This window comes from Nannobrachium achirus (genome assembly GCF_963921795.1).
Source record: "Nannobrachium achirus genome assembly, chromosome: 9".
In the NCBI taxonomy this organism is placed as follows: Eukaryota; Metazoa; Chordata; class Actinopteri; order Myctophiformes; family Myctophidae; genus Nannobrachium; species Nannobrachium achirus.
In genome coordinates this window covers 38625769-38695404 of record NC_137818.1, presented here as the reverse complement: position 1 = coordinate 38695404, position 69636 = coordinate 38625769, and the positions used below count along the sequence as shown (strand labels likewise).

At 42.3% G+C, this 69636-nt stretch overlaps 2 protein-coding genes across 2 annotated transcripts; both read right to left on the bottom strand.

Moving 5' to 3' along the window:
• Window positions 1-17161: 17161 nt before the first annotated feature.
• On the bottom strand, window positions 17162-22082 carry zfp64 (zinc finger protein 64 homolog (mouse)). Its single transcript, XM_080733304.1, has 6 exons — window positions 21966-22082; window positions 21567-21728; window positions 20804-20950; window positions 19985-20047; window positions 19520-19771; window positions 17162-19262 (listed from the first exon to the last, which is right to left on the bottom strand). The coding sequence occupies exons 1-6, from the start codon at window positions 21985-21987 to the stop codon at window positions 17863-17865; spliced, it is 2046 nt and encodes a 681-aa protein (XP_080589430.1). The 5' UTR covers window positions 21988-22082; the 3' UTR covers window positions 17162-17862.
• A 32175-nt stretch (window positions 22083-54257) lies between these two features.
• On the bottom strand, window positions 54258-54815 carry LOC308290828 (methionine-R-sulfoxide reductase B3, mitochondrial-like; the record flags this gene model as incomplete). Its single annotated transcript, XM_080732742.1, has 1 exon — window positions 54258-54815. The coding sequence occupies one exon, from the start codon at window positions 54813-54815 to the stop codon at window positions 54258-54260; it is 558 nt and encodes a 185-aa protein (XP_080588868.1).
• Between the last annotated feature and the right edge of the window lie 14821 nt (window positions 54816-69636).

Below are 69636 nucleotides of genomic sequence, written 5' to 3'. Positions count from 1 at the left end.
GTTGGAAACTCTGTATATTATATATTGTCTTATGCAAATCTAAACATTACGTGCTTTCTATATAAAATAGAGACATATTCAATTCATAACTCGTTGCATCTTGTTATGTGTACAAGCCTACAAGTTATGTTCCGCATAACTGGGCAATTATACAAAAACAATCATACCTCCCACAACTTTTTGAACTATATTTTGCACCATTCAAAGAATGATTGTATTGTAGCCCATTGATTGTTTTTATTTGATATAACTATAATTCTCCAGATTCTCATAATATGTAGGCAAACTGCAACTGTTCCCATAGTGCTTGTTTGGGGTCTGTGTCAGGCAGGGGCGTCACACCAAATTCTGGGCCCTGGGTACAAGGATTCACTGTGGGCCCCCCATGAATGTTAACTATTGAAAAATAGCAGATATACAAGCTCACAGCGCGGCACCGAGTGCCGCGCTGCGCGCTTGTAGATCTGCTATTTTTGAAACATTTTGAAAATGTGTGCAAGAAACCTATATTTCCATGTCAGTGATGGTCAAACTTTTTCATGTGAAGGACCCCCAAAATGATGTGAATTTGGCCATGGACCCCCATCTCAAAATATTTAGTTCCAGGGACCCCCCAGGAGCAAAATTTTAGTTACAAATGTTCACTTAAAAAATACATGCAGATCTACAAGCTCGCAGCGCGACACTCGGTGCCACGCTGTGAGCTTGTATATCTGCTATTTTTCAATAGCTAAAGTTACTAGGGCCCCTCCACCTTGGGCCCTGGTAACTCAGTCCCACTTTCCTACCCCTTGTGACGCCCCTGGTGTCAGGGGGCCAACACGCCCCTCCTTATAACCCCAAACACATGGTCAGCTCCTATTATTTTAACTGCTTCCAGTGACTTCAGATCCTGCTCCAGTGCAATCAAGAGCAGGAATGGCCACATTAAAAACGACCAGGTCGGGGACAGCTTAGGTTACTCCAGTTATGAAGGGTAGGGTGGGTATGGCAAACCAAGCTGGGTACAAGCTGAAAAAAAAGAAGAAAAAAAAAAGAAATACAGTGGGGGGAAAAAGTGATTCTGTGTTTTTGTCAGAAAGGTCACTGCAAAACAGTCATTCATTTTTTGGGATCAAATCTTTGGTTGATTGTGAGATGAATCTGGTGATGTAAAGATGTTGAGCTTGCCCATGTCAAACAGAAGACATAAAGGTGAGGTGGCTCGCTGTGGAGGACCGCAAACTTATAATGATTACAACAGCTGTGTGTGTGTGTGTGTGTGTGTGTGTGTGTGTGTGTGTGTGTGTGTGTGTGTGTGTGTGTGTGTTATTACAGTTACATCCTGGAGCAGGTTACTACCACGACTTCACAGACAGAGCAGCTTTAACTGTCGCTAGCTCATAAAATGGCCAAATTACCACACACAATATCAACACACAAACAAACATATTGGATGTGCATAATAAACCTACATTTCTTCCTGCATCTCAGCCAGCACATGTAAATAAACATGTCTTACCTTCCCTCTGTTCACTCAATGCTGTGCTTTTATACCTGAGCCTGGAATGAATGGTTCCCCAGAAACCTAATCCAACAAAACAGCCCATCGCTCATAAAGACACCACATGAGTGACGTGAGCAGAGCGAGTTATAGTGACCCAGGGACATACAACTCTTCTCCTCTCCAAACATGAAAATTCCTCTGATTTGTGATCAACTCAGACCTCTGGCAACTGTCAAATCGGTTTCTAGGTGCTGATTATATAGATTTAGTTTTCATTTTAGAAAATGGTTTTACGCTGCCTATAAAGAAGGCAGCATTTGTTTCTGGATGGAAGAGAAACAGTTCTACTTAACAACAGTCCATTGAGAATAGACAGAAAGTCATTTATTTAATTCCATCTTTTAGAATGAAACATCTAATGCAACGCATCATAATGACACAGGGTAGTTATTTTAGTTTCAGACGTCAAATCAATATTGCGGGTTTGTTTGTTGGTGCTCTTATAGTGCTGGCAATGAAAGACAGAGTCAATAGCACAACACAAACAAAGGAAGGACAGTTTGAAGATTGTCTTTGAAAAGAGCCCACTGATGCAAAACACTGGAAAATATCAGTAATAGGCCTATACGGTGACGTGAGGTTCATGGCTGTGCTTAAGACACAAAAGTAGAAATCCAAAGTAATGATGGAAAGAAGGATCAATATGTTTAGCAAAAACACCCTTCGTCCCTCGTCTCCCAAATTGATTATTTACCAAAGCAACAGGAAATGCAACAGGAAAAAATGTTTAAAGTAATCTCTAGTAGAGGTAAGCACATGCTCACACCGCCCGTCCATGTTTTCAATTCCACCTCAACCCCACTGAGTCGGAAGTTACAGAGGCTTCGTCCTCCACACAATGAGATAAATATACTACTCCACTCTTGCCTGCAGATTTTTCTCATAAAAAAACCCTTTGATAGTTTAGCCATCTGGCCGGAGCCGAAAAAAAGTCCTCATAAAAGAGGCCCAAATAAGGTCAGGGGTCGCCCCCTCCCTGGGTCAGGGGCCCTGGAAGGTTGTTATAGTGGACTTTACTAAAGTTGTCAGCTCAGATCCCCTTGACAAATTAAAGCACATTCTTCTCTTTTTAACAAGTATTCCATTACAGTCAGCCATCTCCAAAGAAAACGCTCATTCTTAGCAGTTTGTGAGGAGAGCAGAATATGATCCATGGTACAGATATGGCACATCACTAAAGTTAGATGAAGTGGTCAACAATTTAAGACAACTTGGATATTATTATACTCTTGATTATGGCACAATTGTTGGTCAGTAAGACTGTAGATGTTTGTGATAGTCTGTCTGGACTATTTAATTATTGAATGTCCATGATGTTACCATTGTTTTTATTTTACCATGCAAAACAGTAATCTATATTGGAGAGCGGTAAATAGCCTTTAATCAACACATAGTACATTAAAAGGTACAATGGCAGCCTGTCATTAACTCTGACCTGTCTGTGTCTCTGTCCAAATGTCCAGGGGATGAAAGGCCTGGGGTTGAGACTCACCACAAAGCCACATTTAGCTGATTGCTTTTTGTGTCAGAGGCAGAGCATAGAATCTGCCCCCCGCCCCAACACAATACAGTCACTGTGAAGAGCAGATGACGATAGATTTGTGTAAAAACCCACACATTTCAGCCTTAACCATCCATTTTCACCCATTGAAAAGGCCTTCAAGTCTGCATAGTGAGTCTATCATTTAACAAAATCAAGTTCATGAATTGAATTACAACTCACTCAAGTTCAAAGTTTGTTTTGCAGGTAAATATACAATATCCTAATTTCAGGTGATTCAATCACAGAAAGTTGACCGTCGCATCAAAGATGAGGAGAGGGGAGAGAGGGATGGAATAATGCGTACATTCACCTTCGTACCCTTCCAGTTCTCCTCTGCTGACTTTCACACGCATAAGAATGTGTTTTGTTCCACCCAACATGCTTTCAAAAACCCATCTACAACAGTCAAACAAATACTCAGCATATGACAGCCCCTATATCACAGTAGGAAGGATCAGACAAAGGGAAGTGTTTTCCACCACACAGCTGGTCAGCAGGGAATTTGTCTTGTGCTTATTGTCTTGCTCTTAAAAGAGGTGCGAATGCTCTCGCTCCATGCTCCAGTCGCTTCCTAAGAAAAGGTGCTGCTGGTTGATACATGGGCCCGAGTGTCCAGTTTCAGGGGAAATGGTGAGTGAATTGGTAGAGGATGTTGAGCTTCATTAAACACCACTGAAGAAGTGGACTTTTGCTGGCCTCTCTCAAGCAATCAATACTGTGCAAGCTACAGGTGGGGTCTGGGAAGTGAGGCCACACAACGATCAAGTCCCATGTCCTTTGTCATACTAAAGTGCGGTTGAGGATATAATTTCCTCTCCACATGTATCTATTATAAACAAGTGCTTCTTGTGTCAGAATGGAGTATTATACATCATTATAAGTATGTGTGGGTGTAGGTAAAATGGGCTTTCAGGATTACATACAGTGACACATGCAGTTCTTCCTTCAAAAATCCTGAGAGCTAATTTAATTTTGAGTGTACAAATGAATGAAACCAAATGGACCTGTTTGTACACTCTTAGTCACAAATGGGGAAAAATACACAGAGGATCTTATTGTGTTATTTCCAAGACCTATACATTTTGTGTGCTTTTATTACATTTGAAATGAATTGACGATGAAAGGTAATGGGGGAAGAAGAAAGACCTCAAATTCCAAGAATGCGACGTCTCCAGTTTCTCATAATCAGCATGACTATGAATGGCGAAAACAAACAAACACTTTTTTTTCTTCTCTTGCAGAACTTTGCCTGAGGGAGCCAGTATAGAGGAGGGGCAGCATCAGACCACACCATTATTAATCTTTGTTAATTGTAGGCTTCTCTATTCAGACGTCCCACAGCTGCATTTTTCCGTCATTAGCCCGTGTTTATAGTGCCTGGAACCGGCTAGCAGCATAAATGACAAATAAGTAAATCATCAAGGAACGTCCTGACAAGAGGGCATATATCTGCAGAGACGCAGTGCAGCTTGCGGCCAGCTATTTGCACACAAAAGTGTGTAATTACAACACAGAACCGGTATAACCTTGTTTACCTTCATCTAGATTTCCATGAACTGACCAGGACATGGGGAGCAAACTATTTTAACATAATTTTTTGAGAATAAGATAAACAGTGATGAAAAAGAAACCCTTCTAGTCTAAAAAACAAACAAACACACAAGACAAACACAAACCCTCCCACCCAACCCCCTCCCAAAAAGTGTACATTTTGATCAGTCGAGCAGTGTGCACAAGGAGATGGCTTGACCCTCAAATGATTTAATAGAGAGATTAAATGCCACTGATCCAAACATAGCCAATGGTGGATCTGGCTCAATATTTTTGAGCGGTGCTCCTGGAGGGAGCCTATATGGCCTATATCTTGGCAAAAACAGCTAAAAGTTTTAGTTTGCTGTATGCCTAGGGTCCCATTGGCCAAGCTTTGCAGGACGCCATGTGAATGGCTAGCGGGATGCATGATGAAATTAACGCATAAATAGCACTGTTCACTTCACACTAGGTGTGATTTTTTATCTAATAAAAATAAGCGATCAAAATGAATTTCATCACTGTCTGGCCAAAACCTCCTAACTCCATTTTTGAGGTTTTAGATTTTTTTTTTGCATAAATTAGGGCTATTGAACACCCTTCACGTCTGTGTGTTGGTTAAAATAACATTGAACCAATGAAAAGTAGTAAAAAGTGCTTCGGTCAAAACCTCCTAACCTCTCGAAAATGAACATTTTGGAGTTAGGAGGTTTCTGCCCGACTGCAGAGATTTAGTTTTGAGCAGAACCAGAATTGGTGAGCAAGTGTGCCAGTCTCCTGCTTGCAATAAGGGAGAGGTATTGGAATATATGGCATGAAGCCTTGACTTTGAAGAGTGTAGTAGTTTATGCACTTCTTTGAACTGTACCATAGGTGTGTCTAGCAGGACAGATTAAGAAATTACTGAGCATAGGGTTGGCTATGTAAGTGGATATAATCTATCAAAGAACATACATTTCGATGTTGCTACTGTATATGTAGCAAAATAAATTATTCAAACAGTTCAACATTCAAACAAGTATTCAAACAAATTGCAAGCATTATTTAGTAAGGTATATTTTGGTTGGAGGTTCTGGAGAATCTTTGATATTCTGAACATTTATTGTCTGAATAAACTCCACTTTCTGGAATTCAAAGAATGATGCTGTGGAGTACATGCTGATATAGTTGGTTTTAAGACAAATATGTCAAAATACTTTTCTCCCTCCCACTGTGGCTACTGCTCATGCCACTGTCGTTTGTTAGAATGTTGTGAGCACCTGTTTCTCTGTTTTCGCACAAGCATACAGGCATGCCTCAAATGCCCATAACACAGCTTGCATTCCATGTGTTGCGTAGTGATGGCATCCTCTTTTGAAAAGGAATGCATTACGGGGGAATAAATGCTCTACTCTACTCTGACCACTTAGTGAAAAGGTATTCAGATGGTTTGGGATCTCTCCACCCACCCCTCCTCCCATAGGGCCGGGTGAGGAGAGGAGGGGGATGGGTGTATTTGACTTGGGAGAGGTGAATTTGGAAGGGGGCAGGGGTATCTACATAAAAGGCCAAACTAAGTTTATTTTTGTCACTGCATATCCGCAGAGCTATCTATGGGCTAGTTAGCTAACCACTTAAGCACTATATACTTCAACATACCACAAACAGCTACACTAGCCAATCTACAAGTTCACAAGGCGCAGCATTATTACGTGTTGTGAGCTTGTAGATTGGATATACGGTATAATATATATATATATATATATATATATATATATATATATATATATATATATATATATATATATATATTATATATATATATATATATATATATATATATGCCTATATATGCCTCAGCACTGACCGAGTGTGTCTGTCTGTCCATATGTCTCTAACTCTTTTGAGTACGGCTTCAACCACTGCAATACTGCTGGGTGACCTACCTTCAAGTGGCGCTGTTGAGCAGACTAAAGGGCTTGCTCACACTGAGCACTATAACTATAACTATAAGTGGTTATAAGTGGTCACTAAAGGCACTGCTCACTTCACACTGGGTGTGATTTCGTTTTTTCCATGAAATCTTTTGAAAATGGGTAATCAACTGAGACCTTTACGCCAGGGTTAAAAAAAAGGGTTAAAAAAACGTTGCCTGTTCTTCACATGATAAAGACCTAGCACCATTCAGTAAAGCAGGATCACTGACTTTGGGTTGCATACCACAGGGATTCCCTAAATGGAGTTCTGGAATGGGACCCACAAAACAGACATGGATATTGGATTATAGTGGCATTTTAGTAGTCACATGATCCTCATGGATCACATAACGGCTTGGCTACTTGTCACCTCTTGCAGGCTGCTGGGAGGTCCAAGTGGTCCATACCAGAAGTTTTGGAGACACAAGCTTCTATGGCTTATCTACTATTACACATTATGGTCTAATACACGCGTACGTCACACACACGCACGCACGCACGCACGCACGCACGCACACACACACACACACACACACACGCACACGCACACGCACACACACACACACACACACACACACACACACACACACACACACACACACACACACACACACAGTTCAGTCTTTCAGTGTGGTCAAACTCTTTGCTTTGCTCATAGTTAGGATTTGGAGTTGAACTGGAAATGCTATGCAAAGAGATGCATGTCACATAATTGCATTTGTTTAGTGAAGGAATATGGGCCAGCAAGTCCAACAGGTTTAAAGGTTTAGCAATCAATATGGCAGGTGACAGATGGAGGGAGAAAACCAGTATTTTTTGGACTCATTGTCTATTTATATATTGTCCACTTTAACATTCTCTGCTGACCGGGGGTTCCAATCCAACAGCACCAGAGCTGGAATTTCAAATACACTGCACTTATCTCTATGATATATTGTATTGGTAAATACATTATACAGTATATACAGCATTTCACTAGATTTATAACACCATCATAGTATAAATCAGAAGTAGCCTATAAACTAAGCATTTCACCCACATGTAAGTGTTATTTAAACTAGTAAGACGCCTCAGGGCGACAAGCGAGTTGCACCATATCTTGGCCACCTGGCCAGTGATGTATATCGGACCAGTTACCCATATATGGAGACCCCTGGTACCCATATATGGAGATCGATATGATGTCAGAGCGGCAAACCCATTCTGTTAGAGTGGTTCCCCTGAGATCACAGTGACATCAGAGCATGATGTCAGAGCGGCAAACCCATAGACCGTAAAAAAGTGTACACGTCCGGACGTATACAGACAAGCTGCGACGGTTCAGATGGCAAACAGCGACCTATGGTCGCAATTAGCCCTATTCACGGCCCGCCCACTCAGCATCCCCCTGGTGCTGAAGTCACGTTTTGAAGGGTAAAACCCTGCTAAAAGCCCATAGAGTTAACACAGAAATTTCCGAATAGTAAAGTATAAAATACGGCTAGCATGATCAAGAACACAAGATAGTAAAAGGCACAAAGCATTATAATTTACTTTACCGTTCGAAATAATGATTTGTTGGCTTTAAGTCCAGCTATTTCTGTTATAGTTTCCCCTTCTAAACTGACGTCAGCACCAGGAAGTTGCTGAGTGGGCGGGCTGTGAATAGGGCTAATAATGGTATAAAATATATATATTTTTAATAATCTACTTATTTTTGCACTTCAACAATACCAGAAGCCGGCAAGTTTTTGTTCCACTCTCCATTGAATAAGAAACACTGATCTTAAGTTATTATCAACTATTTTGTGAATACAGACCATTGTCTGTATGCACCACGTGTGTCATCTCCAGGCCTGTAGGATCATGCTCCTGTGATTTTGACAATCCCATTGAGTCAGTCTTATGTCTGAAACCCAACCCCCACTGAGAGGCTAATTAAAACAATTTCAAGCACAAAGGAGGGGAGTCCATTGTATCACACAACCAGCAGTGCAACAGATATGATGCCAGAGGGGCACAGTTGTCAAGGATTAGTGCCCCTTCGTAGGCGCAGATGGATACATCAGCACCACTGATGATGATTGCCTCAAAAGCGTTGTGAGGAGGAATGTAGATATACTTAATTCACTAGAACTGGGATAAAGTAACGTTTTGTGCTAAACTATTGGAATGTTAGTGTACATAATTATCAAAACAGGGACCATGACCCCAGAAATACTTAAAGGACGACTTCATCACTTTTCAACCTATCTTCATATACCGGTAATTGGTCCTCACTAATGTTCATGATAAAATAGCTCAATTTATTTCTACTCGGTCTGTGGGCAGGTCAGAAACCCGTCTGCCAGTGACATCATCGATGGGGAATCCAAGCTAATAGAAACTGGAGGCTTGCTAATCCTGAAAAGTTCCAATGTTATAATGTAAGCCATTGTTCTCATGATAATAAAAATCTAAATATTGTTTTAAAAATCTTGTTTAAAAAAATCCACAGCCCTCCTAAGAGACACAGACGAGTCGATTTCCCCCCCTATGTTATCGAAGATAGGTTGAAAAGTGGTGAAGTCGGACTTTAAATACTTTTTTGCCTATCCTTGACATTTCTCTGTTTTTTCCCCATCTTTCTCTCCTTGCTCTCCCTGCCCCCTAAACAACAAAAACGACAGAGCTTGTACAAAGGTTATTTACACCGGTGAACCTGTGATGTGACAATAGAGATGATTCTGAAAGACTCATGCACAGATCTGAGTTTTAGCTGGGATTAGATTTGGTAATTGGTCGGACATATTTTAGGTATTTTATTATATTTATTCATATTTAATGATATTAGAACATATAGTATTAGTATTACATGTGATACTGTGAAAGCTGTCCGTGTGCCCATTCTTACTTGCATTATTTGAGATTGGGCAATACTTAATCGTCTCAAATATTACATCGGCTATATGAAATTATTTAAATGTAAAATATGAAGAAATCAATCAAAATCTACCATTACTCTTCATCGCATAAGTGATGGTTGTGCCATTTCCTATCATTTGATGTCATGATTTTGTGAACAACAATAATAAAACAAAAAGCTCCCTGACCCCAGGCCTTTGTGAGGTTAATTTTCACATTCCTGAGCTGTGTACAGACCACCCCCTTCCCAAAAGACAGAAATCTGCTGGTGACAAATCTTCCTACCTACTTCCTCCCTTTCCTTTCAACTCAAGTAACGGACCAATGAACTGGATTCTTCTTCTGTCCGCTGACTCACAGCTACCCTGCCTTAATGTTTGTGCTGCCCATTCAAAAACGTTGCTAATCAAACGTCTGCTTGACTCACCCCATAGTACCGGCATACCTCATTACAAGTATGCTGGCAAACAGTCTGATTACTGTGAGTGAGTCTCCAGTTAAAAACCTGAAGGGATATCGGAGACTGGCTTGATTGTACAAAAAGTCTAGATATTAAAATACAATAAAATACTTATGTATTTTGGGCACCACAATTACGTTTACTGTCATATAGTTGAACGTGGACGCAATGCAAACAATCTGATGAAATAAATGAAACGATTAATATTCCCTCCGTTTCATCCAAGTGACCACCTCTGACTGAACTTAATCTAAGTGGAAATCTCACAAACTGAGATGTTGACACTAATTGTCTCATCCATGCTCTTAAGGCATTGTTGTTATCTCTGTGGTCAGTGCTTACTTATCTAACAGAGAGGAACTGTATGTGGCCAGAAACAATAGGCATGATTGAGTGCATTCCACCAAATGGTGTTATGTTACATTGGCTTGGCCTATTTAATAGATGATATATGTTGGAGCTATATCACCCAATGCTTTGGAGAAATGGTGAATGCTTCTGAACTAATTCATTATCTGCTATGAAGATATCCTAACGGGAAGAAGAGTGATGCCATGAGCTGAGAGTTATTTTGTTTAAACAATTAGTCTGCAAAACTTCTCTTGACGTAGCTAAATCATTTTGAATTGCAAATGTAATCTGACATCTTGTTTTCATGTCAACAATTCATTTCCATGACATTTACATAGGAAAAATAGCTAATCTTGAAGTAATCGTGCATTCATAATATACTAGATTTTAAAAAGCCACACTGTTATTAGCCTAACAATGGTAATGGTAATCCATGAGCCAGTATGTGTGCATGGGTGGGATGCATCCTTAATGACAGGAGAATGGCTCTGAGGAATTCACACCAATAACCTGCAGGATACCAAAAACAGAGGGATCCCTTCGGTCACTCATTCATTTAGCTCTAATCTCTATGCAGTCAAACTGAAATGCCATACATACACTCTGAAAACACTTCATTCACGTTTTCTCAATCATTGTTGTAAATTCGGCCCCATGCAGCTTGAAACTACCACATCTTAAAATATGCAAAAACCTGCAGATTCACAATCTTTTAACAGATCTTGGTAACACTATGAAACATAATCAGACCACCAGCAGAATTATAGCTGGGGGAGGGATGGGATCACATTATGCTAATAAAGCAGATGTCCACAGTTCTAAATAATACATTCCAGGCAGCCTATAAAAAACAATGAGTCTTAACTTTCTTCCCGATGGAGCAAACCCCTGTCTCTATCTCTAAAAGCTTGCAGAGCTTACATAATAAACATTCCCGAAGATCACAGGTGCTTATTTGAGTCTTTGAGCTTATGGCTAAACGTGCTGAGTACTCATTTATACTCCATCAGCTATTTTCGGCGCAGGACACCATCCTACGTCAAAGTATAAATGGGACTTTAAAGGCCAAGGTAGATGGCCCTTCATTTTGGGAGCTCTCTGTGTTTGGTCAAGGTGTGGACTGGGTTCTTGTCTTGCCAAAGGTTTTGGGACATGTCTATCCGTGCCTGTTGTGCACTGTGCCCGACTCTCCAACAGAATTCATCGGGCCATTGTTTTCTCTTCACAGGCATTTATGATGTCACGGCAAACATAAGCTTTGTCCTCAGATGAAGGATCAGCCCGGGTTCATGCCCTTATAGGGTCAAACAAACAGCAAACTACGGACAGGCTATGACTTAAATCCACAGCGTTGGGTGGACATGACTGTGACAAAGGCCCGGGATAACCTGATCTAAGGAATCCTTGGAAAGTATGCAGCTGGAATGATGTTATTTTGTTATTTCAATAGTAACACACAACACCACAATCTTATCTTCAAATTGTGCTCATTGCCACCTCATTTGGTATGGCGTTTCCTGAGAAACACCATACCATCTCAAGATAAAAACAACAATTCGCCTCGCTCCGGTGAAGACTGGTTACCTACAACGTCTACTATAAGATGGAGAACTGGAATCAAGGCAGACAGGCACTGAAATTATGTATTGTTCGAACTAAATATTATTTATGCATTTTACCCTTACAAAACCACACCACTGTACATAATAATTGTACAACAACAACATCAACGACAATAATAATAGTAGTAAACTGAAACAATAATCATTCTGAATCATTTCAACAAGAAAGAGTACTTCTTCAACTGTGTCCCTGTGTGAACAAAACTGATTTTATACGTGAAGAAAGGACATTGGTATCCATGCCAGCAGGTGGTACAAAAGTGTTTTTGTTGTTTTCAAACTGGGGAACAAAAGATTCTTCTTAAGCCACTAAGGTTCTCAGTAAAATATGCACAATAAAAGACACTGACGTAGGTCCGTTCTGTTGAGTGTTCACTTGAAAAGACTGCACTCACATTGCTAATTACCCAAAATCCACCCTGCCTCTTCCCATGATTGTGCAAGTTACATTTGGTACCAGTAACATGAATTTACATTAAGCAGACATGGTAAGCAGTAAGCACCCACAAAACGAATGTGCACACACACACGCGTGCACACGCGCGCACGCACGCACGCACGCACGCACGCACGCACACGCACAATGACCCATGTGTAAAGATCAGATTTCCATCATGTTTGTTTTCTTAGGATAAGGCATGAGTGAACAAAGAAAATATTTTGCTTGCTCATTGCCATCTGTTGCAACCAACAGAATTTCCAAATTTTTAAAAAGGCTTATTTGACAATGATATATATAATTGGGTTAAACGATACACTGTAGAATAGATGCTCAACATATATGAAAAATGTTAATAAAATAAAAATAATGGGTAAAATGATACACCCACATGTTTTTAAAATGGTGTGCTACTAAAAGTAAACCAGAAAAGAAAAGAACAAAAGCAAAACATTCTATAAGGGCATTTGGAAAGGTTTGCTTGCTCTTAAACTAGTACATAAACTCTTCCCCTGTTCGCCAGTTCGGGCTTCGCCAGATCAGGACTTTCCCACCACAGAAACCTGTGACTGTACTGTCCCTCCACTGTGGACCGAGATGATACAGAGCAACACGCCGACGTGAAAATAATCAGAGGTTGTCACAAAACCATGCATACAATAAACAAAAAAACATCCCTGTAGAGCTTGAGGATGGATCTGATAGCACAGGCAAAGTAAATATTTTGCCAAATATTTTAACCCAACTCTCAGCTCGTACTGCAAACGCAAACTATATCTCCCAGAAATGGGAGTATATCGACAAACAATTGAGTAATTGTTCCTCCTTCAATCCATGGCACCATGTGTGTGCATGGTCAAAACATGCAAACATTCATTTGTTTATGGGTAGTGTGGCACAGAAACAGGACAATAAAACAATGGCAAAATGTCTTTGTTACTGAATCACAAAAGCTGATAGCTGGTTATTTGCATTCACAAGATCACACTGGGCGCTCATTTCCAAACAGTGAGACACACATCGTTATAAAGGACGTTGTAATAATGCCACTACTTCTGTTTGTGTTTCAAAGGACTACGGGAGATACTGTAGCATTCCTTTGACCATTAAAGGACTTTTATAGGCTTTGGCCAGCTCACTGTGGCCATCCCCATTGGCTCAAAATTATACTTATTTTTCTGCCCCCTGAGGACTGCTTTTAAACCACTGCTTTCAATCTTAAAGAAACAACAACAAAAGACCCTGTCAGGGTAATGCTTCCTGACAACCCAAGATAGACAAAAAGACAAAAAAACAACACCCTAAACACTCAAATGCCAAATCTAGGAGGCAATACTTTCAGGACAAAATGGTTAGTTAAAAAAAAAGGTTCAACTTGATTGATTAGCAAGGATTCTATAGAATCAAACAGGTAATCACTCAGCTCAGTTAACTTAATAGGCCACATCACAACATGCTACATTTGAATCAATGTGCTCATTCAAACACATTGAGCAAATTCATTTGTCTTTAAATCCACTTGGCCATCAAATGAGGTTTTATCTTCTGTATTTCTAATTGTATCACGCAGACGAAAAAAAATAAAAATAACAGTTGAATAGGAACAAATAGAAAATACCGTAGTGTCATAAGGAATGAAAAATCAATTTAAATGTCAATAGTGTCAGAGTGAAAAGATGCTAGCATCGGAAAACAAGCACATGTCAATTCTGGGCCAACCACCAGTTAATTTCATTAAGGCATTCAGGATGGGAGGGCATGTTGTGTGCAAACAAAACAACAGTGAAAATGTATTCCTGCAATAATCCAACACAAAACAAGAGACAATGTGATAGATTGCAAGTGGGAAACCATCATGAAGGTGAAGAAAGGTTTCTAAAAGCATCTTGGCATTGCTCCCAAGACTGTATAAATGATGCACAACTTTATCTCTGAGAAGAGTGAAATTAAACCCATTTACACATTATAGTGTATTATTATTTTATGCCTTAACTATTGAAAAATAGCAGATATACAAGCTCACAGCAGATCTGCTATTTTTGAAAAATCATGAAAATTTGAATTTTGACCTGATTCTATAAGTGTCTTTTGAATCCTTCTTAAAGTTTTTGGAAAAACCTATGTTTCTATGTCAGCAATCTGGCCAGCCATCGTCAAAGAAAAGTTCCTTTCACTTCACTGGAGCTCAGTTAGTCTGTTCTTGAGAGACTACTATGTCAGTGGTTCTCAAACTTTTTCATGTTGAAGGACCCCCAAAATGATATGTATTTGGCCACGGACCCCCATCTCAAAATATCTAGTTCCAGGGACCACCCAGAAGCAAAATTTGAGTTACAAACGTTCGCTTTGGAAATACATATATTCAAAGATTTGCACACATTTTCATGACTTTTTCAAAAATAGCAGATCTACAAGCTCGCAGCGCGGCACTCGGTGCCGCGCTGTGAGCTTGTATATCTGCTATTTTTCACTGGTTAAAGCATTCAATAATTCTAGGCCTAAAATTAACTATAAAACTTTTGCCCGTAAAGTTTGTTTTACAGCCCATTGACCTTTCACACTATCAAGAGCATTTACCTTATGTTACTAATGTTCATATGTGGTCGATAGGGCTGGTCATTCTCCCTCCCATCACCTGGACCTCTCTGGATCTGTTTATAGGCAGAAGGAAAGCATCACAAAATACGATTTCTTTAGGCAGCTGTGAGTGGAAATTGCTTTTTGGGAAGACATTTATGACCCCATTCAAAGGCTGACATCTCAAACACAGGAAGGAAGGAACTGAGTAGTGCCATACAGTATCAAGAGATACATTTAACATTCCTGTTACCTATCTGACAAAGCCCTTGGACCTCAACACCTTTACTGAAAACAGAACTCTAGGATTTTATGATGCAGTGGGACAGCCCCACCCCCCCTCCAAATATACCCAAAAAACCCCCTACCATGCATTCATTTAACATAATGTTAACATATCACACCCATCATTACATTTGACACCCAAAACCCATCAATCCAATTTGTGATGAAATTATCAAGTATATGACACCATCCAACCGTTCAAAGCCACCCTCTGAGCAAAGCTTCAGGAAGGAGCACGTATTTGTTGTAGCCTGTAGAGAAAGCACTTAAACCCAGCTATGATGCAGAATGTGTGTGTGTGAGAGAGAGAGAGAGGGGGGGGGGGGGGGGCTAACCTACCTCCTCAAGGGTGCTTGGAATTAGTGCCTGGAAGTCTGTGAGATAATAGATCAAAGAGAAGCATCAGAGAGCAGCTTTTGCTTTTCCCACATAACAAGGTGACCATATTTTCAAGCTGTATTTTTTATCATAAAAAAAAACCCTGGGACATCTGGTCACCGTACACATAGGCTCATGCAAAATGGAATTTCACAAATAATACAGATTACGTGCATAAAAGAGCCCACATGCTGCCCAAAATGGGATTTCTCACGTCATCATTATTATCATTTTACTGTATAATATGCTCCACCTCCAGATGACCTTTCCTCCACTCCGATTGGCAGAGCTCTTGTACAGAAAGGGTTTTAAAGGAGTAGTTCACCCCCAAAATGACTTTTTTTTTCTATTGATTAGTCACGCCATGGAGAGTAGAGTTCAATAATATTTTTTGGTTTTTGTCACATTCCTAAGACAAAAATTTGATTCGAGTAAATTTACCCCCATTGATTCCGGATGGGGACCCGTTTCGAAACGGGTCCCCATCCGAATGAATGGGGGTAAATTTATTGTTATCACATAAAAATATCATGTCATCTATGGGTTTCAAATTATTTTTATACTTTGTTTTTTAATAAACTGTCTTTTGAACTGAAGTGAGAATCATTTTCCATCAGCAAAGCCCTACCATGAGTTAAAAAGGGGGAAAAGAAAAAAAGAATTATCTTCTTTCCTAAATGTCCTGGTATCAGAAAAAGAGATTGACATTTGTGAGGATAATGATTGTCCAACCCTAACCCATTCAACATGTTTTCCTTTACATTTTGCCATTCAAAAAGTTCTTCACTATAATAAAATAACTTATAAAGTTCTTGATTTTAGAAATAGTCAGAATAGCTCACCAGCAATATCAACGGGCATTCTATTCAAGTCTACTATAGGAGCTGAGCGAAACCAAAGACCATGATGTGAACTCTAATGCTTCTGCTAATGGGACCTGTGTCCAGGGGCGTCACAAGGGGTAGGAAAGTGGGACTGAGTTACCAGGGCCCAAGGTGGAGGGGCCCTAATAACTTTATCTATTGAAAAATAGCAGATATACAAGCTCACAGCGCGGCACCGAGTGCCGCGCTGCGAGCTTGTAGATCTGCTATTTTTGAAAAGTTGTGAAAATGTGTGAAAATCTTTGAATTATGTATTTTTTAAGCACACATTTCTAACTCAAATTTTGCTTCTGGGGGTCCCTGGAACTAAATATTTTGAGATCGGGGTCCGTGGCCAAATACAGTATATATCATCTTGGGGGTCCTTGACATAGGTTTCTTGCACACATTTTCAAGATTTTTCAAAAATAGCAGATATACAAGCTCGCTTGTATATCTGCTATTTTTCAATAGTTAACATTCATGGGGGGCCCGCAGTGAATCCTTGTACCCAGGGCCCAGAATTTGGTGTGACGCCCCTGCCTGTGTCCAAGTTTCAAAATGGCCAAGAGCAACTGCAGTGGGAAACACAAACTTTTAACAATTTAATCATAACATTATCTGAGGCCTGAAACATCAAATACAGAGGCAAACTGTATCGCCTCCCCATGCTCTGCTGCCACCCTCTGGACAAATAGGAGAACTGCATGTCATGGATTGAATTTGAGAAACAAGCAATGGTTTTATTTATTGCATTCAACACCACTTCTGTTTGACCCAAAACCTAATTTATGCTTCTGCAACAAAGTGCTGTGTGGTGTGTTGTTTGACAAAAATAACACGTTTTTGACTTAAGTGTTGACAGTATGTTATTCTAACCAAGGCAGAAATTACACTATAGTTTGAAAACAAATCATATTTAAATTGTGATGCCTCCACGACAAGAACACAAAATGACAAATTAAAAAAGAGAGAGAAAGAGCGCAAAAATAATAAATCTATGTCCAGCATATAAAATAGTGAAAATAGACCATCTACATGCAACGTGTCGCATCGTGTCCACTTCGTGATTGGCCTACATGTTTATTTGAATCCCATTGTTTCATGGAATGAAAAACAAATATTGTGTCTTGGATTACGGCGCTACCATCTCCATTCATTATTCTAAAATCTAAAACAGAATCATGTTCCCCATAGAAACAACAAGAGCGTTGTCACTGTGGTGGACGATGAGTGGGTTTCTGAAGCTGTCATTACCTTTGTTAATAGCTTGCACAGTCAATGTCTAAGCCTTGGCGTTCATATTCGAAGGCCTCATGATATGACCTCATGAAAAATAGCTTATGATGCAACTACTACAGTATATGCTAATATAGCTTATTAACCCCCGTACCCAGAGTCTTTGCGGCATGCCTTGCCTAGTAGGCATGCTATTCTGAGTAGAGGGTTTGAGTGGAGAGCTGTTCTAGTGGAATTTGCTGTGGCTGCTGGGCAGACACTATCAGTGGAAGGCTGTGAATGACCACACCGTGGCTGCCCATGCCGATGTCGGGCACCAGCAAGCCACCATCACCACAGGGCAAGGCACTGTCTTTGTGCACCGCGGAGGCGGTCTGTTTGGACACATCCACCGGCAAACTGCACGCAGCGGGAGCTGCAGCCATGGCTGTCAAGGCAGCGTTGCCTTCCGTTACCACGGTGACCTCGGTCCCGCCCTCCTGGATCAAGGCGTTGAGTCCCTCTAGGTCGGAGCAGGTGGTTATGAAGGTCTGTGTGCCACCGCTGGAGCCTTGTGAGGTGATGGTAGTCTGTAGCAGGGCCCGCTGAAGCGGGCTGCTGTTGTCGTCGGGGCCAAGCTGCGTCAGGAGCACCGCCTGGGGCTCTGTTGCTTGGGCATAGCCCGGGTGTGGCATGGGCGCAACCAAGACCTGCTGCATCATGGAGTTCACAACCATGTCCTGGCTGTCAGGAGTTAGCAGTACCATGTTAGACTTGCTTAGCTGGATGTCTGTGATAGGCTGCATTAAGGAGCTCTCCTGGCCCAGAGGGTGGGCGACGATGACGTTGAGATCTGCATTGCAATAAGAGGCAATAAGAGGCTCGCCTGTGACGGACACTTGAAGCTGGACATTGTCCTGCGAGGGCATGGCCGGACCCGACTCAATGTTAGTGGACTGAGTGGTGACTTGGAGCTGCAGTGTATTCTGGCTGTCCCTATGTTGCTTGCGGTGGCTGCGCAGGGAATCCTCCCTGACAAATGAGGCGTCACATACGTTACAGCGGAAGGCCCGTGCTGCCTCCAGCTTGGCCCGGTACCGCGAGCCTAGGGGCTTGGGAGAATCCCCTCCCCCAGATTTCAAACCTCCTCTTCCACTTTTACCACCACCACCTTTCTCTGGCTTATCCGAGTGGCACTTCTTCTTGTGGATGACAAGGTTACTACGCTGCTTGGAGGCAAAGTTACAGAACTCGCACCGAAATGGACGCTCCTCTGAATGGATCCTCTCGTGGACTTTGAGCGCCCCTTTGCTGGAGCAGGAGTAAGTGCACTTGGAGCACTGGATAGGCTGTGTGGGTTGGTGTTCTCGCGAGTGGTGCCGCAGGGAGGTTTTGTTGGCACACTGGAAATCACAGTCGGGGCAGCGGAAGGAGTTGTCAGTGCCGTGTTTGATCTGGATGTGGGATTTCAGGTTACCTTTCATGGCACAGCGGTATTCACAGAAGTCACACTTGTATGGCTTCTCGCCGGAGTGAATCCGAACGTGCCTCTTCAGGTCTGAGTTGATTTTGAACTTTGCATCACACTCCTGGCACTGGAACGGTGCATCCCCTGGAAATGAAAGAACTTTAAATTATTTGAATGCATGTTACACACGCTTCTGAACAGGTGACTGGCCAACCCGTAGGAGTTGGCCTACCCTATTGGCTTCCCAATTGTGTTTGTTGGAGTGCCTGGTCAACCTCGAGGCACTGTGGATGACTCAAACCTCAGTCTCCACAGTGGTGGGCAGGAACTTTACCCCTGAAAACCCGGACACCCCAAACTCTTAGAACGTTGTGAGACCAGCAGGATGTTTAAGGACCCACCAGTGTGAGAGCGGAGGTGAACAGTAAGCTGACTAGAGTTGCGGCTGGCATAAGGGCAGATCTGGCATTTGAAGGGCCGCTCGTCATAGTGGATGCGGAGATGCTTCTTCAGGCTGCTGCTGTCTGCTGCCGCGTAGGGACAGTATTTACACTTGTGCGGTTTCTCTCCCGTGTGCGAGCGGCTGTGCATGTTGAGCTTGTCTCGCCGGCTGAAGCGCTTGTGGCACAGCTCACACTCATACGGCTTCTCACCTGAAGACAAGCAACACAGGCAGAAGAACATATCGTTGTTGTAGGGCAGAAATCTTGCATCTCCATAGTTCAACCAATAACGTGCATTCTCAAATCGTTCCAGAAGTTAGGGAGTTAAATGAACCACAAACAGACCACAGAGACAGACCCTCTCCTAGATGGCTTGCATCTGAAGGGGCAACGCTGTAAAACACTCAGCTGTCATCAACATACCCGTATGAGTCTTGAGATGCCGCTCCATGTCTTTTTGGCCATACTGCGTCTTAAAAGTGCAACCTGGAACAGAGGAGATATGATATATACACAGTATATATAAATAAACTCCTCACAAAAAGTTTGGAAACGTAACTTTGGGTGATTATTTTCCTCTTCAATAATACCAATTGGTATTGTATTTTATACAGTATATATACCGTTGATTAGTTGGTAATCGCTCTTGTTTTGAGCGACCTGTCAGTCACAGGTGTGTGACTGGCACCTGAACATGGGTCTGCATCTGTCTGTGGTACCGTTGTGCAAATCTTGCCTGTAAATCTCTGGAAGAAATCCTCTGGTCGAGGAATTGGCTTTCTTGGTGTGTCCACTTTGCAGTCTGTCTGTGACTTCACCAGTCTCACAGAACTTGGTCCTACGTTTGGAAATGGGTTATGGTACCAGGGCTGACACTCTGCATAACAGAACATCAGCTTCCACTTGCCCTATTGTACGGGCATCTTTCCATGTGTGTTGCTGCTTGGAGCGCAAACAAACTCAACACAGTTGCAGAACCCGCTCAGGTGCCAGTCACAGGTGTGTGACTGGCAGTGGCAGGTCACTCAAAATGACAGCAATTACCAACAGAAGCCTATTGGGGCGCTACCCTCACGTTTAGGTGAGTCGCTCATTCCACAGTCATTACTAGTTATACCTTGTTGTAAAGGTGACTAATCAATGATAAAATACAATATCAATTGGTACTATCAAATAGTATTTATAAGTAGGCCTAAGGTTCTGAGTCTGATCCTGCTTGGAAGCTGGTTTGAAGGAACTCACCTGAGAAACAGCAGCTGTGCCTCTTTGAAGTGAGTGCTGGTTTTAATTTTTTAGAAGGTGTCTTCTGTGCTTTGGTCAAGATCTTTTTGACACCTTTCATGACGCATGTCTGATAGGTTTCCTCGAAAACAAACTCTGTGCTGGAATCTGATCAGAAAGAACAGCAGATGTTTGACTTCAAGCAGGTGACAGGTCCATACCAAAAGGTGGGTTACTGCATTGGAAAACTAACAGATTTGCAATACATAGTGGGCTTGTACAGAGTCAGACATAAACCTAAGCGTTAAATCAGTGGTTCTCAAACTTGGGGTGGGGAGTGAGGACCCCAAGTGGCGTCCCCAAAATATTTTGCGGGGTCCCCTGATGATTAGCTTAATGTCATTTTTTTTCTCACTCAATGGTAAACAAACCAACACACAGTATAAGTGTATACATGGTATCTGCACATTTATAAAGTGTCAATTTAAGGACTTTCAAGACTGTTTTAATACTAAACTGGCCAAACTGTCAAATATGAAGTAAGCGAGAGGCGAACATTGTGAAAATTTACTCACATTGGTGTGAGCATGTAGATCTGCTATTTTCACAATATTTATCTGTGGAACCGAGTCACATTAAATGTAATACCTACAATTCCAAGTGCTTGTCAGGGTGGGGGTCCCCATTCAAATATGTTTATTTTGGGGGTCACAGCCTAAAAAAGTTTGAGAACCCCTGAGCTAAATGATAGGATCAGGTCTACAGCTTGAAACAGATTCCATACCTGTAAGAGAAGGTGTCACAGTGGTGGCTGATATGTCATGGGTGGATATAGGGCAGTCATTTTGCTTGTGGGCAAGAAAGACTTCGAAATTATTGTACTGTTGCTTGCAGAAACCACAGATGTGGATATCTGGGCTCACCTCCACCACAACAGAATGTCCTGCTGCAAATGATAGGGGAACAGAGGTGAGGGCATGAAAAAAGAACATGTAATTAAACAAGATGCTATGGCCTAATACATGCATTAAATATTAACTGATTTGACGCAGGCCTTTACATGCAGAACAATAATGTTGATTGTTATGACTTAAGCACTATTAGTTATTTCGAAATGTCAAACATTTTAATTCATAGTTAAATCGACAACGTTAGTTTAGTGTGACTATACTTTACTCCTTACCTTCGGTGTTATATGTTGCCATTTTGCACGCTTGTTTTGGTGGAGATCAACTCATTTTCAGGGTCCCAAAACACCTAAAATGTGACTCACCCAAAAATAAATCCAGCACAATTTTCATGAATTCATAATAGTTGACGACGCGACGATAAAATCTACATGTTAATGTCAAATGTAAGGTTACAAATAATTCACTTCTTTTGGCAACATTGTAAACATAGCTCGTTTTTACGACAGCATTGGCAGGTTTGCGGCGGTGGGAAAAGTGGGATTGTCAACTCGTGAACATTACTGCCACCTATCGGGCAGGAGAACCATAACACTATGAGGAGAACATCTGAATGGAAACCATGCGTGACTTTCCTTTCCTTTATCAAGGTTTGTAGCTCATAAAAGAGAAATGTGTAACGTAAACGTAACGTTAACATACAGTAACAAAATGTAAACAAGTGTGTATGCCAAATTGCCAATGGTGTATACTGCCGTACATTAATTTATGCTCAAGTCAATAATGAGGCTGCTGGCTTCCTGGCCATCAACATGTGTACATGTTGCAACACATGGACGGTGGCAAAGACTTTTTTCTTCAGAATACTGATTTACTAGCATATTATGAGGAGTCCCAACTAGTAGGCCTACTAGGGGTTCTCAAATGTTTTATTTGATATTTGCAAGGACCCCCCCTTATCTCTGAGTAACATTCTCAGAGTTACTGACCTTTTATGGTCATTCAGGGCTAGCCTAGCTATATATCTTTGGGTTTCTGTTAGTGGTACATTTTGTAATATTATTTTCCACAAATTTTGTATGTCCATGGCAACATTTTAATTTAGATAAAAATATTCACCACAAGCCAGCATGGTGATGACCCCCTCACCCCGTTGGTGAGGTGCTGAGTGCTGACCTTCCGGAACTATCTTAAAATGGAGGGGAAAAGTTGCACGCACACTCCTGCCTAGGCTGCCTTTTAACACAATAACATGACTTTTACTCAGCCGTAGCTTAGTATCTGTGTAGAACTTTGAACTTTAAAGTTTGGCCCAAATTGGGTCAGTTAGCGATGAAACAAATGCACAATTTGCCTAACATATATGCTCCTTCATCAATTACTTTAGGTCACTCAAGTGCAGACGTCATCCATCACATAACAGTGCGTGGATTGATTTGGGGTAAGTGAACGAGAATCCTCTTTTTACCAGAACAAAGTGAGTGTAACCCATGAAAGTGAGTGACATGCAGCTCCATTTTCAGTGACGGGCCCTTAACTGCCTGCTTGCCACTGTGAAGCTGCAGGAATTTCCTTACACTGACTTTCCTGTATGATAAAAGGAGGCACCGCACTGATTCCCTCACTGCTGAAGCAGCAATCCTTGAGAGACAATGGGAAGGTACATGCACACACAGGCATGCACCTTGTACGTCGTGCACATGCGTGTACATGATCACACATGTGCTACCTGGGTTGCATCCTGGAGGCTAACCTATCCAGTGAAAAAATGACCACCAAGGTAATCAATAAAGTCAATCAACGAATTCGCTTCTTGCAAAGAGTTGCCCCGCTGATCAATATTAAATCCCGAAAGACACTCGGAGGTGCTCTTATTGGGCCCCTCATTGATTACGGAGTCCTTGTCTGGTATCGCGGCGCCCCAGCTGCCTTAAAGCTAAAGCTCCAAACAGCCCAAAACAAACTAATTAGGGTTGTGCTTGGTCTCCCTCCTCTGACCCACCTTACCGAGCATCACCACGAAAGCGTGGGGTGGCTCAAAGTAGCTGACAGAGTACAGCATCTTGCAATGGGCCTGGTGTACAAGATACACTACACCTCCAAGATTCCCATGTACCTGACAAACTACTTCTTAAAGGTCAAGGATGTTCACGATCATAACACCAGAGGCAGCTCCACTAATCATCATCAGCGTAGATTTAACACTAAACAAGGCGCTAACTCGTTCTCCTGCTATACCATCAACATGTGGAACGCCCTTCCACAAGCCCTAAAGGAGAGCAAATCCCTAGCCTCCTTCAAAATTGGTATGAAAAGTCACCTTCAGACAGCAGCTACCCGTGACTTGTAAATAGACTAAGCCCCCATGCTCCCCCCCCCCCTTTTTTCTTTGTATTCTGCCTTTTGTATTTGATGTTATGCTTTTGAAACTGATATTATCCTAGATAAAGTACTATGTTCTATCCGTCTGTCTTTCAATGTTATATGAGATACTTAAAGTGTGGTTCCTGTGGAAATAAGCCTCGGCTTTCTAGGATCTCCTTTTAGTTGACCTTGTACCAGTGATTTGTACTGTCATGAAACTGTACTTTTTTCTATTGCAAACTTCTAATAAATTCTTCAATCAATCAATCAAAACACATGCACTTTCTAGGGGCAGTGGTTCCCAAACTTTTTAGCCTGTGACCCAAAAGAGAAATGAGATGTTTACCCAGGACCCAAACTAGTGAAAATAGCAGACCTACAAGCTCACAACGCGTCGCTTCACGCCGCGTTGTGAGCTTGTAGATCCGATATTTTCACTACTTCTTAAATATTTATTTTCTAATTTATGGAATTTCTTCCATTATTGAAATTACTCAATTATCAATTATTTTTTTGAAAATGTTTTAAAATAATAATAATTCAATACAAAAATGTATTAAACAAATAATTAAGGGACCCATAAAATGTGTCTGTGACCCACAAATGGATCCCTACCCAGTGCTTGTGTTCTAGGGGCCACACAGACATGCCAAACAGGGGCCCCCCTCATGGTTCACACTCATGAAGACAGTTTTTCATTACCTCTGGTCTAAAAGAAAATTTGCCCCTCAAGATTTTATGGAAGAAAAAAAAAGAAAACGTTCTAGATAAATGTGTGACTGACAAGTTACATGTATCCATGTAATATTAATAAGCCTTGATTTGTTCAGTACTTCAGGGTAAGAAGAGGAATTGGGACATTTCACTGGTGCGAAGAAAGGAGGGGAAGATAATTAAATAAATAATTAAATCTGCTTGACCGAAGAACATCCAAATCATATGCACATAAATCCCAACACAAACTCGTGTACATCAAAAGACCACATTTACATGTGACAGACAAAATGACTCGGAGATGGGGTAATTAAAGAACGACTTATTTCATCCCGGCAAGCAAGTGGAGAATGGGCAGTTCGCAACTTTGATCTTGAGTTCTTGAGCCCCCCCCCCCCCCCCCCCCCCCTTGAGCCCCCCCACCCCCCAGCCAACGCACACACACACACACACACACACACACACACACACACACACACACACACACACACACACACACACACACACACACACAGACTGACATACCCTAATCCAGGAGGCTTGCAGCTACTCATCTTTCTTCACTCCTCATTCTGCTGTATGGCAGACGTCTCAGTATTGTGCTGTGTGGTGGTTTGATCATTGCTGTACTGCCAAATACTTTCTGAGGCAGAGGTACGCAGTAAAACTCATAGTGTTAATTGACAAACGGACAAATGCACGCTGAGGATTTTAATGTGTAGGTTCCCAGTGCTAATCATCTCCTAATGAAACGTTGCTACTTGCTACAAGACATCAAAGGAAGATTATTTTGTCACCGAAATACGTTCCGTTGCCAGTTTAAAATTTCCCTGCCATGATTTTGTAGAAACGAATGATCTGCTTATTCAACAATTTACGCCGAATACAATATCAGTTGGACATCCAGCTGTGCCAGTTCTAATTTGTAGACACTCCCCCGTTTCCATTCATTGAGACCCCCGTATTCACTGAGTGATGTAATGTCCCTCTTTTCCCCTGCGAGACAAGGGCAACAATGGGGGGGAGCGCCTCTGTCACATTATTTTCCCCCACTGAGGCACGCCAGCTGCTTACAGTTGCTTAATGGCTAAGAGCTGTCACAAGCCATCACAGCCCGCTGCCACACAGGAGAGGCAGATGCTTTAATTGCACAATGACTTGTAAGTTGTCAACAGCAATTATACCAAGCCTCCACTAGAGTGCACCCAAGGAACACCATATAGTCATTTACTTATGAGAGACAGTCTCCTGTGCGTGCTGGACAGACATCAGTGAGTGGGAAAACAGAACTTTGAGCGTCTTTCTGTCAATAATAGAAACAGAAATTGGTTCTGAGAATACTCGTAGCTTAATGATTTAGGTGCGCGCTCTGACGACTTGGGCAGAATTGTCAGACAGCAGCCCAGGACCCCCGAAATCATATTTAGACATAAAATATTTACCTGGGTATGTCACCTCAGGGCCCGCTGCTTACGTGCTGCGGCAGGTCGCGGTGTGCGGAGTTTGAGTAATTTTACTCATTACTAATTCATGTCATATGTATTTTTTCCTTTTGTGTGATTCAGTGGAGGCTCATTTGCAGTTGCCATTCTGAAGATTATCATCATCAAGAGGAAGCATATAAGATGGTGAGTTCAAAGCCGTGCTGCGGCTATGCCTCCACCTGCATTGTTTCAAGTTGTGCGGATGGTGTTCTGTTATATATACACACAAAAATAACAAAAGACTGTGCAATGTACGTTGATAATACTGTAGGTATTTCCTATTTATAGACCTGCCCCTATCCCATCCCTCAAATTCTAATCAAGCGACACAGAATCCAAACATTGATGGCACCCTTCTATTAATTTCATGTCAAATTGGGTGGGAAATATAAGTCCCCAAAAAACAAGCCCCCATGTTTGTTTTGAGCTGCAAGACAAATTATACACACATGTATGAATTCCTTTGGTCAAACAGCTGCCATCTCAGCATCAGATAAAACAGACCCAAAGTCTGGAAAGCATCAATCCACTTTATCATACCAAAAAAGACGGTGTGCAAACTGTGCATACAGGCATGCGTGCTGCATGTGCACGTACAGACGCATGCTTTAGCATGAGCATGTGCTCAAGCCCTCGTGCCTAATGTGTTATCTGTCGTAGGCTACGATGGTGTGTCGGTGTCCTAAACCACAAATAGCAGATCTACAAGCTTACAACGCATGTTGTGAGCTTGTAGATCGGATACTTTTGAGCAAAACACAGTTGTACAACTAAGTAACATATGAACAGTGCACACTTGCACACAAAAGGAGCACATGCTCACACACAACCAGTGCATTATGCCCTTTGTATCTGCCAAGTGATGCAGATGATGGGGTTGCAGATGACGACTAGAGGGTGCGCATGGCTTCATAAACAATATCCAGTTCTGACTGAGATTATAAATTGTTTACTCTTAAACTGTAAACATTCTCAGAATGACTTTAAGTATGGACACAAAAATACCGCTGGGTCCATTTTTACAATCCAGATTAAAATTTAAACGTATGATTCATTTTTTACAAAGAGATGTCTTAAAGAGTCTTAAACCGAATTAAGACAGAAATCACATTGTTTTATTGTGTATTCCTTTTAGCACATAGTTTTGTTACTATTAGTGAAGGTCTGCTAATTATATTCTAATAAAAAACAAATGAATGTCATATGGCTTGGGGGGGGTGGGGGATGGGGGTTTAATTAACCATTATCTTTTTTCTATTTTGTGCAAAACGGCACTTGAAGCCAGACAAAATATTTAAAAGCGCTTTCTGCTCTTGAAAGGAGGTGGCTTGTAATTAAGTCTAGTGTCAGTAGGGGGTGTCCAAAATCAGGCTAGATGAAGAGACCCAGCATGCCTTTGAACCAGCTCACAAGCCAACTGCTCCAGTTTGTTGCAGCTGACATTTTGGAACCAGTGGGGTCAGCAAAAATAGTGAAGCAGCAGAGATGCATCAAAGCTGGCAAATCTTTTTGACTACAAGATTTTTTTCCCCCCTTCTTTGTTGTTATCGTTGTTGTTTTTTCTTTTAATAATGAGTCTGGAATTACCATCACTGTGGGTTCAACATGAACATTATTTCATGGACGTCTTTTGCCTATCACTCACAATTCAGCATCCTCCTGATTGAAGACTGAACAGGGAAATAAAATCAGGCATTTTACAAAAGACTGTGACAGACATACCGAACTAAAGCTGGACAAAAGGTGTGTGTGTGTGTGTGTGTGTGTGTGTGTGTGTGTGTGTGTGTGTGTGTGTGTGTGTGTGTGTGTGTGTGTGTGTGTGTGTGTGTGTGTGTGTGTGTGTGTGTGTGTGTGTGTGTGTGTGTGTGTGTGTGAAATTGTCAATGATGTCATTATGTCAGGAGAATCTTGATAGTTAGACAGATAACAGGGCTGGCTCATTCATGCCCTGGTCTCTCTCTGTCTCTCTCTCTCTCTCTTATGCACACACACACACACACACACACACACACACACACACACACACACAGAGCAGCATCGTCGTCACAGAGGGAGTAAGGCTCATAATTGGACAGAGGTGTCGGTAGATAATGAAGCCAGGCCTCACACCTGCCAAACCTTGGGGATTTCACTTGACTGGCCACTTAAATCTTCCTCAGTCTGTGGGTCTGGAGGGCAAGAGAGAGTGAGTAAGGAACTAATGGAAAAAAGAGAAGTGTGGCGCTACAGGGAGGATCCCTGTCAGCACGAGTGTAGCGCGGGGCCCCCCACCTCCAACCCCCACAACGCGGCTCGTTCCATACAGCACCCACCTCACTTCACTGTAAATCCTCTGGTGTCAAGGATTTCAGACGGAAACTGGGAAATGCTGCACCAGCTATTTTGTTTCAAACTCCCGAAAACACTCGCTTCTCCCCAAGTTGTCTTTGGTGACAGCGTTATGTGCGGGGAAGGGGCGTATTGTGCCAGCTTTTAGCATGGTGTCATTCGACGTGTGAACGGAAAAACTGATAGATGCTACAACTGGATGGGCGCAGGTGGGATGTGGGGGTGCGCTCTCATGTAGAAAGTTTACCTGACAGTCATCGGTGTGCATCTGTGGCACACTGTATCAGTGGTGGAGAGAGCAACACTAATTAAGGATTTAACGGACACCTTTGAGAAAGCAACAATTTCATGAAGAACAAATGAGGAGTGATTAAACAGAGATCTAGGTGACAACACAGTAGAGAGTGAAATGCTATCTTATTCAATACACACACAGATACAGGATGCAGTGAAAGGCAGCAATAAGCGGGGAATACACATTAGCTGGACTTGTGTTCAAATTTTCAATTAAAAACTATGTATGTTTATATAGATGCTGAACCAAGTATTAGCCTTCTACTAGCCTCTAGTAGAAGGCTAATACGTCTGTATATTTGTGAGTTTGTTATTGTTGTTAGTCTTATATATTTTTTCTATTGATAACTGGCTAATGGTAGACCAGTCACATTGCTAGCTTGATTCACATAGACTGTGTGTATTTATTATATTTCATTATACACCCCGACCCCCCACTCCTGAGTCTTAAAGTCTCCTTCCCCTTGACCCCATGGTGTGGTTTAAATTCTTCAAATATTATCTGCGTATGTTGAATTGAATTTCTCTCCCCAGAAAATAATCAACCATCTTTGCCTTAATTTTGTATGCTAGGACAGGAGCCATGAATATGCTAATGTATCACGCCCCCATAATCCCATTCACCTATTCATAATGATCATTCCTACCATTTTGATTTGATTTGATCCCCCAGAATTTGACCACATTCAAACAGAAACACTGGTCAGTGCAAACACTGAACACACCACCACATGCAATCACTTGTTATTGATCAGTGCATGTCTTTAGTGAGGCTCTGATAGGTGTTTGGCCTGTGACATCTGGGGCTGTCAGTTGAGCTCTGAAATTACATTAGAATTTCCGTCATAAAAATCTGCAGATATTGAATTATATTTGATTATTAATATTGTTTCATTTTGCATAAAACATCATGCACATAATGCATGTAATGTCAGAACTCATCAGTACAGTCTCCACAAGAGGGCGCTCTCCGAAGATAGTCAACAAGCTAATGGTAACTAATAGTTATTTTAATCCGTTAAAAATGAAATAATGCTTAAGTGGTTAGTTAATTCAATGAAATATAAAAACATAAAGAAAATAGTTAGAAAAATGTGCTTCTCGAATATTTGATTAGTCGGAAAGGTAGTCGATAGAATAATCGATAAGAAGATAATCAATAGATGCAGTCCTAGTTTAGTTGTGCACCAAAATCCCTTGTGCTGTTTTGTTTGTCCAGTAAGTTTTTCTGTACATTTACACCAGACATGATCAAAATAATCACATTGCTTGAATCATAGGGAACATGTTGCTGTTTTGGGCTGTGTTATGAATGTGGAATGTGTTTTGGTTTGTGTAGAATAGATGGAAGAGATGGAGGCTTACACTCAGCGTAGGTTACACGGTTACAGTCAGCACAGCTTTGGTTGAATTGTCATTCAAGCTTCAAGATTTCTTGCTTGTTATATCTTGTGTGGGTACAGAAGAGTCAAATGATTTTATTTCCGGTTCCTCAGACATTGTAGCAGCAAAAAAAACGATATACCAAATGTCATTCCTATGCCATAAAAGCCAAGTTGGGAGCAGGACTATACTCCATTTTGAATCTCATTTAAGATGACATCCAAACTATCTATTACTCATTGTAAACTTAATGAGCACAATAAAAGATTTTTAATAATAAAAGTAGATGGGATAATAAAAGTATTTGTAAACATTATAGCAACCTGGTAACAAACATTCTGTACAAGAGGCAGCCTGGGCGTGTGTCTCTGCCTTGCTATTGAAGGCTACAAACAAAATATTTGGCATCACATGACTCAGATTTTACATTCCATCGCCTGAAGGGCTGGTCCCTTCTGATTGGTTCAGAAACACACAGGCTTGCATTTCATACTGAAACTTAAAAATAAAATGCCCAAAATAGCCATTTCACTGGGTCTTTAAAAGGGAGTTTGAAGTTACAATGGGTTTGTATGGATGTCTGATAAAATGAATATATCAAATATCTAAATACTGAATCAATCAACTTAAAAACTGTGCGGGGTGTTCCCAAAAGCCTGAATACTGGTAGACGATGAAATTACCCAAAAATATTTTGAAAGTGAAATATGCCTTTAAAAAGACAACAACCACTCACAAAACTGTTGAATCAAAAAGTGTAAAGGTGCACAATGTTGAGGGAAATGCTTCTCTTTCCCCCCTGCTCTGTTTATTGCACTTTTGTGCTTTATAGGAGCCAAGTCATGTTTCTGATGATTGTATAGCCATTAGCCACTGATAGAAATCTACCGTATCAACATTTGTTTATGGCAACACATGGGTGCGTGCACATGGCTGCTTTGGCATGTATACCCTTCTGCTGAGCTGGTCGAGTCATCACTGTGATGTCAGAACAGGTCAGCTATATTCATATGGAGTCTGTGAGGTCAGATGTAGAGGTATTGACCGCAGCTCCATATATGGAGATCTAGGTGATATCCAGACATCTCCATGTATGGATATCCGAGGTTTGATGAGCTCAGTGTCGTGATCTTCATAATGGAGATCCATGTGATGATAATCAGCTGTCTTGATTTGCAAATGAATTCTGTCTTGCCCATATATGGAGCGTCCATATATGGGCATTGCCAAATATGGGCATTCCCAGATAGGCGCTTAATTAATATTGATGACATCGGGACAGGGATCTCCATATATATCGGGACAGGGATCTCCATAAATGAGGCAAGGACGGAATTAATTAGCAAGTGTTACTCATGTCGCGTCAGCCACACTGGTTAGACTGACACAATATGTCCATATATATGGGCTTAATATTGATGGGCATAAAAGGGATTATATTGTATGGGCATTCCCAGATATGGGCTTAATATTGATGGGCATAAAGGGATTCTGTTAGTGTGGTTGCCCTAACAGGGCATCATCTGGGAATCAGATGTAGAGGTCAGCTCCATATATGGAGATCTAAGTGATGATCCAGTCATCTCCATGTATGGATATCCAGGGTTTGATGAGGTCAGTGTTGTAATCTTCATATATGAATATCCAGTTGATGATAGTCTTGATTTGCAAATGAATTCTGTCTTGGCCATATGGAGCGTCCATATTTGGCCATTGCCAAATATGAGCTTAATATTACTGACATCAGGGATCTCCATGTATGATTGCCAGAACAGGCTGTCTTGGTCATTGAGTCAACAATGTGATGTCACAAAAGGTCAGCTATAGACATTGAGGCGTTACTGACCCAATGACTCACGGAGGGACAAAGGGACACAGACAGACAGATACAGAGATCTCCATATATGGGCATAAAAGGGACACAGACAGACAGATACAGAGATCTCCAATATGGGCATAAAAGGGACACAGACAGACAGATACAGAGATCTCCATATATGGCCATAAAATGGACGCAGACAGACACGTACAGAATACAGATATCTCCATATATGGGTAAAAATGGACACAGGCAAACAGATGGTCAGTTTACAGTTTACAGTTTAGGCATTTAGCAGACGCTTTTAATCCAAAGCGACTTACAATAAGCAGATAAAACATCACAATAATAAACAAGGTTAAATGTCAGTACATCAACAGCAATATAACAAATGCAAATGAATATCTATCTAGAAAAACAATATATCCGTAAAGAAAAAAAAAGGTTTCTAAAAAAATCTAAAAACAAATGCTAACTAGCTTCATGTATTTTCCAGTAGTGCTAAGGGTTTAGGTGGAGTCAAAACGGGTCCTATGACAACAGGTATAATGGGGTTTGCATTAAAGGGTGGGGCATTCATTCCCTATTTACATCGTTCCCGAGTAGGCCGATCCCCGACTAGATGCTTGGCTGCCCGACCAGAGATCTCCATAATGGGCATAAAGGGACACAGACAGACATATACACAGATCTCCATATATGGGCATAAAGTAGATGCAGACTGACAGATAGATACAGAATGATATCTCCATATATGGGCATAAATGGACACAGGCAAACAGATGGTCAAAACGGCTCCTATGACAACAGGTATAATGGGACCGTTCATCCCACGGGCCTCAAATTCGGCATACGCATTCCCGGCCGCAGCTAATATCTAATAATATACATTCACGCTTGTTCTCCTGCTTTTTTTTACCATATTTGGTAAAAAATCAAACCTCGGTTCAAAGTGAAGCGGTGAATTTCTATTCTATATGTTCTAGAGCTATGAAATCTGTGTTCTAGATCTATACATTCTGTGTTCTAGATCTATACTTTCTATGTATAGATAGACAGACAGATAAAACCTCTATTCTGAATTGTTATTTGAATAAGGTTTTCATAGTAGCATTAGTTGTGGATGCAGTAGGTGAGAACTATTGCATGTACAGGACAGATAAAACCTGAGGGCCGAATTATCATGTGAAGCTTGACCAATCCTCAAAGTATCCAATCATCAGACCGGGAGGGACACTACACACATATTCTGGACGTACAGGACAGATAAAACCTGAAATGGCCATATATGGACATGGGACACACATCTTGCTTTTTGAAAAAGCCTATTCATTCTGGACTGATATTCTGGACGTACGGGACAGATAAAACCTGTTCATTCTGGACTGAAATGACCATATATGGACATGAGGTGACAGACATTTTGTTTTTGAGAATGCCTGTTCATTCTGGACTGAAATGACCATATATGGACATGAAACACACACATTTTGTTTTTGAAAAAACCTGTTCATTCTGGACAGAAATGACCATATATGGGCGTGGGACACACAAAGCCACTCATTGGAAGCGGCTTTCACCGCTTCAAAAATTTAGATTTCATGCATACTGGATGACGTCATCGGCTGTAGATCTGGTAAAAAATACATAAAGGCACTAGTCACAGGTAACTAGGATAAAGATAACAGTGATTAGTCAGTGACGTCACTGTTATGCGAAGTGGTCCATTCGACGGAGGACAGAACGTGAGTTCTAGAACAGAGATAGTCCGAACGGCGGGTGGTACCGGGGCGGGGTACGGGTCGTTGGATCCAGGCTGGCGAGGCACATGATCTGTCTGTGGCGCGAAAAGGTTATCCCAGTCACAATTGACATTTATGTCATTTTGTTCTTGTTTTACATCATTCGACATAAAAGTTGCCGTCTGTATACTTTATATTTATTTTTCCAATGTCAATGCCAGGTGGGTAGGAAAATTAAGCCAGGTGGCCTGTCTGGCCTGTAATACACAAGGGGAAACCTTCAACCTTGTAGTCAACAGCGACACAATATATCCTTTATATGTGGATGGATAACATCTCATTTCCACCTAGTATTAGTGTTCTAAGTGCTGTACAAGCTGTGTGAGGTGATATCTCACCTCATGCTATAGTGTGATAGATTATAGATAGACAGAAAGCTGCTTGTGTAAGGCCAGTTTTGGGAAATCTGCTGTAATCGTAGACCCTATATCATCATCCTTTACCGCTTAAACTGCCACAGAAAGACACATTTAGTAGTTGGCCAACATGCGCTAATGTGGATCTTCTTTCCAAATGGCGACGATAAGCAATGCTGAAATGCGCCCTGAAATGAAATCACACGGAAACCGAAAGCTTATCAAGATGAACCTGTGCAATAATACAAGAATTATCCATCACCATCCATCATGTATTTGTTTGCAGGAAACGGATTACATAGATCTTAATTGAAATATTATTTTACCTTCATTTGAATTATTTATGGGATTACTGACTAGATTCATACCTTGGAGAAAAACATGAACACGTATTATGTGATGCAAGACTGTGCATGTATTTTTGTGTATCGCTCATATATAATTCAAAGAACCATCTACCGGTAGCTATACGAAGAATATCAACAGCCTCGTCTTTGATACAATTTACTTGAATTCCACTGGTCTAAGCTGAGCTGTCCATTGGCCGACCACTGCTAATGAGATCGAGGGTAAAATTGAGAGTGGTGGGCTGGCTGTCATCCGTTAGGTGATGGTTTTAAGACTAAGCAGTGATACTTCATTAATTAACCTTCACATTCTATGTAGATCTGCTCATCAAGATGCAGTTAATTAAAGAAAGGTCATTCCAAGGGCTGCCGGGAAGCGGCATTATTACAATGGAGGGATGGCACTGCTTTGAGCGAGATAACACAGGGGAGGGAGGGGGCAGGGAAGAGGCGATCAGCCAGTCACTGCTAAAATGGCAGACGACTTACCAAAAGCCAGTTTCTGAACTACTACTGTATAGGGTATTCACGAATAGTGATTTTTAGTATTTGAATTATTCGACCTCAAAGTATTCGAATAGTCGAATATTCGACAGGACTGGCCAAACTGTCAAATAGCCGATCTACATGCGCAAGGCGTTGTGAGCATGTAGATCGGCTATTTTCACAATATTTATCTGCGGAACCGAGTCACATTAAATGTAATACCTACAATTCCAAGTGCTTGTCAGGGTGTCAAATATCCCCAGTTCAAATATGTTTATTTTGGGGGTCAGGGCCTAAAAAGGTTTGAGAACACCTGTTATAGAGCATTAACAAATTCATCAGGAAAAAAAAGCGAATATTCGACTTTGGTGAACAACGTTGAATAGTGACTTTGATATTCGAATATTTGGTGAATCATGCCCTACTACTGTACCTTTCTACAACTCGGTTCAGACTGAATGTGTGTTTTTTTTTTGTTGTTTTCCATTCTTACCATTTGCGTCTTCTTTATCATACTGTCAAAAAGCTCTAATGGAGAAAGCCTCTGTAAAATATTCATTACACTCAATTGACAGCATCTATCTTTTAGCATCCCTATAGTTTTCCCACTCTTCCGTACAGTTGTGTGTCTTCCCTGTCAATTTCCAGGGTGTGCTCCACTTTCTTTGACCTTGCTTAATGTCCAGAAAAATGCCATCTTGAGTAAATAAAAGGGAAGAAACTCCAAGAGGACATGAAATAGTTATGCTTCTTCGGTGAACTGAAATCCACTTGGAGGAAGTGACTTATTCATTTTGATTTCCGCCCATGTGCCTATGTGTCTAGCTAGCTCTCCCTCTGTTCCCCATGGCACTGCTCAGAATATGCAGACAGCCTTGTGTTGAAAAAAGGATATGTCAATTAGATGCTGTTGTTTTGAAACAAAAAAGAGCAGATGTTGGCCTACCAGCCTTTTTATCAACAGGAAAGTTTCTGCACAAAGTTATCATGAAAATAGAGATGGAAGATGGGACCGAAAAGTATCATGATAAAAACATTCTTTACAATGTGTTGATAATATATAAGAAAAAGAAAAATGAAGATCTTCAAGCTCATAGCATGTGGCTATTTGTCATACAATTCAAAAATACTGTAGGGTAAGTGGTCATACTAACTAAACTCCATAAATCAACGTTGTACATCCATGTGTCGTGCCTTTTGAATTGGCCACTGCAAAAGAGATAGAGATGATTTTGGCCAACTGAATTATCTTCTATCAAATGTCATATCGTAAAATTATACTATAGCACATTTTATTTACATAAAAAAACCTCAGTGTGCTTTCGGCCAGCATCAAGGTGGAGTAGGAACTACCTGCCCTATGAATGGTTTTATATGGTGTCTTTTCCAGGGCTTACTTTTTATAATGGTGACCCCCCCTCCCTCCTCCCCATCACCTCTTGTCTCGAGTTCCTTCTCGTATGGATTGGAACCTTGGTGTCAGTTTTTTCAAAATGTTACAATATTGCAGCGAGACACCCGTGCCTCCCCCATGGCCATTCAGCCCACCCACAGTCATCCCTGAGTGTCTTTTTGCTTCGCCTCCAATGGCAGGTGTTGAGAAAAACGGGGGAATAGGTGTGTAAGTGCGCAAGTGTGTAACCCCCGCTCCTTCCTACACTCTCTCTCTCTCTCTCTCTCTCACACACACACACGCACACATACGCATGCATGCATGCGCGCAGCCACGCACACACGTACACACACACCCTGCCACGATACAGTAACTGCTGACCCCGGACACTGTGCCATTACGGCAGACGAGGCTGGGCTCCCCTGGCAGCCACTGGGGCCGCTGGTTGCTAGGTGGAGAGACATTACCGCAGGCCTCTGCAATAATTTATCCTAAGAGCGCGGCGAGCCGTCATGTAGCCCCTGACAGAGAGCTGCAGTACTTTATCAGCCTGCCTGTAAATCAGCCATGTGTGGGTGCAGACGGCAACATTGTTTGATCTCTTTCAGACACTCTAATAATCTGCTCCCCCCCTGATTGATACCTTCACACAACAAAGCACATTACACCAGGAAACCACAGCAGCTACCACTCCACGCGCGCGCACGCACGCGTTTGTGTGGTTTGTGCACGTCGTCTGCCCACATGCATGTCTATATTCACATGTATGTACGTGCTTGTGTCTACAGTGTTGCGTGCTCGTGTATGCATGCATGTTTGCATGAATCTTTTCTTGTGTGGATTTGTGCTACGCTCTCTCTCTCTCTCTCTCTCTCGTGTGTGTGCGTGTGCGCGCGGGTGCGTACGTGTGTGTGTGGGAGATGCATGTGTGTCTTGTGGTCATCAGTACTGTCATTGGCCTGGGGAGGAAGAGGGAGTGGATGAATGGGTCTTCTGCTGAGACACAGGGTCATTTGGAGTCTCTAAACCAATGACAGGCTAACGGGTTCACAAAACGATCACCGGTTAAAGGGAGGGGAGGGGGGGGAGAGAGAGAAAAGGAGACAGCAGTGGCCAGCCTCATCACAAGAAATACACCAACAGAGAGCTGTTGAAGCAGTTATTGTTTTGTTAAGTGCACACGTGTGGGTTTCTTTGTCAATGAGGAGGGCCAGCCAAAATAGAAACATAGTGTCAGTGTGGATTTTGATACAGCTTTTTGAAATCCATATATTAAGCAATCAGTCGATGACTTTGTACAGCTTGTTATTTTCCTAATCATGTTCATGCCACATTTTGCTATAAATTGGCACTGTACATATGAATCATATGAAATGAATAGAAAGATAGCATTTAGTTGTGTTATTTAGCAGATATATTGGACAATTAGCATGCGTAGGCCATGCTTTAACAAATATAACAAATAACTATTCAGCTGAGTGCTTGGATCTTTTCTATAAAATGCTGATTTTTCCATTTCATTCAAGGGCCTCCTATCAAATGAAAGTGAAATGCATCCTTTCCAAATTGCCTTCCAACTCCTTTGCTTGATATGGCTCATATACAAAGGAGGGCAATGTCCCATCCAACAATACCCATACCATTTGTGCCGCTCAGCTTCAGAATGTCATTGGTTTGAGTGTGACAGTAAAACATAAGTCTACCTTTTCCATCGGTCACATTGGAACATGGCCTCCAATTATTCAGCTCCAAATTCAATAGCAATTTTCTGCTCAATGAAATAGTGGTTTCAATCTGTGGAGTGATGTCACTTTAGAGAGAGATTTTTAAAATGGCATGTCTGTGAGTGAATAGATGGATGTTGGAGGATTCATTTTGCTTGAGGAAATGATACTTGTCTGCTCAAGCTTGTCATTTATCGATGGAGAGAATACCTCTGTACGCTATAGGGTCTATATCCCAAGATTTATAGCGTTTGGATGTATTAGAGAAGTCTTGTTGGTACGGCTGCCGAGGGAACCATTATTAAATGCATTTACTATTTAGTTCTCGGCCAGAATTGGTGGGATTTCTAATAGAAGAAGCCTACCTCTATGATTGCGTTTTGATCAGATGGACTCTCTATTTTATATTTTTTTATATATATACTGTATAATGTATATACTGTACACACACACACACACACACACACACACACACACACACACACACACACACACACACACACACACACACACACACACACACACACACACACACACACACACACACAGAGAGAGAGAGAGTATAAAAGAAATGCAATTATGTGTGTTTGTGTGTAATGTATCAGTAGTCCATCCAGGGCCCCATAATGAATGCAATGCAACGTGCGATCACTGAGCCGTGTGCATGCCCAGCTCAATGCATCTCTGAGAATAAACAGAGCAATGGAAATGGTTCTCATTAGTGTTGTTTTCATATTAAGTCCCTCAGACAAGGTTGACAAACCCGGCTCCCTGTGCCGGGGCTCCTCTGGGACCATCGCTTCAATACAGCTCGGCCAAACAACGCCAAGCCGATACCAACACACCATTACCACCTCCTACAGTTACTTATCCTCCTCCCCTCCCTCCCTGCGGAGCGCTGTGTCTACACAGAGCCAAGTAAAATGCATTAACCCATTCAGAATGGGTACGCTATATTGTGTATCATTATTTTATGCTTTAGCTATTGAAAAATAGCAGATATACAAGTTGGTGCCGCGCTGCGAGCTTGTAGATCTGCTATTTTTGAAAAATCGTGAAAATTAGAATTTTGACCCGATTCTATAAGTGTCTTTTGAATCCTTCTAAGGTTTTTGGAAAAACCCTATGTTTCTGTGTCAGCAATCTGGCCAGCCATCGTCAAAGAAAAGGTCCTTTTCACTTAAATGGAGCTCAGTTAGTCTGTTCTTGAGAGACTACTATGCCAGTGGTTCTCAAACCTTTTCACGTGAAGGACCCCCAAAATGATATTTATTTAGCCACGGACCCCCATCTCAAAATATCTAGTTCCAGGGACCACCCAGAAGCAAAATTTGAGTTAGAAACGTTCGCTTTGAAAATACATATACTCAAAGATTTGCACACATTTTCACGACTTTTTCAAAAATAGCAGATCTACAAGCTCGCAGCGCGGCACCGAGCTTGTATATCTGCTATTTTTCAATAGTTAAAGCAGTCAATAATTCTAGGCCTAAATGGGTTTTAAGATCCTCCAGAAGCAAAGAGAAAGAGTCCCGCTTCCATTTATCACCATTCCTCTCGCTCTAAAAAGGAACAAATGTCCTCCTCTCCGCCTCTCCGTTACTATTAGAATTCCAGGAATGGCGCGCTTGAGACGGAACTTACTTTGTGCTCCAGAGACTCTCCACTGTGAGGCTGTTTAGCAGGAAGTGAACAGGTGTGCGGGGCTTCTGGCTCTCGCCATGTGTTCCAGTTGTTTCCCCCGCACCTGTTTTCCCTGAGCCTAACATGCGACGATCAAAACATTTATTAACCATAACAGGAGAACAGACTGATGGCGTATCCGTCTCTAGTAAACCGTATCTGTGAAAAAGTCACGTGTGCCAATTAAAGCCTATTATAACGTGTCATATAGAGGTCGTTGCGTTGGAGGTCGTCAACAGAGAAAATCTGTCATCTCGTCTAATTGACAACAATCTAATCTAGCAATATATATATGATCTAGCCTTGTCCTCCTTGGTACCGAGAAGATGACTCATCCTCTACATCAGTGGTTCTCAAAGTGGGGACCCTCAGGTGTCTTTTGGCTGGCTGGCTGGGGGGGGGGGCAAGCCTGCCTGCTTGCTTGCTTGCTCAGGATATACATGAGATATCACTTTTTATATTTACAAAATTACATTTTATTCATTGAAAAAGTTGTCTGCTATTTAAAAACAAACAAACATTTAACCGCAACCAAATCTCATATTGGGGTCCCAGGCACAGAATATTATCAGTTGGGGGTCCGTGGACACTGTTACATCCTTCCTCAACGGGGGATCAGCAGCCTTGTCGCACCAAATTCTGGGCCCTGGGTACAAGGATTCACTGCGGGCCCCCCGTGAATGTTCTTCATAGGGGAGGGGGTTTAACCCATTTAGACTGGGAATGCATTATTACGAATTCTGTGCTGTAAATATTGAAAAATAGCAGATATACAAGCTCACAGCGTGGCACTGAGTGCTGCGCTGCAAGCTTGTAGATCTGCTATTTAACTAAAGACGTGAACATTTTTTGCAAGTCTTTGAAAAACCTATGTTTCTATGTCAGTGGTGCTCAAACATTTTCATGTGAAGGACCCCTACAATGATATGTATTTGGCCACGGACCCCCATCTAAAAATATTCAGTTCCACGGACGCCCCAGAAGCTAAATTTAAGTTACAAATGTTCGCTTAAAAAATACATGTATTCAAAGATTTGCACAAACTTTCACAACTTTTCACCTTGGGCCCTAGTAACTCAGTACCACTTTCCCCCCTCTTGTGACGCCCCTGGGGATCAGTGCCCAAGCATTCCCCACCTGAGCTGTGATTTGGAAGGGCACATCACGCTGTCACAGGCCACTGTAAATATCACCTTTCTTGTTATCTCCAAGACCTGTTTTTCCGGTAAACAGGCAAATGTGTAATTCAATACGCTGTGTCGGGCCATTTGCTTTCAGAGGACATCGTAGGTGACGTGTCTTAGTAGCCCCGGAATGAACATAAAGATTAATAAGTAATGGGCGACACAAATATCATATTTGTTCTCAGACACCAGCCAGCCTCCTTCCACTTACCCCCTCTTTTTTTTTTTTTTTTTTGATTAATTCCTCTGATCACAAAGTAACTGGTAATTCAAAACGTCTGTCTCAGAATACGTATACTATGACTATCCCAAAACTAGTGGCGATAAGTTTGGCTGTCTGGATTGTTTTCCATCGTTTATTCAAAGGAAAGCATGGAGGCAGTCAGTTCTTTAGTCATCTGTTATAAGTAGATTGATGAGGGTATATATTTAATAATTCAAATATATGTGTATTATGGATTGGATGACTTAATTCTACAGCTACTTGATGATTTAATATTATGCCCAGAGTCCGGAGCAGGGGAAGATGTTTCCAACTGGCTCACATCTTTTATAATTTTTACAATTTGCAGACAATAACACTAATATTGAGCCGCATGTCCCACATTCTGAAATGAAACTGTGTTTTGTCCGCCCTCCATAACACTGCTGCAGGTCCCTGTAGCATTTTGTTATTTGTTACAATGTTTTCCTTCTCTCTCACACTTTAATATCATGGTATTGCTTCAATTTGAGCTGCAAGATAAAGTTCTATTTCATATTGTGGGATTAACTTACTGGCTAGCAGCACACGTCTCAAGGTATTTGTTGTGTTTTGTCTTATCTATGAATTATTTAGAAGCGTCAGAAAGAGAGAATGGGTTTGGAAGGCTGCATGTCCTGTCTATCCCACCAATCTCAGTCAGATGTTTAATTTGGTCTGCTGGTGTGCAATGGCGTTCACCGTGACTGGGATTAGGTGGTTGGCCGTGTAATTTCCCTGAAGGAGACGCACATTGAGTGGGAACATAATGGCAGAAATGAAAGAAAGGAAATATGAAAAAGCGTGCAATTCAAGTTGTCTTGCATTTTGGCTTTGTAATAGGAAATACTTCATAAACCCAGACGTAAGGTTACTGTTAGACAGAAGACACACAATCAACTCGAGAGTAATTTTTTTGCCAAAGTGTGCATCCGTGTTCCTGATGGTTGGTGTTTGGACAATATTTCATAATTTAGCAAACGTCTGAAAGTTCACTGGGTCTATTAATGAAAGATTTCCTGCTTTTCTTTACACTCCATAACACTTTTTTAAAATGCTAATGGACTTCAACAAGCACCTGAGCAAGGATGAAAGTGCCCTAATTCCTGCTCAAAAGGTCACCGAGATGAGTTATAGTGGTATAAGCACCTGAAAGCTATTCCCTTGTTAGATTTGACAAAGGGAGGCTGCCATTTTCCCCTTTAAAAATAGTGTTGGGTAATAAATGATCATTTGTGGAATGTGGTCGCTACCGGCAGTGACTTTTCCTCTGACATAACTTTACTGCTGGCTGATTTACATCCTGGAAGTTGTCCCCAAAATGTTTAAAATGAGCATTTTATTCATGATCCATGCCAGACGCTAGTGACACACAAGAGCTCTTATTATGCTTCTTAGGGGGAAGCAGCTAATTAGTCGGCCATGAAAAATGCAGGCATGCTTTTCTTTTTTCCATCTCACTATCATCCTCTATTTGACTCAACAACACTTGGGCTTTTTTGTATTTCATTCTCAGTTATGTGCCCAGAGAATCAGCATAATCTGAATCTTCTACAAGCTGAGCCTCTGCTTGCATGCACATCATGATCATTGCCACCAACAGTTACCCACACCTTCATGTTCCTATGAATTATAGAAGGTGACGGTCTCCGGGTATAGCCATGTATGTGTATCGTACAGTATGTGCTGCGTGCACCTCAACATATGTGGTAGTCCTTCTCAGCAGCCCTTCACGGGTCCCTGAAAGGTGCTCCTGGTGTGGATACCGGGCCGTAGGAGCAAGGATCACAGTGACAGTTTCAGGTGGAGGAGTCTATTAATAGCTTACCTCTCAGCCATAGCATTTCATCATTTTTGGGTGTCCGAGGGCTTCCTGCTTAAAAAAAAGGGGGGGAGGGGGGAAGTTATGCATCTCAATCCACCCCTTCATATTTCACACTGCCGGGGATTATAAATAAAAGGACGAGACGTTGACCCGGACTATTAGTTACACGGGATCCTGTGGGTGGATGGTGCTTTGTTTCCTGTCAAGCTCTTGTGTTTATCCAGCAAGAAAGCAACAGGATTACAATCAAAGTCTGTGGGATACAATGGGAGATATTCACCCCACCCCACCCCACCCCGGCTGCCTTGAAGTGAAAAGGAGAAGATGGACAGGAGTTGGACACGTCAAAAAAGGCAATAGCCAAGCAAAAGGAATCGGTCAAAATCAGCCAGGAGGGAACATCAAACATAACAGTAATCCAGGCTACAGAAGTTAAAGGTGGAGTAGGAGGGAATTCAAGCAGTAGAGCGGATTGTTGGTCAGTTTGACTGACTGACCACTTATGCCCCATACTTCGTTTATACGCCAAATAGCAGAAACATGCTGACATGTTGTGAACTTATAGATGAGCTATTGAAACGTTTGAAATTCTATAGATTTTCCGTACCGTAGTAGTACTACTACTGACTAACCTCCCCTGCGTCTCTCTTTTACACACACACACACACACACACACACACACACACACACACACACACACACACACACACACACACACACACACACACACACACACACACACACACACACATTCACATCCTTACATTTGTGACCTACTTAGGACATTACATAGACTTCCATTCATTTTTATGCAAGTCATGTGGCCTTATCCTAACCTCTATCCCTAAACCTAACCCTAACCCTAAACCTAACCCAAACCCTAACCCTAACCCTAAACCTTATGGGGACCTACTATTGGTCCTCACGTTGTCTATTTTTTCCAATTCTACTATACTTGTGAGGACATCTGGTCCTCACATGGTAATATAAACGAGGACACACACACACACACACACGCGCGCACGCACGCACGCACGCACGCACGCACGCACGCACGCACGCACGCACGCACGCACACACACGCAGCGGCGTCTCCCCGCAGAGTGATGAGGTAAATAGTAAACAGAAAGCTCCCACTGTCTCCCTTTGCAAGCGGCGGGCCAGGCAGGTCTGTGCTTGCTGTGTTGGTAGACAGACCTTTGATCTTGAACAAATAGGGGATGTTCTCATAGCCACTGCCTCAGGGCATTGCATGGAGATGTGGGCATCACAAAGGGTCAAACGCTGGAAGAAGACGGTAAAATTAAAACCCCTTTATTGCCACCTTTTATGGATTCATCCCCTATGGCAACTGCATTATGTATGGAAATGACAAGAGCTTTGTTCCTATCTTCAGAGCGATCTGCAGCGAGGCCGCGGCTGGTAGGCTGAAAATATGAAAGTGATGCATGTAAGCCTGAATATATTACAGAGGATATGAACCTACAGAATCATGTCATGTTTATGTACAGTAGCTAATTTACGCTATTTAAAGGGACTACACCATGAATATCAAATTTTTTCTTTTTTTTTCTTTTTTTTTTTCTTGTTTTTTGGTCTGGAAAGGACACTTGGTCTTCCCAGTGTCTCTTCCAGCCCCCCCAAAAAACCCAATTCATTAACTCTAAGCCTTGCCTTTCATTTCAGTGATTTTCTGAATGGGTGTGTCTGAACGGTATACTCTTTTGAAATCTTCCCACAGCCTATAGGAAGGCACAGTGGGCTCATTTTCTATTGGGCCACCTCGAGAAGGGGGCGGTACTTTTTGGGAGGCTATATTCTATTGAGATTATATATATGAGGTGGAACCATGAGGTAAATTGGTGCTAAAATTGGAACGATACAGAGAAGATAAAGATTGACTTTACATGGTTCTCATCGCAGTTCTCTAATATTCTCTGTATCGTTCCAATTTTAGCCCAAAGACAGCGCCCCGTTGCCAACAAAGGGCATTTTGGTATTGCATCTGAAAAGGCTTGGAATTAAATACAGGCATAACATGAAATTTCAATATCTGAGTGGTTGTTTTGGCTAAAACCTGTATAAAACCGTATTATGGACCAATATTTATATAAAATATATATTTTGTAAAGCATGGTGTGGCCCCTTTAAACAGGAAAAATGCAATGTATCGAAGTTACAAAAAAGGCAGCAAAGTTTTTTTTAGCACTTCAAAGTTGTTTGCATCAAATCTAGATTGACAGCGCTCACTTGAAATTAACGATTTTTTTTTTCTGAGACCAATGAGTCGCTAACCACCCGAAACCCCACACATTGACTTTCCTCCACAGATTGCAACTCATCCATTTTTTAATTGTGTTCATTTTTACCTGGGTCCCAAAGGGGCCTTCGCTGCCATGGTGGTCGCTGTCATCCGTCTGCTCTGACAGGAAGAGAGAGAGAGCGAGAGCCCAAGCTGATGTGTCAGGCTTATCACACAGCCGAGCGATCCGGAGGTGACATCCTCCACTGAATCAGTGACATTTCACGGACGGTGCAAATCTATCCATCTTTGTCAGGCGTCTGCCACGATTTTAGCATTCCTCGAGTTAGCATATTGATCACCAGGAAACGCTTGAGTGAGGACTTCTTGTTTTCTGCCCCTTAAACTGGGCATTGTGAGTTTGCTGCACTTCTCCACCGGAGTCCACAGCAGTGGGCCCTCAACCTGGGAGACCAGAGTCCCATGAAAATGGAGAGGGTAGAGGGAAAGATCTCTGTTGGTTTATCCCAATTTATACTTCATCGTATGACAGAGCTGGCAGAAATGACTCATTTTCTATGAAAGAAAGGTGATTTGCCAACCCTTGCATTCCTATTCGAGGCATGTCATAATATGTGACCATTTGCCAAAGAAAGCAGATCTACAAGCTAGCTTGCCTTGCAGATCATCTATTTTCAGCACAGAAATGTATGTAGGGGTAAATAATCAGACCATATACTGTAGAGAACCTAGTATAGACCCCTGGGTCCAAAGTATATAGGGTTTAAGTGGTTAAACGTTGGCTCAAGCATTTCCCCCAAGGCTCGGTCAAAATTGTATCCAGCTCCCGGTCGTGTCTTGTCTCACTCGCTGCCCTTGGTTTTCCTGTCTAGCTACATAAAGAAATAAAGTATAAAAATGTACTTGAATGAAAATAGATACAGTACGTAAATATGGAGCACAGTGGAACACTGTTTCCATCAGCTAAATGACTTAATTGATGCATTAACAACAGGCATTTCTTACCACTACATAGAAAGAACCTTGTTGATGAGCCCTTGCCACCTGGGTTCAGTGGCAAGGGCACTATCGCATCGCAGTTTTGTTTGTTTAAGGGTGTAATGTAATAATTGATTAATAATGCGAAGCTTTGGGGAAAACTATAACCCCTAAAATGAGGGCGATGATTGTGCTTGTGCAACACCAAATCAACAGCGACAGAATGGCACGGGGGATTACAACATCTGCAGTCTGCGGTGTCGAGGTTAACTTGTCCTGTGATTACAAAATGCATTTCCCGGGAGCAGGTGTTGCATTGACACCGTTGCGATCGTGTGCAAATGCGAGCGCAAACCCAAGCGTACACACAGACACCCTTGACACATGCACATGCAAACACACACACACACACACACACACACACTTGGACTCTGAACCACACAAAGAGGGCGAGAGAGCGGAAAGAGGAGAATGGCTGCCTCCCCAACCATATGCTTTTGGCCCCTATGCCTGTGAGCCCCGTGTGAAAACATGGATGAGCAGCCTGCAAATCGATAGGGACAAGAGATCTGGTGTCTAGCAAATCCAGTGCAGACTGACATGTTCTCCGTGTAATCTCCTGCATTGTGCTGCGAGGGGAAAGATTATCCTCCTCTGACTGGCTGGTAAAAGGTTGCTTTGCTGTAGTTCATGTCTGTGTGAAGGGAGGGAGAGCATATGCCTCTCTGTAAATGATGCTGGCTCCCCCCTCCTCCTCTGTCAGAGGCTGGATTACGTCCGACACCCACACACACACACACACACACACACACACTCTCCAATAAAAGGCTTTCTCTCTCCTCTTCTCCTTTCAGGAATCATCGGATTTATGACACTGGATTGGGTAAAGTTTGACGCCTGCTAAGTCTCTGAGTAGGATTAGAAGGGGCCTCTTGATGTGTGCCATCCACTGTGTTGAGCAGTGCATTGTGGTCAGGGTTATCAACTGAAGAAATAGCAGCACTAGTACATAGTGCATAATGATAAGGCTCGTTATGCGCATAATGCCCTGAAAGCAGAGTGTGCATGAGAGAGAGTGTATGTGTTTGTTCAGAATCAATATGGAACACTATCACATTTGATTTGTCTTGTGCTCCCTTTTCCATCGCTCTGTTTTATATTCATAAACAGCAGATTGGAGAAGATGGCTGGCTGCACTGTAGCAGGATCATAATGGCAGATGCAGGGGAATGGTTTAGGACCTGGTCCTCTATTGCCTGAGAAAAAAAAAAAAGGCTGCTTACATTGACAGTAAATTGAAACTTAACACTGCAGCACAATTTACAAAGCCATAATAAAAGCCAGTGACTGGCTCAGGATGGACTTGTAAAAAAGCGGTACATGTGTTGTAAATTGTAATGAAATACAGCAATGACTTTCCTCCGATCTAGAAATAAACAGGAAGGAAAAAAAAGTTGTCTGATATCTGATGCAAGATTTATTGTGCTGTGCTTGTGTCGGCATGCGTGTCACCGTGCACGTGTGTGTGTGCGCGTGCGTGCATGCTGGTGAGCGTGTGTGTGTGTGTGCGTGCGTAAGCGTGTGTGAATGAGTGAGAGAGAGTTCTTCAAGTCTAGACACTGGAGGCAGACAGTCACCTTCACAGCTAGCTATCCTTTGAGAACAGCCAGGTCCTCCCGCGTTTCTGTCGGCGCTACTGGGTGGCCTGTGAGCACACAGCTGTAAACTCCAAACCGCTGAAGCAGGTTTTGACGAGGCGTCTCGTCTGTACTGTAAACCCCCTCCCTCTGACAGGACGTCTGGCTTTGGGCAGGTGTGAGAGTAGTATCGAAGGAGCCGGGGTTAGACTCGGTTAATAAAGCCTCAACCGGTTCCTAAGCCTGCCCTTGGAGATCGCTTACATCAAAGCACCAATCAAAAACTGGTGCAGATATAATTTGTCATCAGGGATTTCCTGCTAGAGAATTATAGAGAAGATACAGGCCGATCGATACTATGGATTTTCACTGCAGTGGCTGATTGTCCAATTGCCGTGAAACATGTGCCGAGATAAAAGGGCACGCCTGCCATTTTGTAACAGACTGCCGAGTCAGCATAGGGCTTGTCAGATACTTATAGGCTGCTGTGATGGAAAATTATCATGCTGCAGTGTCCAAGTCCTATTTAACAAGTTCCCCTCACATGTGACGTGATTCATCACAGAACAGATCCCCTCGCCATGCTTTTTGAGGGGGCATCATGCTTTATCACAGTGGTTCTCAACCTTTTCAGGCCGTGACCCCCAAAATAATCATGTTTGATCTGGGGACCCCCGACCCTGCACAAGCACTTGGAATTGTAGGAGTTGGCGTTACATTTAGTTTGACTCTGTCCATTCCGTTGTGAAAATAGCCGATCTACATGCTCACAACACCTTGCGTTGCGAGGTGGTGTGATCATTTAGATCTGCTATTTTCACAATTTCTGCCTGTAATATTTGACTTGAATATTTGAGGTACTAAAAAGGTCTTTAAAGTCCTTAAATTGTCACTTTAGAAATGTGCAGATACTGTACACTTATACCGTATGTTGGTCTGTTTAGTGTTGAGTGAGAAAACAATGTTAACATTTAGCTAAACATCTGGGGACCCCCCTGAGGGTCCCGAACCCACAGGTTGAGAACCACTGTTGTATCATACCCATGTGCAGCTTTGGCCACACGTCCGTGGCGTTAAAAAGCAGCGGCACACATGGATGCCAGTGCAATACAATCCATCCTCTAGAAGATGTCTGCTAGAATTAGCGACGATGTGGGCTGAATCTGTTAAATCCCTCGCTCACTGCGCTGTGCTGACCTCCGAATGTGCATATGCTAGCTTCTAATAATCCCATGTCATGTCCATTTTGAATATTTCTATTGTAACAGTGTTATAGTGAATACTATGTAGAATTTGCATTTTTGAGGACCTGTTGCTTGTAAGGGCATCATCCTGCCCAGGTAGTAGATTTATAAAAAATCGAACCTCTGTTCGAAGTGGAGCTGTGTGTGTGTGTGTGTGTGTGTGTGTGTGTGTGTGTGTGTGTGTGTGTGTGTGTGTGTGTGTGTGTGTGTGTGTGTGTGTGTGTGTGTGTGTGTGTGTGTGTGTGTGTGTGTGTGTGTGTGTGTGTGTGTGTATTGCAGTTGATGCTCAGGGCAGGCTAGACTCAACAGCACCTCTCTGGTCACCCAGGATCATGTGTACCGATTTTTGTGACAGTTGAAGAAAATATGTAGGAAAAGGTGCAAAAAGTGTGTTTTGGAGAAAATTCAAGATGGCGGAAAATCTATCCTGGCGCAAATGGGCGTGGCCTATATGGGGAGATGCGACTTGACCCAAGGAATCCAGGGTAAAAGGAATTTTAATTTTCCGATCTACGGTTCAAGAGTTACGGGGCAAAACGTAAAGTGGGCCGTTATAGCGCCACCATGAGGCCGAGTGATGTAATTATTTTTCGATTCATTCTTAAAATCATTATGAATCTCCTCTCCGAGGTTTGAAACTGTAGCTCCTATGGTTTACGAGAGAAAAATACTTGAAAGTGATTTCTTGCATTGTCCCATTATAAGTCAATGGGGACAATTAAGCGTCGTTTTTTGCCGATTACGTCGGCATGGTAAGGCGGATCGGAACGAAAGGTAATAGAACACCATTCCCGGCCGAGCCGCACATTTTGATGTATATATTGCGCGAGTGGCGTAAATGGTGCGGCACTAGTTACGTGCCGAAGTTTAGGCTACACGGACGGACGGAGACAGACCCACACACACGGCCACGTATAGGGAGCTTGTGTTCCACACAGCTCCAAAAATCCCTGTCCTGAATGGGTATTGACACACCACAGGACACTCAGGTGCCACAGAGACTGGGGGCTTGAATCCACTGTGGTGCATCCGGATTTGTCGAGCGTCTATACCAGGGGTCTTCAACGTTTTCAGGCCAAGGACCCCTTAGTCTAGAGAGAGAGAGATGAAGCAGGGACCCTCACAACCCATAGATACCATATAATTTCATCGTTTGACGGCACAATAATCTGTGTATTTTCGATTCATGTCAATTTGTGTTGTCAGATATTTTAAGTCTTTAACTGAACCGTCAGTAGGCTACTTAATACATTTACCTTTCACTCTGTACTTAGTCTGCTCTTTTTCTCCTCTACACCAAACCTCTTTGCAGAAAATAGCCGATCTACAAGCTCACAACGCCTCGCAGGTGTTCGTGGGAGGGAAGCCGGGTGGGGAGGATGATATTTGTCACTGCACAATGCACTTTGGGCACCTGTCAGCAGGGAGTGTTGGGCGGGAGGAGTAGGACGAAGGCTCTAAGTCTACGTCCTCCCGTAGGGGGCTTCTCACTGGCAGGTGAGCCAGTAGGATACAACATCAGAGAAGACATACAGAAATGTGTGTGGGGAGAAATCAATTGGCATAACGACTAAATTGGGTAGAAAAGGGGGTAAAAAGCAACAACAAAAAGACGACATAGTACAGGTTCCATCTGATAAAAATGCAATCAATTAGTTAGGCTTCAGTTTAAAAATCACACTAATTCTGAACGAGAACCAAATGGCAAAGACGTTTGGTTTTTCCTTCATCGTTAATTTTCCCCCATATTTCTTTGACAAAATATTGATCGATGATATTGTAATACTAGAAAGCAAACATGAGAGAGGGGAAAAAATACGACAGTTCCTGGTTCCTTGTCAGTGAAGTAAAAGAAACAAAAGAGAGTCTTTCCGGTGTGGGTAGAGATGGAGCCCAAGCATGTCTCTTTCTTTGTTCTATATGCCAAGTCAGGCTAGTCTGAGGGCGGTGACTTATAGGGCCTCATGCCAAGCACTGAAAATGAGAAGCTACAGCATAGTGACAGATGCAGTGACCCTCAGCTCAATCTTTTACTGTTGTGAATGCAGTGTTAATATCATTCTTTAAGCCTGAGTTATACTTACACATGCATATGAATGCAGTGTTAATATCATTCTTTAAATAGGTGGTGCCATAGTTTTGTACCTTTTCTGTTTTTCTTGTGTCTAGGAGGTTGAAAGTACTTCTCTTGGAGGCTGCCACCTTGTGGTCAAAAGTGTCAGTTAAAAAACACAGATACAATTACATCACAGAATCAACTCCTCCCCTAATTACCATTCACCCAACACTGTGGGGTGTGGCTAACTTCAGCTGGGTCACCACCCACCATGACATCCATGCATACTTAATGAACTGGGGGTGTGGCCACATAAAAACCCAATTTTAACTCTTTCTGTATACTTTTTAGGAAAAAATCTTCCTCCTCGTATAATCATAATACCTGATAATCATGTTTTAGAGGGGGGAAAAATCATTGCACCACCTCTTTAAGCCTGAGTTATACTTACACATGCATATGTCGCACACAGAAAATAGCACCTCTACAAGCTCACAACGTGCCGTGCTGATTGTAGATCTGCTATCAGTGCGGGACTCCCCATATGTGTGACTAAAGCTGGTTGCACACTGCACTGCGTGTTTTCGTTGCGTTATTTTGGAAATCCGAAATCCAGAGGCCAGGGAGAGAGAGAGGAAAGAGAGAGAGAGCAAGGGACTCAGTAGCAACAGTGGCAAAAATCGTAAAAAATCAACCCTGGTCCGAATTTCTTTATTTTTTATTTACGTGTTCCGAAATTCACTCCGATATTTTCGACCCGAAAAACGCAGCCGTGTGCAAAGACCTCAAGTATAACTTTACAGGCTTTATAGGGGCGGCAGTGGCTCAGGGGTAGAGTTGCCGTCTTAGAACACGGAGGGTTCCTGAAAGGTTCCCAGTTCCATCCCAGGCTCCCCCAAGACTCTGAACCCCTAGTTGCTCCCAGTAAGCATGTTGGTGCCTGGCATGGTTTCTTCTGCCATGTTTCAATGGGTGAATGTAATGCACAATCTCTGAAAGCGCCTTGGATAAAGGTGCTACTGTATATAAATGCACCATTTACCATTTACAGTATTGCTGCCTGCTGCATTCAACAGTATATTATGTAAGTGAGCTATCAATCCTTTAAATCATGGCCGAAGTGGCTGAGGTAAAAAAGAGTTGGTACACAGTAAAATAATAAATGTAACTCTGAGAATGTACAATGGAACCAAATGGATGCTGTACTAGTTTTCACATTATGATTTGTTGTGCTTGACCACAAATGTTAAGGATGTTATTTAGATAGCATATTGTTTAGACAGATGCTATTTGTTGACTAGGGTGCATGCTTATTCTGCTTACTTTGATTCACAATAAGTATTATATTTGCTGAAAGAGCATTAATTCCTTCCTGAAGGATGACCCCTACTGTGGTTGGTGATTCCATAACATTAAAGGATAACTTTGTTTTGAACAAGTTTTTTTATGACGAGGTTTCATATTTTAGATGGTCAGTAAAGAAAATATGAGTGATAAAATGTTTTAATTTACTACTTTCTATTGTTTTAGTAATTTTAACCCCCAGGTTGGGGGCATGCATGCATTAGACACAATAAGCCCATTTCCAAGATGCACCGCAATCTGTCATGTGCAGATGTGACTTATGGGGTCTAGTAACAAAGAAATTGACGGCTTATTGTGTCTAAAGACATATTTAGCCACTTACGCATGCCCCCACCCTCTGAAATCAAAATACTAAAATCGCTAAAACAATAGAAAGCAGTAAATGAAACATTTTAACACATCTTTTCTTTTCTCTAATTACAATCTAAAATATGTTGTAAAAAATCAAACCTCAAAACAGTGGCACACATGGCACATGGTACTGTAGTTCCACATTTTCAAAGGAAAAGTAGGTCAGTCATAGGGGATCTATACAGTCTGTTTTTGGAGAAAGGTTAATACCATTTGCAGCAGGAAAAGTACAGTAAGAAATCATGTGATTCAATGTCCTCAGAAGCACATCACGTTCCGTCAAAACATTACAGAGATGAGATTCATTCGGTTTTGTGAAATCTGTGTGTTTTTGAGCGGTGCAAATCGCTCCTATAAGTGGCTGTGCGTGTGTCTGTAGCCTTTTTCCTCAGTGTTTTGCCATAGTAAAATGTGTGTGCGTAGCATCATGTTTGTCTAGTGATGTCATATGTCATATGTCTTTAGCCTTTTTCCTCAGCGTTTTGCCATAGCAAAACGTGTGTGTGTAGCATAGCCTGCACATCCTAGACTTAAATCCTGAAGATGTTACAGTATGCAAGCACGACCACTGCTCACTTCACATTGGGTGTGATTTTTTATTATACATTTTGTTTGATGAAACCTCAGAGAACTGACATTGCTATTCTCCAACATCAATAAAAAATCCAATACAGCACAACGTGAAGCAAATTACCTACCTTACACTACCTGCTCCACTTGGTTTTTCCAAAGTCACTCAAGCGTGACGTTCTAGCGAGTTTACAAAGGAAGCATTAACCCCCTTCTCAGTATTTATTTACAGTCATCTCCGATAGTCTATCAATATTCTGTCCTTAGCTGTTCTTTAGTTCTTTTTCAAGCTACGTTTAAACCTGAAGCTGTTTCTTCTATTCTAGTCGCTTTTATCGCTTCACTTTGGTCGCGCAGGTCCGCGTTGGTAAGAAAAACATGTCCCGTTGGAATCAAGGCGAAACACACAGAAAAAAGGGAGTCCCAACACCAAACACCCAAAACATTTCTGTGTCTCCGGACAACATCAACGCTGATTGGCTGTCAGGACGCGATGGGTGGAGTGGGGGTGAAGCGAAAGGTCGCTTCAGTTGGATTTTTCCAAGTGGGGCGAAGAAACTGTCCGTGCCGCCCCTTTCGGATCGTTCGCGCCGCATCCCGTTCGCGTGCCGCCTCGTCTTTGCATTCACTTTGTATGTAATCACGCCGCTCGAACCATCCAGGTTTGGACGCAGCTTTAGAGGTCCATCTTCGGCGCGGGACCGCCGTGGGCGGGGCTACTGGGCGACGATGAGGCGGAGCCATCCTTGGGCTGGAAGGCCAGGGAGGCGGAGTTAATGCAGTACCTCCTCCCTGTGGGGCGTGGCCCATCGTCAAACAGGTGACCCAGGTGGGACCCGCACTGATTACATGTAACCTCTACCCGGTGCATCCCATAGGAGACGTCGTCGGACACAGACACACCGTCTTCTTTCAGCAGGTCAAAGAAAGACGGCCAACCTGATCCCGAGTCAAACTTGGTGTCCGACTTGAATAAAGGGGCGTGGCAGACCACACACGTGTAAAGGCCCTCCTCCTTGTGGTCTGTGAACACTCCTCTGAAAGCGCTCTCGGTGCCTCTCTCCTGGGTCACATGGTACTGCAGTGGGGTCAGTCTCTTCCTAAGGTCATCCTGGGTGAAACTGACCGGCCGCGTTGTCTTGGTCCGACATGCTCCTGAGGGAAGCGCGCAGCGTCTCAGCGCTACGGGCTGACTCTTGCTGATCAGGTGGCGAAGGTTGAAGCCAGACCTCATTGCCCTACTCATACCAGAAGGACCTACGTATATCTAACTACTAACTAACAGCAGCCAGAAAGACCTTATATAGTCTGACATCATACAAAATAAAAGGATATTGCCTGCATGCCTCACAACACTGATTTGCGCAGGCGCCCTTGCAGAGTTGCAGCTATAGAATGAAGTGGTCGATCTACAAGCTCAACGTGTCATGGCACAACGTGTTTGTACCGCTCACTTCGCACGGTTGCGATTCTTATTTTTTAGATAGTCTCTGTGCCATGTCAACATACATTTTAATGCCAGCAAATATTCGGACATATTCTGATAGGACATTGTTATAACGATCATTAGACTCAATGAGAGCAATAATACACCCATCTCCCAGACGCCCTCCCCAGTCAGAGTTCAGAGTTTTAATGAATGTAGAATTATGTGCAGGATGTAATATGCTGTAAATTAGGTGACTTATTTAAAATAGAAATCCTCTCTCTCACATTTCTGCCAGTGTGCCAGTGATCACCCTCCCCTGTGCCAATGTTGGCACCTGTGCCTAAGGATTCCATAGGAGTTTGAATGGGAAATAATCTTCATGACCCAGGGGTTGTTGTTTTTTTTTTCTTTTTTTTTTTTTAAGATTTGTTTTTGGGCTTTTTTGCCTTTATTTGATAGGATAGTAGGCTGACGGGAAATGGGGAGAGAGATGGGGAATGACATGTGGCAAAGGTCGTCCGGATCGGGAATCCAACCGGCGACGCCAGCAGGCATCATAGCCTTGTATGTGGTATGCGCCTTGACCACTAGGCCAGCGGGCGCCCCGAGGGGGGGGGTTACAGTTTACAGTTTACAGTTTAGGCATTTAGCAGACGCTTTTAATCCAAAGCGACTTACAATAAGCAGATACAACATCGCAATAATAAACAAGATAATAGGTCAGTACATTAACAGCAATATAACAATGTAAATGGATATCTATCTAGAGAAAAACACAATATAATCAAGTTCTAAAGAAACCTAACAAACAAATGTTAACTTGCTTCATGTATGGTCATTGATTTTACTGTAGTGCTAAGGGTTTAGGTGGAGTCTGAAAAGGTGAGTCTTCAGTCCACGGCGAAAGGTAGCGAGTGAGTCCGTTGTTCTAAGTGCGACAGGGAGTTTATTCCACAACTTGGGAGCCAAGAGGGCAAACTGTCTCGGACGAGTGGATTTTTGCCCTGGAGTTTTTAGCGAGGGTTCGGTCAGCATCCCTGTGTTGGCTGATCTAAGTGAACGAGTGGGGGTGTAGGGGTTGATCAGCTTTTGGAGGTATGGAGGAGCCATACCTTTGGCTGCTTTGAAGGTCAGCATCAGTGTTTTGTATTCCATGCGGGCCGCAACCGGGAGCCAGGGGAGGCTGCGGAGAAGGGGAGAGACATGTGAGAACTTAGGCTGGTTGAAGACCAGTCGTGCCGCGGCATTTTGGATCAGTTGGAGAGGTTTGAGTGCACATGCCGGGAGACCAGTGGGTTACATCAGACTAAGAAGTCTGACGTAAAAAACGACGCCCTCTGGGTCATGGATCACTCTATTAGCAAGCAGTAAGTTCGGAGTAAGCCACATGTACCCAGTACACTATTCAACCAACAACAAGGTAAATACTGCCAAGAAAACAAGTGCTACAAAGTTGTTTGTAGCACTAGCTAAACCAGCATCTACTGTATGTAACATTCTATCTAACCCTAACCCTATTCGATCTAAATAATAAACTTGGCATCTATCGAATTCTAAATCTGTTAAACCATTTAAACCCAATATAGTTTGTTGAACCGAGTCCTACTTGGTCCACTCCTTTTTCCCTCTATACACCAGATCTCTGGTGAAAATAGGCGTTCTACAAGCTCACAATGTGTCGTTTTGTGATGCATCGTGAGCTTGTAGACTGGCTATTTTTGCAGAATGTTTACGTCTAATGACATGCAGCGAATATGGACACTATAGGGTCCAAATGGTTAAATGACATTGCATATTTGAACAAGTAAACAATAAACATACATATCGCTGTTGTCGCAACTTGTCGGGTGGAAACCTTGTATGTCCAAAACCGTTCGTTTTGTATTTATAATTTTAAAATTGATATTGAAAATAGCCAATCTACAAGGCGTTGTGTGATTGTAGAACTGCTATTTTCACTAGTTTTGTGCGACAGTCTTATGATGAAGCAGGGCTTTACTTTACGGGAGGAAAAGAACATACACATTTGAAACCTGGAGATACTGTACAAGGTTTTTGCCCGACAGAGACGTTATGGATAATGTTCTAAATGGGCAACAAGTACTGATACAAAGACATAAGAAGTGCTAGGAGCTGAGGTGGGGTATGAAGAGGTGAGCATTCAGGCTGCGGTGGAAGATGGAGAGTGACTCTGCCATCCTGACTGACAGAGGGGGGTCATTCCACAGCTTGGGAGCCAGGAGGGAGAAGAGAGAACTCTTGGAGCATTGGCCAGGGTGTCGTAGGGACGGGAGGCACAGACGTGCTGTGTTTGCTGATGGAAGTATGCAGGAGAAGGGGTCTGAATCATATCCTTCAGGTAGGGGGGGTGCCGTGCCCTTGGTTGCCTTGTAGGTCATCACTAGTGTTTTGAATTGGATACGAGCAGCAACTGAGAGCCAGTGGAGTGAGCACAGAAGTGGAGACGTGAAAATGTTAGGAGGTTGAAGACCAGACGTGCTTTCCTCTATTGCCACTCTTAAGGCCCATTCCCACTGGGCCAGATATACAGATAAAAGCTATCTGTCTCCATTCAAGATACAGATACAAAATATCTGTGACAGATATTTTTTTATCTGTATCTTACCATCCACTTGAATGGAGACCGATATTTTTTATCTGTTTATCTGGCCCAGTGGGAATGGGCCTAGTGTCCCTATTCTGAGCGTGCCATTATAGATGAACGTTCGGCAGGAATACGTATATCTACCAGTAAGACTCCCTAATCGGGAGATAAGCGACCGCCACATCGCATACACAAACTTTAGAAGGCAATAGTAGCCAATCAGGAGGGAATATGGGAAATGTGACAGATCCATGTTGATGTTGATGACATGACTTTAGAGATACTGTATACCCCTTTGTGTGATATTAGGCCAAACTCTGTAGGAGCAGTGTCCAAAAATGAGTTTTGCAAAAAACAGCCTGATGGTGGCGCTAGAAGAGGGCCATGTGAGAAATCAGTTTGGCATCGATAGGGCGAACAGTGCCAGAGATATTGTAGGGGCAAAAGTGTGACGTGATGGACATACGGACAGACAGACGGACAGACAGACAGACAGACAGCCGGTGGAGCTTTTCATAGTAACTTGCGACAAACTCACAATGCTTCGCAAGTTCACACAACAAGCTGTGTCTCGGCTATTTTCGGCGAAGAGATTTGGTGTAGAGGGGAAAAAAGAGTCGGCCAATGATAGACCCCAGTGGGACCTTGGTCAACAAACCATGTAGGATTTAACTGTGAAACCTTTTCTGTCGTTTACAGTTAGTGTTAATCCTGTGAATATACAACACAGAATACCACCTCCGGGTCGAGCTTAACAATTTCTCTGCCATTTTAAACATAGCTGTAGTAAGCAGCTGCCAAATTGTCCTTACCTTTTAACGTGGGCACGCGCACGCATCGTGCACAATCTGTGCGCGACTCATCTAGTAGACGTGTAGACTCGGTGACAAGCTTTCGAATACAAAAAACCCCATTGAAAAAGACATATCCGTTGCCACGCTGTATCATTGAAAAAAGCCAACTGTGCGCTATGGTAACACGTGGACACGTTCGCGCACAAAACGCACGATATGTGCGGGGATCATAATCCAGGCGTGTAGAGACTGGATCAAAGTTTCCAAACGCAAAAATCCGATTGAAAAACGAGCGTTCCATCGCCGAGTAGCTTCCACTTCTGTTACACAGTAAACCAATGGAGGCGGGACTATGGCCCAGGCTCAGACTGGATACGGAAAGCTGGATCCGGTCCAGACCGGAAATGACCGGATACAGTTAGGGGGGCGGGCCTAAAGAGCCAGAATCAGCGAAAATCTGCGCTAATACTTTTAATCCTTTCATAATGATTAAAGCTAATTAAACTTTACGGGCTCTACGGGCATGGCAGCGCGGTACAGCGGGAAATCTACGGTCTCTACGGGGATCGCGAGGTATGAGTTAAAGGGATATTTCACTTTCAAAAAACATTTGGACATTTTATTGTCTAATCAGGCTTTTATGAACACCCTGAACAGTTTTTAATTTGTTTGATTCAATATTTCGATATTTGATGTAAATGTTTCCAGGCCCTCCAGGCCCAAGGCCTCTCCCCACACACACCCATCATAACTTCAAACTTCATTTTAACCATGATAGATTCATTAAAAACACCCATTATTTTTTCTGGTGACTCATACTACCCTCCTAATACGTGAGCAGGACGCGTGTTTTTTCGATAACTTTTTTCATTAATTTGTAATAATTATTCTTTGTATTTCTTTTTTTTTTTATCATCTTCCCAAATAATTAGACATAGACATGCTCCCATAAACAGTATGTAACCTTCCACCCCAATTCTTTTCTTTTCAGTGCCCATGTTAACAGGTCAGAGCAGACAACTATTATTAATGGCCATTATAAAAGGGAAACTTAATGTGGAAAGATATTTCCTGTATAGCAGATGTACAGCGATGCTGTTATAACAATGCTACCACCATGCAGAGGTGATGTTTCTATTGTGTTCTGGGCATAATAATGTGCTTTTTTTTTTTACTAGGGGAGAGTGTTGGACTCGGTATTAAGGATGGCAGTGACACTCTTTTTGGTCACTATGAGTGTGGTTTTAGGGTCTTAGGCCTTGGAACACCTACAGTATACTGTCAGTAGCAGGGTCTCTTATACTCCTACAAGCCAAACAGCATTCAAATAAAATTAAACAGTGACCAGCCTCTCTGTGAATGTTTCTCACTGTTCTGGTTCCCCAGTTTCTAATTGGGGTTTTTGTTTAGAATTCAAAGACGTCTTCACACCTTTTCTTTCCACTTGTTAATAATATAGCTCCCATGGTGGTTTTCTAGCCAGCAATATTGGATATTTTATATTTAAAAATGTATTCTACAAATTCTTGGGCCAAAGCACCCTGCAGCTGATCCGGCAAGTAATGATACTAGACATACAGTATGCAGTGTTCCATTGAAAATGAATGGGATGTCCAATGCAGCACATGAGCACAAAACAATAATGCAGTCAGTGTGTCCTCTATGTCTTGTTAACAGCATGTTTATATCTGCTGGCTTTACATCCAACAAGAAAATAACAGTATAGCTTATTTCTTTCCTTGATCAAGTACTAACGCAGGTAGGAATCTTACTTGGCTCTCAATATCTGAGTAACTATGCAGAGATTTCTTATACCAAAACATTACCAGGAGAGTATTACCTTACTTAAAGGTGCTGTAATAATATTTGTTTCTTAAAATAAGTGTTATATAGCTATATTATGACAATAGTCTTTGCAATATAGTATTTGTTCAGTAACAAATACTCTCTCCTGCTAGTAAACAGAACATAATATTCAGCTGAAAATATATTTTTCTGTTTACTTAAGAGCTGGAGAGATGGGGAAATTGGGGAGACCCTGTTAATGAACACAAGATGATTACTATCAGAATATAGATCTTTAACTTGTTAACTAAAACAACATTTTAACCCCAAAATATTACTTACAGTACCATTACATTTAATCCCAGTCAGATCCCAGCTTTCATGCAACCGTTACCTATCTTCAGCAATATATCTGTGCAGATCTGCTTGTTGTATTTGCATAACTCAGGTCAGCTATAATTGCAAGGAGCAAGGAAACATGCTCAGATTTCATATTATTTTAGTGCTTTGTTTGTTTACAGTCTAAACAAGTTAGTTACTGTGCTGTATTTTTGTCTTTTGTTATTATGAACTACTTCATGTGCTGCATATATTTAATTCTTGCGTTGTATCTTGTTATCCTGCCCTTGTACTTTGGGAAAGCCTGTAAACAGGACTTATTAACAATGCGGAACCATGTTTCCTTTGCAAAAGCAAAGGTTTGTGTTAAATTAATACAAAACTGCTACGAGTAGTTTTGAGTTGTCTTTCAAAGATGCCAAAATATTGGTTGGCAGAGGGAGAGTAGAGCCCAGGATCACAGCTTAGGCAATTGGCACCGGGTGAAAAAATGGGTTACAAAAATCGTGGGATAAAAATTTAAAAAAAAAAAAGATGCCAAAATAGAAGCCTTTGTTCAAAGCGATTCAACAATGACAGGATCTTCCCTCACTAAGTAGAAAGTCTTTGACATTGAAGAACTAGAAACCCTGCTTTTCCCTTGTGAGTTGTTGTGGTGGGCAGAAAACCATGACTGTATCAGAAGTCAGTGAAGCTGGATCCAAAATGATCCAAAAGATTATTTTGGTATTGGTCTGCAGCAGGGACGTGCAGAGAATGTTAGAGAGGCGGGGGTTGCAATTTCTAAAAGGGCCTTTTGGTGAAAATATTGAAAATAGCAGACCTCCAAGCTCCCAGCGCTCACACTCGCGTTGTGAGCTTGGAGGTCGGCTATTTTCAGTACTTGAGTGATACCACACTGAACTAAGCATACAAAAGGTAATACTGGAGATGTGGTGTACGGCATGGATTTCTACATAGTGAGGGCAATTCTTTCAACATAAGATGATACATTCAAGTTCAGGAGAGTTTGGACAAGGCAATTCTCTTGAATGCTGCCTTCAGGTATGGCATGGAAAGAGGGCATTCGCATTTCTTTCATCATAGTAAAAACTGCATTCATGGTCTGGAAAGGGCACTTTTTACAGACTGTTAAAAGGGCAGGGGCTCAAGCCCCCTTTCATGTCTATTTGTGCACGTGCCTGGGCTGCAGTAGTGTTTCACGACCTACATCAGGCGAAAGGACAAATATATCCCTTACCGTTATAGCAAGTTACAGTATGTTGTGACCATAACCCAATCCATCAAGTGATTCATTTAGCCAATTTCAACCTGGCATCCCTATTTTGGATGTCTTTATTGGATGGCATAAAAGTTTCCAAAATTAGCCGATGTACAAGCTCACAACCCGTCACATGTGAGCATCGGCTACTTCACTATAGGGCTCAAGGGGTTAAAAAAATAAACAAATAAAAAAGTTAAATGTCAGCTAAAGGAAAGTTCGTCATTGTGTATATGGTATGTTGTCCTACCTGCTGTCTGTCCCCAATGATGGGCACCGAGATGAGTGTTTTGGGAAATATGCATGGGAAAATGAATTCATACTGTAAGGTAATGAGGACTTGCGTGAGCTGTAATTGTTATTATTGCAAGACACAAATTGAAAAGCATAACCTGCCTGACACCAGCTATCAGTTGTCATTATGCGGGAAAACATGCCCTTGTTGCAGATAGCTGTCTGTTGACACCCAAAGTAATTGAGGAGGTAGTCGAGCTGTTGAAGGCTCTCAAAGGGGAGGACGTACACTTGATCAGAGCATTTTTATGTCTTTGGAGATGATTTGATTTCACATAATGTCTATTTTACGGCCAAGATATGCCATTAATTTGCATGACGCCGAGCCAAAATGTGACATTTTTATTTAGACGTACCCGCAATGTTTGGAGAACAATTGGGTGGTGTTTTTTCTTCTGTCAGTCTTTCAGTGGCGGTGGCGTCTCATTATATCATATCTAACAGAGCAGTGAATAGCTGCCTCTCTCCTCACATTGCTGTGTCAGGTCAATGTGCCATTTTTTTAACCCATTTAGAACGGGTACACATTTTGTGTATCATTATTTTATGCTTTAACTATTGAAAAATAGCAGACATACAAGCTCACAGCGCGGCACCGAGTGCCGCGCTGCGAGCTTGTAGATCTGCTATTTTTGAAAAATCTTGAAAATTTGAATTTTGACCCGATTCTTTAAGTGTCTTTTGAATCCTTCTAAGATTTTTTGAAAAACCCTATGTTTCTATGTCAGCAATCTGGCCAGCCATCGTCAAAGAAAAGGTCCTTTTCACTTGACTGGAGCTCAGTTATTGTGTTCTTGAGAGACTACTATGTCAGTGGTTCTCAAACCTTTTCATGTGAAGAACTCCCAAAATGATATTTATTTGGCCACGGACCCCCATCTCAAAATATTTAGTTCCAGGGACCCCCCAGAAGCAAAATTTGAGTTACAAACGTTCGCTTTGAAAATACATATATTCAAAGATTTGCACACATTTTCCACGACTTTTTCAAAAATAGCAGATCTACAAGCTCGCAGCGCGGCACTCGGTGCCGCGCTGTGAGCTTGTATATCTGCTATTTTTCACTGGTTAAAGCGTTCAATAATTTCTAACCCTAAATGGGTTAAGTGGTGACGGGAGGGAGGAGGCGGGGGTATATCGTTGACAGCAAGGCGATGATTTCACATTTAACTCTTTGTTGTTGTTTACCGACGGCACAAACAAATATGAGGAAAAAAAGAAAATCATCTTACCCTAGCACATTATGCCATATGCCATTTCTTATACGCGCAGTTGTTTGTGTATTGCAGTATGAACAATTTTGATATGAAGCCTACAGAAGATTACTTGTATTTAAAAGCTGCCGTTTACCGTTTTGGGAGATTACTAATCACACTTTAAAAACTTTTTTCACACCATTATTGTCTGATATGTAGCCTATCTATGGCATACTCGCTCACACACACACACACACACACACACGCACGCACACACACACCTCTACTCAACCGCTTACCGGTTTTATGAGTGCTTACCAAGTGTAACCACTGTTTATCTGAGATGCATGTGTAAATAGCAGTGTAAATACATGGTTTAGCGGTAGATCCGATTTAAGTCTGGGCCAGTACCGTTTCTTAACACAGGCCTGTGCTCTCTCTCTCCCGTTAGCTTAGGGCTGGCAGACAGGGCAAGTCTGTGCTTGGTGCCTGAAGCGCTGAAGCGGGAACAAGGGGCTTCTTTCCCATGAACTGGAGCCAAGTGCCAGCACTTAAGGTGAAGGGCCGAGGCGCTGGAGAAGTAATTTAATCTGAGCCTCTGCCCAATTCCCTGGGCGGCCGAGTTTAAGAAAGGTCGTGCAGAGAAACAGGCACTGGTGACCCCTTCCCAATTACGGGCGCTACAGCAGAACATATCACAGCACCGTCCAAAGTGACAGTCATTTAGCAGCAACTCATCTGAGGAGAGGAAGTGGGAGATGGATGATAAGGAAATAAAAAATGATTTGCCAGGACCTGTTAGCCACTTCTCTACACGGGCCTGCTGCCCCCCACCACACACATACACACATCCCGCCCTCTAGCTCCTCCCTGTCTCATTCACACACACTCTCATACACCCTCTCTCTCTCTCTCTCTCTCTCTCTCTCTCTCTCTCTCTCTCTCTCTCTCTCTCTCTCTGTCTGTCGCTCTCTCTGTCTTGTCCCACCCCCTGCCACCCCTGCTGCCCATCTCCCTCCTGCTCCACGGACACGTGACGACTCCGCATGATTATTGGCGCAATCACTCATGTAACAGCCTGCCCAGCTTTCCGTGGGGGCTCCAGTATTTGTCACTGTCACTTCCCCAAGTGCTCCGCCATTGTCTTGGAAATTGTATGTGTAAGGCAGGAGATGCCTGTGACCCACTTCGACAAGGGAGCCAGCGATGTGAGGGCGCTCATCACACAAAAAAACAGCAGTTTGATGTGTCCTATTATGTGTCCCAGCAAGAGCCATAAATAATTGTGACAAGTTTTTTGTTGCGCGTGAAAGTCCTTGACTCTGCCTCCTGTTCCAGCACCTCCTCTCTCGTACGGAGACGCTGCCAAGCACCCCCGATGATAGATGGCGCGGTGCAGCAAATGACAACGGGATAGATTTTTAGTTTGTGCTTTGGAAGGGATCAGTAATGGTGCTTTGCTGTACAAAGCAATAAAAGAGAAGGACAAGAGACAGAGGGGGGAGAAAACAAAAAAAAAAGAGAGAAAGATCCATCGATGCGGGCTGGAAGGGGAAGAATGATGGTCACTGACGCATGATTCTCTGGCATTTGAGCACTTAGATATATGAAATCAGGATTTGTCAAACCTGACTGGCGGCGCGTCGTTTGGGCTGCGGACCACAAGAATGCACGAGATTCTATTGAATTGTATTGTCCATCACCTCTGAGAGGCCACTGTCCTCTCTGCTAAGAATAAAATAATAAGTTGATACGCTCCACTGTCCTCTCTACTAAGAATACAAGAATAAGTTGATACGCTCCACACATTTTCGCGACTTTTTCAAAAATAGCAGATCTACAAGCTCGCAGCGCGGCACTTGGTGCCGCGCTGTGAGCTTGTATATCTGCTATTTTTCACTGGTTAAAGCGTTCAATAATTTCTAGGCCTAAATGGGTTTAACCACAAGAATAAAAGAATAAGTTGATACGCTCCACTGCGGCTGCATTTGTTTTACCCTGGGAGGTAAACAGCAGGTGTATGCAGTTGTTCAGCTGTAGATTTAAGGCCTTTGTTTTCACTCCCCGCGTCTTTACTTCCCCAAACCTGAACATTCCTGTCTGCTTAGCAGAGAAGATTCCGCCTGTGAGCAGTGGTGGAAAGTAACTAAGTACATATAGGCCTACTTAAAACCCTTGTAGGATCCTCGTGTTTTAGTCACACCCAGGGCCTTCGGGTCACTTTGACCCGGCTCATATTAAACCATTCTAAAGTAGTTAGAAATCCCCGAAAATCATATTAAACACAATTTGATTGTCATTACTAACTACTTTACTAACAATTCAATCAATATTTTGTATTATCCCCGCCAGGCCGGGATGGCCAAAGGTGAGGGATTATGTTTTCACTCCTCTGTCTGTGGACAGCTAATCTCAGGCAAATTGGACTAATTATTGTGAAACTACACACACACACTCCCAGGAGGCCTAGGAAGAACCTCCTCCCCAAATTCTTCACATTGGCCTCTTATAGCGCCACCATCAGGCCGTTGTGTGAACAGCTAATCTCAGGCACCACTTCAGCATCAAACTTGGCATTGGCACACATACGCCCAAGAGGCCTAGAAAGGAAATCTTTCCCATCTGTCTTTTATAGCACTACCATGAGACTGATCTTTGTAAAATATCTTGGTATTACCATATAGACTTTGTCTAAACCTCACACCAATTGGTACATATTATATTATCCCTATTGTCATTTGATCAAGAACTATATGTCAAATATTTCTTGTCCCACTCTGATTTGTACAAAGTGCTACAGGTGCTCGGGTGGCACAATGTCCCTGCCACCACCACAGAGGTTGTGGATTTGAATCAATCGTGGGGCATCTATGCAAACACAATTGTTGTTCGAGGGAAGGGAAGCTGGGCGGAGAGGGTGATAATTGTCACTACATGTATTCCTACAGCCAGGCTGGGCGGTAGCTGGTTTTGGGAGGGAGGAGTAGGACGAAGGGCGAAGGCCCTACGTCCTCTCGGTGGGGGCTCCTCACTGTCAGGTGATTCGGTAGGATACAACAGCAGTGACAACATAGGGGAGGAATCAATTGGCATAAGGACTGGATTGGGGAGAAAAAGAGGGTAAACTATAATTGGCTACTCAAAATAAAATAAAATAAATGCTACAAATCACGTCGGAATGCTGAGGAACTTGGAATTTGTAAAGTGGCATAGGGATGAATTTCCCATTTGGTAGCAAAATGTGCCACTCCCGCAAAAATCGTAAGCATCTTTGGGATCGTGGCCAATCTGAATAGAAAATGTGACACATACTGTAGGTCATGACATTGATCAAATGACAAGAGAAAATCGGTATTGTAAATATCCCCCAAAACTTGTTTTGTTCAATTCTGCCTCATGGTGGCTCTATAACAGGACGATTTGGGGTTGAATATCTTCCTAGGCCTCCCGGGGAAGTACATGTAAAGTTTCACGCTGACTGGTCCAGCGGTGACTGAGATTAGATGTTCACAGACAGAAGCAACGAAAACATATCCCTCACTTTTGGCCATCCTGGCCTGGCGGAGATAATATTGATTGAATTGTTATCAATGTAGTTTGTAATGGTGAGCAAATTATGTACTCCAAAATCCATATGTCCAATGTTTTTTCAGAAAGAAATGGTCTAAATATTAGGCATTTAGCATACACTTTCAATGGCCGGGTCAAAGTGACCCGAAGACCCTGGGTGTTATATGTTGATACAGGGGGGTGTTGCAAATGCATGACAGGTACCATTTTCATATCACATATTTAGTACAGTAAATAAGCCAAGCAGAAGAAGTTTCATGGAAAAAATCATATTTTAACATACTTTTTCTTGATGTTGAAAATGTAAAACCGGGTCAAAGTGACCCGAAGACCCTACGAGGGTTAAGTACAATTTTGAGGTATTTGTATTTTACTTGAGTATTTCCCATTTCCAATAATTTTACTCGACTGGATCTCGGATCCAAATACTGTACTTTTACTCCACTACATTTATTTGAAAACTTTTGATTATTATTACAAGACATACCGGTAGATTTACCACTTGAACCCTATTTAAACTTGGCTATTTGAAAATAGCCGATCTACATCTGTAGATCTGCTATTTTCAACAACAACAGAAAAACTTTACACAATTTAGACATTATTCATAACAAGTTGTACTTTCACTTTTGGTACTTTAATTACATTTTGATGCCAATACTTTTATACTTTTTTACTCAAGTACATTTTGAATCCCAGACCTTTACTTGTAAGGGTGCCCTCACACCAAAGTACCTATGAAAGTGGAATCCGCGTTCCGCCAATGCATTTCAATGAGAGTGAAGCGGTTTAATTCCAGCAGAGGATTTCTGCAAAAAACGCTCCCTTCTCATTGAAATGCATTGGCGGAACGCGGATTCCACTCTCATAGGTATTTTGGTGTGAGGGCACCCTAACAGAGCATTTCTGCATTGCAGCATTGATACTTTTACTTGGTAAAACACTTCTTGTGCCACCACTGCCTGTGAGTAATGGACACGGACGTCAGATGCGGTACCACCTGCAGGTCCCGGGTGCCATGCGGGCAGGATACTGGTAGACAGTATGATCAGTCATGGTAATGAGTGCACGACTGACGTACATGCTCTGTGTTATACGACTGTGAGGCCCGAAACCAGGCCTCAGCCATTAGTTTAACCACTCTCTCTTTATAGCAGAGTCAAGCTGTGAAGTTTTAACAATGTCATCCTTGCCCCTTCCGCCCCTGATCTCAGCTGTACCACCTCCACATCGCCGCAGTATACACAGTTAAATCCTCTGTTAAAGCTGCAATCCATCATGTTCTTTGTTTTTTTTTGTCGTTGTTGTGAATAACGTGATTTCAAACAATCTGTATGTACAGCTTGTCTTCAACAGGGGGTCCGGGACCCCTAGGGGGTCCTCAGAGTTACTACAGGGGGTCCTCCAAATCTTTGTGTGATAGAAACCTTTTTTCTCCTTTTTTATATTAACCACTAGCGTCCATATTCTGAGAACTTTGGCCAAAAATAGCAGATCTACAAGCTCACAACCACTCGCGCTGTGAGGCGTTGTGAGCTTGTAGATCGGCTATTTTTGTCGAAGAGCTTTGGTGTAGAGGGGGAAAAAGAGCAGACTAAGTACATAGTGAAAGGTCAAGTTTATTAATATGGAATCTATGAACAGGTTGTGGGGGGTCCCTGCTTCATCTCTCTCTCAACTAAGGGGTCCTTGGCCTGAAAAAGTTGAAGACCCCTGCGTTAATACAATGTAACTAACACGGGTACGACCACTACTGGGTGACAAGAGTTATAGCATGAAACTCAAGGCGTAATAACTCATCTGTCCAAATGGGCTCTCCATCTTGGCTCAGGAATAGAATTGTTGGCATGCTGAGCGGGAGACCTGGGTTCCAATCCCAGGTAAAACATAAATCCTTACAGATTGCAGCTTTAATTTAACTCTGAGAGTATACAGATAAATTAACACAGACAGTTTACTGTGTAGGAACGCTGATTTTCTGTGTTCACTATGATCTTTGAGTTAAATGAATGGGTGGTTATTCTTATGCGAAATTTGCTTAAAGTTATGCCCCTCGTTTTTGTGTTAAAGGAGTAGTTCACCCACAAAATTACTTTTTTCTATTGATTACTCACGCCATGGAGACTTGAGTTCAATAATATTTTAGTATTTGTCGCATTCCTAAGACAAAAATGTATTATAGTAAATGTACCATCATTAATTCCGGATGGGGACCTAAATGCATTTGGGTCCCCAAAGTCATTTTAGGGGTGAATTACTCCTTTAAGTGATACTGGTACAGAAAAGCAAAGAAAGTAAAACCTGTATTGGTGTATTTCTAGCACAAATGTTGCAAGCTATGCAGTGCTATGTAAGCACATTTCATGTTTGTGTTCTCTCCTTGACTGCGCATGCTTTTTCATTTTTTTTAGACTTCCTCAATCAAAATTATTAATTTATCTTTTAAGAGCACTGCGGCGGAGATGATCATTCATGTCGTTGCATCCGATAGTTAAGAAGCCCACTTCCGTAAAAATCCATCATGTACATCAACGCACATTACTGAGGTAATTAAACAGGAGGTAATGCCTGCAGATATCATAAAATATCAAGTGGTGATCAAATGCTCCTTAACACTGTACGGCCTCAGCACATGAAAATGTTGCACACATGTGCAAAAAGAATTATCTGCCCCAACATACAAATGCAAATGTAATTTGTCTATTTTAGCGTATCTGTATCTTACACAGAGAAAATGACTAATTATTTGAAATATACTGATTACAACTAGCTGAGAAAGTGG

What these genes read in the sequence shown, in the direction of transcription:
- zfp64 (XM_080733304.1), bottom strand. Translation starts at nt 21,987, where the DNA reads ATGGCAACATATAACACCGAAG. An exon ending in GCACAGCTGCTGTTTCTCAG is followed by an intron (nt 20,048 to 20,803) that starts GTGAGTTCCTTC and finishes CCTCTGTTCCAG; the next exon opens with GTTGCACTTTTAAGACGCAG. An exon ending in TCACCTCCGCTCTCACACTG is followed by an intron (nt 19,263 to 19,519) that starts GTGGGTCCTTAA and finishes TTTCATTTCCAG; the next exon opens with GGGATGCACCGTTCCAGTGC.